This window comes from Ambystoma mexicanum, chromosome 13 (genome assembly GCF_040938575.1).
Source record: "Ambystoma mexicanum isolate Mex_15411 chromosome 13, UKY_AmexF1_1, whole genome shotgun sequence".
In the NCBI taxonomy this organism is placed as follows: Eukaryota; Metazoa; Chordata; class Amphibia; order Caudata; family Ambystomatidae; genus Ambystoma; species Ambystoma mexicanum.
This window is the reverse complement of record NC_090938.1, coordinates 702,997,863-703,068,633: the sequence shown is the minus strand read 5'-3', so window position 1 is coordinate 703,068,633 and position 70,771 is coordinate 702,997,863. Positions and strand designations below refer to the sequence as shown.

The window sequence follows — 70,771 nt, the reverse complement described above, 5'->3', positions numbered from 1 at the left end:
ACTGAGCATGGTGTTAATGGCAGATTGGTCCATACTGACAGCCACGTCATAGCCTTGAGATTCTTCGGGAGCACGACTCTGCGTTTTGCACCTTTCCACAGTCCACGGACAGGACCCTGCTTAGCCTTGGAATACCTGCAGAGACTACATGCACCCTATCTCTTCCTTCCCAAAGGCATCCGCACTCTAGTGCATGGCACTGGGCTGGGCTGCATTAGGGCTCTCAGACCCCACCTCTGCGACAGTCCTCTAGTTTAACCATCTTTTGCAGGTCCTTTACAGTCCACCGCAGTATGTCACCGAAGTTCAGATCTACCAAAGTTGTAAACGTTTTTATTGCTGATGTCACTGGCGAATATCTAGTGCTGATCTTTGTTGTAAAAAGTTTCTATGCTAAAGTCTGAACTACAATCGTCTAACTCGAATGGCTGTTGTGACATCACCCAGATATGATGGCTGTCCACAGACTTGCTTAAGACTTTGGTGGTTTTTAGGTCTTCTCCAACTCCCTAAAATGAGAAAATTGGCCCATTTGCTGACAACTTTTTTGTGCAAATGTGGGGTCCCCCTCCCCTTATCCACTCCCCATACTCTGCCATTCCCTTTACTTTTCCAAATTTAAATCAACCCTTTTATTAATGTCCCCCTCTATATACTGTATTTAACCTTTTAACTTGTCTTCCCCTGTCACCCTGCCTATCCACAGTATGCCTTCTGTTTTGTCAACAACAAAACTGCTGTCTAAAGGGTAGTCTGTTTTTACCCCTTCAAGATCACGGTATGCGATTCACAATACCTGTTCTAGAATATTCTGTTCCTAATGGCCATTGAGGTTTCTCTCATTGGCCATACCTGCCTGTAATAACTGGGTGCTGATAACATTTGTTTAGTGTTTAATAACTGCTGAATGCTTTCGTAGCGCCCTCTGTGGGTGTCCGTCCTAAAATATTCCAGAAAAGTGTCTGCTCTGGACTACCCCACTACTAACGAGCGATCTAGAAGGGGGCATTGCTGATATTTGTTCTAAAATGCTGCTTTGCCAAGAGCTGTTCTAGGAACCCCAACTGTTGATGTGTGCCCCAGAATATTAATGTATTGATGGCTGCCCTTGAATATTCAGTAGGTGATGAAAGATGGCGAGTTGGTGGCTGTTTTGCAAAATTCCATCCTTGATGTCCGAGACTGAATGTTTCCCGGCTGGTGTTTGTCCCAATGTATGCCACTGCTGGTGTCTGTTCTGGAATCCATGTTAAGCGTGTTCTGATGTAGTCCGTACCTGATGCCTGTTGTGGAACATGCCCTTGCTTATCTGCAATGCAGAACACGAGAGTGATGTTGCATAGTGTGTGATATTCCATTGCAGATGATTAAAGCTGAATGCTGCTTCTCGGGTTCCCGTTACACGCTGATACGTCGTTTTTTCTCCTGCATCTCCAGAGCCTGTACTCTTTACTCTGCTGCACCTCCCAGTTGTCAGGATGGCCGAGCGGTCTAAGGCGCCAGACTCAAGAGCTGATTCTCTTTCCCAGCTGGGTGTTCTGGTCTCCAATTGGAGGCGTGGGTTCAAATCCCACTTCTGACACAACCTTTTTTTTTTCCAGCCTCTTTCAGATCGGGGTGATTCACGCCACGGTATATAGACGGTCCTTAAACTTGCCAATCCTGACAGATCGCTCTAACTTGTAGGGGTGCGCACGGAGGATGGGGAGAGCTGGGCTGCTGTCTTCAGGAAACACGTCACAGGAGGCGGGCAAAGCCCTGGCCACTGATTGGTGGTAAATCCCACTAGTTGCGCGTGAAGGACTGGAGCTGAGATGTATAGATTGGGCCACAGAGTACTGTAGGAGAGAGATCTGCGAGAGGACGTAACTTGAGTTTATTTTGCAGGTGACTTAGGTGTGTAAAATAAAATGTGAAAAATATCAGTAAAAGAATGCCACGCCCAACGTGGGGCTCGAACCCACGACCCTGAGATTAAGAGTCTCATGCTCTACCGACTGAGCTAGCCTGGCTGCTGGTTGCACTGTCTGCTGGTCGCCCTTTTCTCAGCACACCATTCCTAACTGGACAGCCTGTGAAGGGAGAGAGCAATGTGTGCTTGCATGTTTATGTGTGCTGCCTGTATGCCTGCACTCTATGTACGTGCATCTTTACGCAGCCGCTATGTCTCTGTGTTTGTCCATGTCTGCAGATATTTGTGGCGCTTCCCTTAATATGGTTATGTTATTGGTATCTTTCTGTGTAAGTTTATGTATGTCTACACATCTTTACTATGTGTGCAGCTAGCTTCCTCTTCCTACATGTGTCTCTGAAGTAAGTCTCTATGGATAAGTAGACCGTGTGTGTCTGTATCTGTGCGTGTGTGCCTGTGCACAGCCAAGCACACACTCGTTTGCGTCATTAAGACATGTACTGACCATAATCTACCCCCTATGCCATTCACAGATACTAGAAATCCAGGACCCCGAGATACAGGCTAAGAGTGGGTACAAAAAGAGCCCCATGGTCTGCCTGCGATCTCATACAGGAGCAGCTGTGTTAATAGCAGACTGGAGCAATACAGAGAGCTTTGTCCTGGCGGTGAGCCCTTATTGTAGCAGGCTTTTACTTGCAGATAAGCCCAGGGACGCCGTCAGGCCCTTTCAATCTTTGCAAATTAAAGTGGCCTCAAGTCTTGGGCAAGGGTATGGGGGGCAGCAACTTCCCCCATGTTTGCAGGATTTACAGACGTGTTATCACCTCATTGCCTCCAAACACGTGTTCCTCCACATCAGCCTCTTGCTGACAAAGAAGGGTTTATTGCTCTTCAGTGGGCAATTCATGTTTAGTATCCCTGCTGGATGGCCGTCTCCTGATAATCAGCGGCTAGTAACCTTCCCTTTTCGCCATTGTAATGTATGCACCCCAGGAGTGCCCCAGACTGTTTTCGCTCTCAGCAGGGGGCCACCAACCATCATGTTGAAATGGGCAACCAAACATCTTCAGCAGGGCCTGGGTAGGCCAACACAGGGAACTATGTCCTGTCAGTGAGCTCTTACAGCAGCAAGCTGCTAATGCCAGGTTGGTGCAATATACAGAACTATAGCCTGGCTGTGAGATAACACAGATCAGGCTCTTGGTGGCAAACAGGCCCAGTATAGAGAGCTCTGGCTCGGCTGTGAGCTAATACAAGGCAGGCAGTTAACGGAAGACTGAGATAACGCCGACAGCCACAGTGTCTTGAACCGGTCCTGGAAGGTCTGGGATCGCTGTAGGACGCTAAGACGGTCCTGGCACGTAACTGTTGGAACATGTCTTAGCGGTCTAGTAGCTCACCAACAGGGCCACCGCCATGTATATCCCGAAGTCAGGGGATTGCATCAGTGCGTTGCAACCCTGCTCAACTGTAAGGTGAGACGCTAGTTTCCCGCTTTCATTCGGCTTTCTGGCCGCTCTGGGTTCCGTTGCTCTAACGGCTCCCTCTTGCTCTTTCTTTCCACCTTTGTGCTGCGCGCTCCGCGCTCATCTCCTGTCTACCTTCCCTTTGCCCGGCCGCTCGGCCACTGCATGCTCTCTTGTCTGTGGCAGTCTCCTGTTGTTCACCCAGTCTCTGGGGACTCTTCCATTTCCCGCTTACCTTGTAATAACATCGAGGTTCCAGTCCGTTTTCATTCCTTTCCTAGGACGTTACCCCGCTCTTCAGTAAGCATCCTTGCTGTGCATTCTGGACCCTATAGTCCATTCCTCTTACCTGTGACTGGCCATTCAGGTTGAAGTCTTTCTCCGGTGGTCTATCTGCTCGAATACTCTACTCATCCATCACCCGACAGGTGGAACAACTGCTTTAGCGGCCATCCTGTTACCAAACCAAACCTACCTGCACTAGCTAAGGATACCAGGGTATTTCTGCCTGTCGGCTTTTCCCTGGAGTGGGGTTGGCTCCCCGGAGCCCCCACTGCCAGGCTATTTGCATATTAGTCAAAGTGGCCGCTGGGGGAGCCCGCCCTTACCTCTTCCAAAAGAAGGGAAAGAAGAAGACAGCACCTCAGAGGGGACAGAAGTAGATTGCGTCCTCTGACGACTCCTCATAAACACCAGGTGAGGAGTCGGAGGGAGAGGCTTGTATAGTCACCAAAAGTAACCCCATAGATTCTGAGACACGGCCTGGCTGGGCACTCTTACAGGAGCAGGCTGTTATTGGCAGCTCGGCCCAATACAGAGAGCTTTAGCCTGGCTCTCAGATAATACAGACCAGGCTGTTGTGGGCAGACAGACCCAGTACAGAGAGCTCTGGCTCGGCTTTGAGATAATACAAGGCAGGCAGTTAACGGCAGATTTGCCTGACACTGGGAGCCATGGCATGCCTGCGAACTCCTACAGGAAGAGGCAGTTAATGGCAGATTGGTCCAGTAGAGAGGGCGCTTTCCCATCTGTGATCCGGACTGAGCATGGTGTTAATGGCAGATTGGTCCATACTGACAGCCACGTCATAGCCTTGAGATTCTTCGGGAGCACGACTCTGCGTTTTGCACCTTTCCACAGTCCACGGACAGGACCCTGCTTAGCCTTGGAATACCTGCAGACACTACATGCACCCTATCTCTTCCTTCCCAAAGGCATCCGCACTCTAGTGCATGGCACTGGGCTGGGCTGCATTAGGGCTCTCAGACCCCACCTCTGCGACAGTCCTCTAGTTTAACCATCTTTTGCAGGTCCTTTACAGTCCACCGCAGTATGTCACCGAAGTTCAGATCTACCAAAGTTGTAAACGTTTTTATTGCTGATGTCACTGGCGAATATCTAGTGCTGATCTTTGTTGTAAAAAGTTTCTATGCTAAAGTCTGAACTACAATCGTCTAACTCGAATGGCTGTTGTGACATCACCCAGATATGATGGCTGTCCACAGCCTTGCTTAAGACTTTGGTGGTTTTTAGGTCTTCTCCAACTCCCTAAAATGAGAAAATTGGCCCATTTGCTGACAACTTTTTTGTGCAAATGTGGGGTCCCCCTCCCCTTATCCACTCCCCATACTCTGCCATTCCCTTTACTTTTCCAAATTTAAATCAACCCTTTTATTAATGTCCCCCTCTATATACTGTATTTAACCTTTTAACTTGTCTTCCCCTGTCACCCTGCCTATCCACAGTATGCCTTCTGTTTTGTCAACAACAAAACTGCTGTCTAAAGGGTAGTCTGTTTTTACCCCTTCAAGATCACGGTATGCGATTCACAATACCTGTTCTAGAATATTCTGTTCCTAATGGCCATTGAGGTTTCTCTCATTGGCCATACCTGCCTGTAATAACTGGGTGCTGATAACATTTGTTTAGTGTTTAATTACTGCTGAATGCTTTCGTAGCGCCCTCTGTGGGTGTCCGTCCTAAAATATTCCAGAAAAGTGTCTGCTCTGGACTACCCCACTACTAACGAGCGATCTAGAAGGGGGCATTGCTGATATTTGTTCTAAAATGCTGCTTTGCCAAGAGCTGTTCTAGGAACCCCAACTGTTGATGTGTGCCCCAGAATATTAATGTATTGATGGCTGCCCTTGAATATTCAGTAGGTGATGAAAGATGGCGAGTTGGTGGCTGTTTTGCAAAATTCCATCCTTGATGTCCGAGACTGAATGTTCCCCAGCTGGTGTTTGTCCCAATGTATGCCACTGCTGGTGTCTGTTCTGGAATCCATGTTAAGCGTGTTCTGATGTAGTCCGTACCTGATGCCTGTTGTGGAACATGCCCTTGCTTATCTGCAATGCAGAACACGAGAGTGATGTTGCATAGTGTGTGATATTCCATTGCAGTTGATTAAAGGTGAATGCTGCTTCTCGGGTTCCCGTTACACGCTGATACGCCGTTGTTTCTCCTGCATCTCCAGAGCCTGTACTCTTTACCCTGCTGCACCTTCCAGTTGTCAGGATGGCCGAGCGGTCTAAGGCGCCAGACTCAAGAGCTGATTCTCTTTCCCAGCTGGGTGTTCTGGTCTCCAATTGGAGGCGTGGGTTCAAATCCCACTTCTGACACAACCTTTTTTTTTTTTTTTCCAGCTGCTTTCGGATCGGGGTGATTCGCGCCACGGTATATAGACGGTCCTTAAACTTGCCAATCCTGACAGATCGCTCTAACTTGTAGGGGTGCGCACGGAGGGTGGGGAGAGCTGGGCTGTTGTCTTCAGGAAACACGTCACAGGAGGCGGGCTGAGCCCTGGCCACTGATTGGTGGTAAATCCCACTAGTTGCGCGTGAAGGACTGGAGCTGAGATGTATTCATTGGGCCATAGAGTACTGTAGGAGAGAGATCTGCGAGAGGACGTAACTTGAGTTTATTTTGCAGGTGACCTAGGTGTGTAAAATAAAATGTGAAAAATATCAGTAAAAGAATGCCGCGCCCAACGTGGGGCTCGAACCCACGACCCTGAGATTAAGAGTCTCATGCTCTACCGACTGAGCTAGCCGGGCTGCTGGTCACACAGTCTGCTGGTCGCCCTTTTCTTAGCACACCATTCCTAACTGGACAGCCTGTGAAGGGAGAGAGCAATGTGTGCTTGCATGTTTATGTGTGCTGCCTGTATGCCTGCACTCTATGTACGTGCATCTTTACGCAGCCGCTATGTCTCTGTGTTTGTCCATGTCTGCAGATATTTGTGGCGCTTCCCTTAATATGGTTATGTTATTGGTATCTTTCTGTGTAAGTTTATGTATGTCTACACATCTTTACTATGTGTGCAGCTAGCTTCCTCTTCCTACATGTGTCTCTGAAGTAAGTCTCTATGGATAAGTAGACCGTGTGTGTCTGTATCTGTGCGTGTGTGCCTGTGCACAGCCAAGCACACACTCGTTTGCGTCATTAAGACATGTACTGACCATAATCTACCCCCTATGCCATTCACAGATACTAGAAATCCAGGACCCCGAGATACAGGCTAAGAGTGGGTACAAAAAGAGCCCCATGGTCTGCCTGCGATCTCATACAGGAGCAGCTGTGTTAATAGCAGACTGGAGCAATACAGAGAGCTTTGTCCTGGCGGTGAGCCCTTATTGTAGCAGGCTTTTACTTGCAGATAAGCCCAGGGACGCCGTCAGGCCCTTTCAATCTTTGCAAATTAAAGTGGCCTCAAGTCTTGGGCAAGGGTATGGGGGGCAGCGACTTCCCCCATGTTTGCAGGATTTACAGACGTGTTATCACCTCATTGCCTCCAAACACTTGTTCCTCCACATCAGCCTCTTGCTGACAAAGAAGGGTTTATTGCTCTTCAGTGGGCAATTCATGTTTAGTATCCCTGCTGGATGGCCGTCTCCTGATAATCAGCGGCTAGTAACCTTCCCTTTTCACCATTGTAATGTATGCACCCCAGGAGTGCCCCAGACTGTTTTCGCTCTCAGCAGGGGGCCACCAACCATCATGTTGAAATGGGCAACCAAACATCTTCAGCAGGGCCTGGGTAGGCCAACACAGGGAACTATGTCCTGTCAGTGAGCTCTTACAGCAGCAAGCTGCTAATGCCAGGTTGGTGCAATATACAGAACTATAGCCTGGCTGTGAGATAACACAGATCAGGCTCTTGGTGGCAAACAGGCCCAGTATAGAGAGCTCTGGCTCGGCTGTGAGCTAATACAAGGCAGGCAGTTAACGGAAGACTGAGTTAACGCCGATAGCCACAGTGTCTTGAATCGGTCCTGGAAGGTCTGGGATCGCTGTAGGACGCTAAAACGGTCCTGGCACGTAACTGTTGGAACATGTCTTAGCGGTCTTGTAGCTCACCAACAGGGCCACCGCCATGTATATCCCGAAGTCAGGGGATTGCATCAGTGCGTTGCAACCCTGCTCAACTGTAAGGTGAGACGCTAGTTTCCCGCTTTCATTCGGCTTTCTGGCCGCTCTGGGTTCCGTTGCTCTAACGGCTCCCTCTTGCTCTTTCTTTCCACCTTTGTGCTGCGCGCTCCGCGCTCTTCTCCTGTCTACCTTCCCTTTGCCCGGCCGCTCGGCCACTGCATGCTCTCTTGTCTGTGGCAGTCTCCTGTTGTTCACCCAGTCTCTGGGGACTCTTCCATTTCCTGCTTACCTTGTAATAACATCGAGGTTCCAGTCCGTTTTCATTCCTTTCCTAGGACGTTACCCCGCTCTTCAGTAAGCATCCTTGCTGTGCATTCTGGACCCTATAGTCCATTCCTCTTACCTGTGACTGGCCATTCAGGTTGAAGTCTTTCTCCGGTGGTCTATCTGCTCGAATACTCTACTCATCCATCACCCGACCGTTGGAACAACTGCTTTAGCGGCCATCCTGTTACCAAACCAAACCTACCTGCACTAGCTAAGGATACCTGGGTATTTCTGCCTGTCGGCTTTTCCCTGGAGTGGGGTTGGCTCCCCGGAGACCCCACTGCCAGGCTTTTTGCATATTAGTCAAAGTGGCCGCTGGGGGAGCCCGCCCTTACCTCTTCCAAAAGAAGGGAAAGAAGAAGACAGCACCTCAGAGGGGACAGAAGTAGATTGCGTCCTCTGACGACTCCTCATAAACACCAGGTGAGGAGTCGGAGGGAGAGGCTTGTATAGTCACCAAAAGTAACCCCATAGATTCTGAGACACGGCCTGGCTGGGCACTCTTACAGGAGCAGGCTGTTATTGGCAGCTCGGCCCAATACAGAGAGCTTTAGCCTGGCTCTCAGATAATACAGACCAGGCTGTTGTGGGCAGACAGACCCAGTACAGAGAGCTCTGGCTCGGCTTTGAGATAATACAAGGCAGGCAGTTAACGGCAGATTTGCCTGACACTGGGAGCCATGGCATGCCTGCGAACTCCTACAGGAAGAGGCAGTTAATGGCAGATTGGTCCAGTAGAGAGGGCGCTTTCCCATCTGTGATCCGGATTGAGCATGCTGTTAATGGCAGATTGGTCCATACTGACAGCCACGTCATAGCCTTGAGATTCTTCAGGAGCACGACTCTGCGTTTTGCACCTTTCCACAGTCCACGGACAGGACCCTGCTTAGCCTTGGAATAGCTGCAGAGACTACATGCACCCTATCTCTTCTTGCCCAAAGGCATCCGCACTCTAGTGCATGGCACTGGGCTGGGCTGCATTAGGGCTCTCAGACCCCACCTCTGCGACAGTCCTCTAGTTTAACCATCTTTTGCAGGTCCTTTACAGTCCACCGCAGTATATCACCGAAGTTCAGATCTACCAAAGTTGTAAACGTTTTTATTGCTGATGTCACTGGCGAATATCTAGTGCTGATCTTTGTTCTAAAAAGTTCCTATGCTAAAGTCTTAACTACAATCGTCTAACTCGAATGGCCGTTGTGACATCACCCAGATATGATGGCTGTCCACAGCCTTGCTTAAGACTTTGGTGGTTTTTAGGTCTTCTCCAACTCCCTAAAATGAGAAAATTGGCCCATTTGATGACAACTTTTTTGTGCAAATGTGGGGTCCCCCTCCCCTTATCCACTCCCCATACTCTGCCATTCCCTTTACCTTTCCAAATTTAAATCAACCCTTTTATTAATGTCCCCCTCTATATACTGTATTTAACCTTTTAACTTGTCTTCCCCTGTCACCCTGCCTATCCACAGTATGCCATCTGTTTTGTCAACAACAAAACTGCTGTCTAAAGGGTAGTCTGTTTTTACCCCTTCAAGATCACGGTATGCGATTCACAATACCTGTTCTAGAATATTCTGTTCCTAATAGCCATTGAGGTTTCTCTCATTGGCCATACCTGCCTGTAATAACTGGGTGCTGATAACATTTGTTTAGTGTTTAATTACTGCTGAATGCTTTCGTAGCGCCCTCTGTGGGTGTCCGTCCTAAAATATTCCAGAAAAGTGTCTGTTCTGGACTACCCCACTACTAACGAGCGATCTAGAAGGGGGCATTGCTGATATTTGTTCTAAAATGCTGCTTTGCCAAGAGCTGTTCTAGGAACCCCAACTGTTGATGTGTGCCCCAGAATATTAATGTATTGATGGCTGCCCTTGAATATTCAGTAGGTGATGAAAGATGGCGAGTTGGTGGCTGTTTTGCAAAATTCCATCCTTGATGTCCGAGACTGAATGTTCCCCAGCTGGTGTTTGTCCCAATGTATGCCACTGCTGGTGTCTGTTCTGGAATCCATGTTAAGCGTGTTCTGATGTAGTCCGTACCTGATGCCTGTTTTGGAACATGCCCTTGCTTATCTGCAATGCAGAACACGAGAGTGATGTTGCATAGTGTGTGATATTCCATTGCAGATGATTAAAGCTGAATGCTGCTTCTCAGGTTCCCGTTACACGCTGATACGCCGTTGTTTCTCCTGCAGCTCCAGAGCCTGTACTCTTTACCCTGCTGCACCTTTCAGTTGTCAGGATGAGCGGTCTAAGGGCCAGACTCAAGAGCTGATTCTCTTTCCCAGCTGGGTGTTCTGGTCTCCAATTGGGGGCGTGGGTTCAAATCCCACTTCTGACACAACCTTTTTTTTTTCCAGCCGCTTTCAGATCGGGGTGATTCGCGCCACGGTATATAGACGGTCCTTAAACTTGCCAATCCTGACAGATCGCTCTAACTTGTAGGGGTGCGCACGGAGGATGGGGAGAGCTGGGCTGTTGTTTTCAGGAAACACGTCACAGGAGGCGGGCAGAGCCCTGGCCACTGATTGGTGGTAAATCCCACTAGTTGCGCGTGAAGGACTGGAGCTGAGATGTATAGATTGGGCCATAGAGTACTGTAGGAGAGAGATCTGCGAGAGGACGTAACTTGAGTTTATTTTGCAGGTGACTTAGGTGTGTAAAATAAAATGTGAAAAATATCAGTAAAAGAATGCCACGCCCAACGTGGGGCTCGAACCCACGACCCTGAGATTAAGAGTCTCATGCTCTACCGATTGAGCTAGCCGGGCTGCTGGTTGCACTGTCTGCTGGTCGCCCTTTTCTCAGCACACCATTCCTAACTGGACAGCCTGTGAAGGGAGAGAGCAATGTGTGCTTGCATGTTTATGTGTGCTGCCTGTATGCCTGCACTCTATGTACGTGCATCTTTACGCAGCCGCTATGTCTCTGTGTTTGTCCATGTCTGCAGATATTTGTGGCGCTTCCCTTAATATGGTTATGTTATTGGTATCTTTCTGTGTAAGTTTATGTATGTCTACACATCTTTACTATGTGTGCAGCTAGCTTCCTCTTCCTACATGTGTCTCTGAAGTAAGTCTCTATGGATAAGTAGACCGTGTGTGTCTGTATCTGTGCGTGTGTGCCTGTGCACAGCCAAGCACACACTCGTTTGCGTCATTAAGACATGTACTGACCATAATCTACCCCCTATGCCATTCACAGATACTAGAAATCCAGGACCCCGAGATACAGGCTAAGAGTGGGTACAAAAAGAGCCCCATGGTCTGCCTGCGATCTCATACAGGAGCAGCTGTGTTAATAGCAGACTGGAGCAATACAGAGAGCTTTGTCCTGGCGGTGAGCCCTTATTGTAGCAGGCTTTTACTTGCAGATAAGCCCAGGGACGCCGTCAGGCCCTTTCAATCTTTGCAAATTAAAGTGGCCTCAAGTCTTGGGCAAGGGTATGGGGGGCAGCAACTTCCCCCATGTTTGCAGGATTTACAGACGTGTTATCACCTCATTGCCTCCAAACACGTGTTCCTCCACATCAGCCTCTTGCTGACAAAGAAGGGTTTATTGTTCTTCAGTGGGCAATTCATGTTTAGTATCCCTGCTGGATGGCCGTCTCCTGATAATCAGCGGCTAGTAACCTTCCCTTTTCGCCATTGTAATGTATGCACCCCAGGAGTGCCCCAGACTGTTTTCGCTCTCAGCAGGGGGCCACCAACCATCATGTTGAAATGGGCAACCAAACATCTTCAGCAGGGCCTTGGTAGGCCAACACAGGGAACTATGTCCTGTCAGTGAGCTCTTACAGCAGCAAGCTGCTAATGCCAGGTTGGTGCAATATACAGAACTATAGCCTGGCTGTGAGATAACACAGATCAGGCTCTTGGTGGCAAACAGGCCCAGTATAGAGAGCTCTGGCTCGGCTGTGAGCTAATACAAGGCAGGCAGTTAACGGAAGACTGAGTTAACGCCGACAGCCACAGTGTCTTGAACCGGTCCTGGAAGGTCTGGGATCGCTGTAGGACGCTAAGACGGTCCTGGCACGTAACTGTTGGAACATGTCTTAGCGGTCTAGTAGCTCACCAACAGGGCCACCGCCATGTATATCCCGAAGTCAGGGGATTGCATCAGTGCGTTGCAACCCTGCTCAACTGTAAGGTGAGACGCTAGTTTCCCGCTTTCATTCGGCTTTCTGGCCGCTCTGGGTTCCGTTGCTCTAACGGCTCCCTCTTGCTCTTTCTTTCCACCTTTGTGCTGCGCGCTCCGCGCTCATCTCCTGTCTACCTTCCCTTTGCCCGGCCGCTCGGCCACTGCATGCTCTCTTGTCTGTTGCAGTCTCCTGTTGTTCACCCAGTCTCTGGGGACTCTTCCATTTCCCGCTTACCTTGTAATAACATCGAGGTTCCAGTCCGTTTTCATTCCTTTCCTAGGACGTTACCCCGCTCTTCAGTAAGCATCCTTGCTGTGCATTCTGGACCCTATAGTCCATTCCTCTTACCTGTGACTGGCCATTCAGGTTGAAGTCTTTCTCCGGTGGTCTATCTGCTCGAATACTCTACTCATCCATCACCCGACAGGTGGAACAACTGCTTTAGCGGCCATCCTGTTACCAAACCAAACCTACCTGCACTAGCTAAGGATACCAGGGTATTTCTGCCTGTCGGCTTTTCCCTGGAGTGGGGTTGGCTCCCCGGAGACCCCACTGCCAGGCTTTTTGCATATTAGTCAAAGTGGCCGCTGGGGGAGCCCGCCCTTACCTCTTCCAAAAGAAGGGAAAGAAGAAGACAGCACCTCAGAGGGGACAGAAGTAGATTGCGTCCTCTGACGACTCCTCATAAACACCAGGTGAGGAGTCGGAGGGAGAGGCTTGTATAGTCACCAAAAGTAACCCCATAGATTCTGAGACACGGCCTGGCTGGGCACTCTTACAGGAGCAGGCTGTTATTGGCAGCTCGGCCCAATACAGAGAGCTTTAGCCTGGCTCTCAGATAATACAGACCAGGCTGTTGTGGGCAGACAGACCCAGTACAGAGAGCTCTGGCTCGGCTTTGAGATAATACAAGGCAGGCAGTTAACGGCAGATTTGCCTGACACTGGGAGCCATGGCATGCCTGCGAACTCCTACAGGAAGAGGCAGTTAATGGCAGATTGGTCCAGTAGAGAGGGCGCTTTCCCATCTGTGATCCGGACTGAGCATGGTGTTAATGGCAGATTGGTCCATACTGACAGCCACGTCATAGCCTTGAGATTCTTCGGGAGCACGACTCTGCGTTTTGCACCTTTCCACAGTCCACGGACAGGACCCTGCTTAGCCTTGGAATACCTGCAGACACTACATGCACCCTATCTCTTCCTTCCCAAAGGCATCCGCACTCTAGTGCATGGCACTGGGCTGGGCTGCATTAGGGCTCTCAGACCCCACCTCTGCGACAGTCCTCTAGTTTAACCATCTTTTGCAGGTCCTTTACAGTCCACCGCAGTATGTCACCGAAGTTCAGATCTACCAAAGTTGTAAACGTTTTTATTGCTGATGTCACTGGCGAATATCTAGTGCTGATCTTTGTTGTAAAAAGTTTCTATGCTAAAGTCTGAACTACAATCGTCTAACTCGAATGGCTGTTGTGACATCACCCAGATATGATGGCTGTCCACAGCCTTGCTTAAGACTTTGGTGGTTTTTAGGTCTTCTCCAACTCCCTAAAATGAGAAAATTGGCCCATTTGCTGACAACTTTTTTGTGCAAATGTGGGGTCCCCCTCCCCTTATCCACTCCCCATACTCTGCCATTCCCTTTACTTTTCCAAATTTAAATCAACCCTTTTATTAATGTCCCCCTCTATATACTGTATTTAACCTTTTAACTTGTCTTCCCCTGTCACCCTGCCTATCCACAGTATGCCTTCTGTTTTGTCAACAACAAAACTGCTGTCTAAAGGGTAGTCTGTTTTTACCCCTTCAAGATCACGGTATGCGATTCACAATACCTGTTCTAGAATATTCTGTTCCTAATGGCCATTGAGGTTTCTCTCATTGGCCATACCTGCCTGTAATAACTGGGTGCTGATAACATTTGTTTAGTGTTTAATTACTGCTGAATGCTTTCGTAGCGCCCTCTGTGGGTGTCCGTCCTAAAATATTCCAGAAAAGTGTCTGCTCTGGACTACCCCACTACTAACGAGCGATCTAGAAGGGGGCATTGCTGATATTTGTTCTAAAATGCTGCTTTGCCAAGAGCTGTTCTAGGAACCCCAACTGTTGATGTGTGCCCCAGAATATTAATGTATTGATGGCTGCCCTTGAATATTCAGTAGGTGATGAAAGATGGCGAGTTGGTGGCTGTTTTGCAAAATTCCATCCTTGATGTCCGAGATGAAGATATCACCATCAAACCTGCAGACAAGGGCGGAGCCATAGTAGTTATGGATACGAGCTACTACACCACTCAATGTCTTGAACAACTCAACGACCAGACAACATACAGCAGATTGAACGGAGACCCCCTTCAGGGCCTAAAAACTAACATCGAGACCCTAATCAATAATGCACTCGAAAATGATTGGATTAGTGTTAAAACCAGTCAATTCCTTATCAATAAATATCCTATAACACCAGTATTTTATGGACTCCCCAAAATCCATAAGGACAGTCAGAAACCTCCACTAAGACCCATAGTTGCAGGGACGGAGAGTATATTCGATCCCCTGGCTATCTATGTAGACCGCCTTCTCCAGCCTCTGATCCAGGTAATTCCTACCTATCTCAAGGATACCACTGATTTTCTCAACTGCTTAGCAGAAATTTCAGCTATCAGTAGTGACTGCATCATATTCAGCATGGATGTATGCAGCCTATATACTTCCATACCCCATGAGGAAGGTATTAACGCTGTGGAATGGTTGCTCCTCAACTCGGAACAAATACGAGGTAACCCAGAGTTCATTATAGAATTACTGAAACTCATTCTACATAATAGTTACTTTAGATTTCAAAAGACCTTTTACAATCAAATATCCGGCACATCCATGGGCTCTGCTATGGCACCGGTCTATGCAAACTCTTTTATGCATAGATTTGAAACAGAACATGTCCTAGAGAACCAAATATGGTCGAGTAAGATCATATTATGGAAACGATTCATAGACGACATATTTGGAATCTGGTGCGGCACAAGAAGGGAATTGGACAATTTTCTGCTCTACATGAACACAGTACATTCCAAAATCAAATTCACAATGGATGTGGGGGAACCAGATCTCCACTTTTTAGATGTAAGCTTGAAGATCTATGAAGGCAAGATAGTGACCACCATTTATCATAAACCTACAGACGCTAATAATCTCCTACATTTCACCAGTTTTCATCCCAAACCGATGCTAAAAAGTCTCCCCTACAGTCAGATGCTGAGACTGAAAAGGATTATAACAGACCCAGCGGGCTTCGACATTGAATGTACTCAATTGATTGAACGCTTTGAGAAACGGGGTTATCCCCATGATATTTTACAAGATGCCAACGTTAGATCAAATCATCTAACACAGAAAGATCTGTTAGCACCTAAATCTAAAACTAGTTCCACTCCATTGATGTATATTTCTAAATATTCACGTCAAAGTTTCCAAATTGGAAAGTCAATAAGAAAACACTGGTCACTACTACAGAGTGATGAACATCTGAAAGAACTTTTTCCAAGAGCACCAATGATGGCTTTTAAAAGGGGTCGTAACCTTAGGGATAGACTCGTGAAAGCTGAAAGACCTGACAAGGAGAAACAAACATTCCTACAGACTAAAAAAATGGGTACTTTCCCATGTCTTAACTGCACCAATTGCAATAATGTAATTAAGGGAAACACCATCTCTCATCCATCGACTGGCAGGAAGATAAAGATCAGAAGCTTCGCCACCTGTTTAACAGCAGGCGTCATATATGCTTTGAAATGCCCGTGTGGTAAATTGTATATTGGACAGACCACGAGGTCCCTAAGAGAACGAATTTCAGAGCACAAGTCTACCATCCGTTGCCTAAATCAGAACTCACCGGTAGCCAGACATTTCATGGAAGCTAAACATAACATCAGCCAATTGAGATTTCAGGTCGTTGAAGTTGTTAGCAAACCACAGCGAGGTGGTAACTATACAAGATTGTTGTCACAAAGAGAAAAATTCTGGATATACCTTCTAGACACTAAATATCCAAGGGGACTCAATGAGGAAACATCCCTTAACTGCTTTATCTGAGCATTTTTTAACAGTCTAGATATGTTTGTCCTGTAGACCCTGCACCCTATAGTATACACCAACATACTTACTAAGTCTTGGGACATGGGTTGTCAGCAACGATCCAACAATTACCTACCTGATATATGAGATGATCAGTAACATAATGGCTCCCGATTGAACAATAGCCATCTGTTGCACAAATAGCACCGACTATGGGGACGCCACCATTTAAGTAGAGTATCTACGTCATGTTACACAGTTTGTACTCTTAAATGCTCAGTTGCAAGTAAGGATCCATAGTTGAGACCCTTGTCATAAGATGTAATCTACATTGGTATCCCCTAAGGCTAAACATTGAATATGTTACGTACAACTTAGAATGTGAGGACACCTGGTACTCGTAACCAGATGGTTCAGCCAATCACAAAGAATGTGAGGACACCTGGTAGATTTTTTATCAGATGTTTCAGCGAAGTGTAATAAAAGAAATGAATGTTTATGGGGACTCACCTATACTTGAATGCCTTAGTAATGCCACATTGTTTAGCACTATCACGTAAAAAACCATTTGAGAAAATTATTCTGATTTCTATATTTGATCACTATGGGTGAAGCATGGATTTCTCAAAATCATGCTATTGGCATCATCATCCTGTTTCAGTTATTTGATGATGCAACTCTGAATTGTTTACATGCTATTTCATTGATTTACTAGTGTTACCCAGACTGCTTAAGATGGCCGCCACATTCTGTTACGATTGGGTTAGTCCGTCTTTGATGTCTCTCCACTGAATCTAGCCCGCTAAATACCAGACTTCTTCTACACGGTCCCTGGTTTCCATGGAGATCGTGCTAACAACGAGCAGAACATTGCCGATTCAATAGAACATCGCGATGGATTAGGTACGCGTTCTTCTAACTTTCTGCACACTCGACTCACGCTATCTATACTTTACTAAGTTCTGCAGGCTTACCTACACTCCATTGTCCTTTTACAGACAACGGCTGGCTTTAGGACTTCGCCGATCAATTTTCACCTGCTCCCCCTGAGATGTTACACGTTTCCCAGAGACTACCACATCATTGAATCGTGCCGCAGAAAGGTATTTTGGCATATCCCGACCAATGTATTTTGGTTTTCACACTTGTATAGCTACATCGAATCACACATGGTGACCTGTACGTGATTACTATTTCATACAGGTCATATCGAGAGTGTCGGAACACCAACCGGCATCAGGAAAATACTTACATCGAGAACTTGGCTCCTCTAATATGCAACCTTTTGACGCACCGCTCACTGTGGGTGGCTTCTCAGCCACAACATTAGACCTCTATAGGTTAGTACACTTTACCTAGAAAATGTTTTTCCTTGTCAAAACAACTTCGTTGGGTGAGTAGCCCGCGTCAACCAGATTCAATTAAATTGTCCTCCTCTGGGTCATTATGTCTGCTAGACCCCCATTAGAGGTGCTAGGGAATGCACTAGACTGATATTCTTTGGAGTTGTTTTCAACTAAAAATATAGCAACCCTGGGTGTACTAAACTGAATTTGAACAATATAGAGCACAATATGTGTATATATTCAATCTGATTGTAGTTATGAAACTTTATTTTATTGATCAATGAAGCTTATATAGACATATACTCTCGTTTGATTGATTGATTTCTTTTTGATCTTCATTTCTATGTACACAATGACTAGACAGTAGATCCACAAAGGCTTCTGAAGAAGAGGAATCTCCTCGAAACGCGTCAAGCCACAGAAAGTGGAATCTCAATCAATCATCTTTACGTTGACATTATAATGTTGTTTTGTTTTTCCTGCCTTGACTACACATTGTTTTATGTATTAATAAATAGGTGCTCATTCCACTTTTGAACACCTAATAAACCAAAACGATTGTTCTCCTGTTCTAAGTTAATAGTCTCGACAAATCATTTTCCTATAGATAGTCTAAAAACAAATATTTTGAATTTTACCTTAAAATATCTACGCCCCTGTTGCGTAGACTTAGAGTGTGCAGGGGACGGGAGGACTCCAACCTTGGGTCCTCTTCCTTTGTTCCTAGTTAACGGCAGATTTGCCTGACACTGGGAGCCATGGCATGCCTGCGAACTCCTACAGGAAGAGGCAGTTAATGGCAGATTGGTCCAGTAGAGAGGGCGCTTTCCCATCTGTGATCCGGACTGAGCATGGTGTTAATGGCAGATTGGTCCATACTGACAGCCACGTCATAGCCTTGAGATTCTTCGGGAGCACGACTCTGCGTTTTGCACCTTTCCACAGTCCACGGACAGGACCCTGCTTAGCCTTGGAATACCTGCAGACACTACATGCACCCTATCTCTTCCTTCCCAAAGGCATCCGCACTCTAGTGCATGGCACTGGGCTGGGCTGCATTAGGGCTCTCAGACCCCACCTCTGCGACAGTCCTCTAGTTTAACCATCTTTTGCAGGTCCTTTACAGTCCACCGCAGTATGTCACCGAAGTTCAGATCTACCAAAGTTGTAAACGTTTTTATTGCTGATGTCACTGGCGAATATCTAGTGCTGATCTTTGTTGTAAAAAGTTTCTATGCTAAAGTCTGAACTACAATCGTCTAACTCGAATGGCTGTTGTGACATCACCCAGATATGATGGCTGTCCACAGCCTTGCTTAAGACTTTGGTGGTTTTTAGGTCTTCTCCAACTCCCTAAAATGAGAAAATTGGCCCATTTGCTGACAACTTTTTTGTGCAAATGTGGGGTCCCCCTCCCCTTATCCACTCCCCATACTCTGCCATTCCCTTTACTTTTCCAAATTTAAATCAACCCTTTTATTAATGTCCCCCTCTATATACTGTATTTAACCTTTTAACTTGTCTTCCCCTGTCACCCTGCCTATCCACAGTATGCCTTCTGTTTTGTCAACAACAAAACTGCTGTCTAAAGGGTAGTCTGTTTTTACCCCTTCAAGATCACGGTATGCGATTCACAATACCTGTTCTAGAATATTCTGTTCCTAATGGCCATTGAGGTTTCTCTCATTGGCCATACCTGCCTGTAATAACTGGGTGCTGATAACATTTGTTTAGTGTTTAATTACTGCTGAATGCTTTCGTAGCGCCCTCTGTGGGTGTCCGTCCTAAAATATTCCAGAAAAGTGTCTGCTCTGGACTACCCCACTACTAACGAGCGATCTAGAAGGGGGCATTGCTGATATTTGTTCTAAAATGCTGCTTTGCCAAGAGCTGTTCTAGGAACCCCAACTGTTGATGTGTGCCCCAGAATATTAATGTATTGATGGCTGCCCTTGAATATTCAGTAGGTGATGAAAGATGGCGAGTTGGTGGCTGTTTTGCAAAATTCCATCCTTGATGTCCGAGACTGAATGTTCCCCAGCTGGTGTTTGTCCCAATGTATGCCACTGCTGGTGTCTGTTCTGGAATCCATGTTAAGCGTGTTCTGATGTAGTCCGTACCTGATGCCTGTTGTGGAACATGCCCTTGCTTATCTGCAATGCAGAACACGAGAGTGATGTTGCATAGTGTGTGATATTCCATTGCAGATGATTAAAGCTGAATGCTGCTTCTCAGGTTCCCGTTACACGCTGATACGCCGTTGTTTCTCCTGCATCTCCAGAGCCTGTACTCTTTACCCTGCTGCACCTTCCAGTTGTCAGGATGGCCGAGCGGTCTAAGGCGCCAGACTCAAGAGCTGATTCTCTTTCCCAGCTGGGTGTTCTGGTCTCCAATTGGAGGCGTGGGTTCAAATCCCACTTCTGACACAACCTTTTTTTTTTTTTTTTCCAGCCGCTTTCGGATCGGGGTGATTCGCGCCACGGTATATAGACGGTCCTTAAACTTGCCAATCCTGACAGATCGCTCTAACTTGTAGGGGTGCGCACGGAGGGTGGGGAGAGCTGGGCTGTTGTCTTCAGGAAACACGTCACAGGAGGCGGGCTGAGCCCTGGCCACTGATTGGTGGTAAATCCCACTAGTTGCGCGTGAAGGACTGGAGCTGAGATGTATTCATTGGGCCATAGAGTACTGTAGGAGAGAGATCTGCGAGAGGACGTAACTTGAGTTTATTTTGCAGGTGACCTAGGTGTGTAAAATAAAATGTGAAAAATATCAGTAAAAGAATGCCGCGCCCAACGTGGGGCTCGAACCCACGACCCTGAGATTAAGAGTCTCATGCTCTACCGACTGAGCTAGCCGGGCTGCTGGTCACACAGTCTGCTGGTCGCCCTTTTCTTAGCACACCATTCCTAACTGGACAGCCTGTGAAGGGAGAGAGCAATGTGTGCTTGCATGTTTATGTGTGCTGCCTGTATGCCTGCACTCTATGTACGTGCATCTTTACGCAGCCGCTATGTCTCTGTGTTTGTCCATGTCTGCAGATATTTGTGGCGCTTCCCTTAATATGGTTATGTTATTGGTATCTTTCTGTGTAAGTTTATGTATGTCTACACATCTTTACTATGTGTGCAGCTAGCTTCCTCTTCCTACATGTGTCTCTGAAGTAAGTCTCTATGGATAAGTAGACCGTGTGTGTCTGTATCTGTGCGTGTGTGCCTGTGCACAGCCAAGCACACACTCGTTTGCGTCATTAAGACATGTACTGACCATAATCTACCCCCTATGCCATTCACAGATACTAGAAATCCAGGACCCCGAGATACAGGCTAAGAGTGGGTACAAAAAGAGCCCCATGGTCTGCCTGCGATCTCATACAGGAGCAGCTGTGTTAATAGCAGACTGGAGCAATACAGAGAGCTTTGTCCTGGCGGTGAGCCCTTATTGTAGCAGGCTTTTACTTGCAGATAAGCCCAGGGACGCCGTCAGGCCCTTTCAATCTTTGCAAATTAAAGTGGCCTCAAGTCTTGGGCAAGGGTATGGGGGGCAGCGACTTCCCCCATGTTTGCAGGATTTACAGACGTGTTATCACCTCATTGCCTCCAAACACTTGTTCCTCCACATCAGCCTCTTGCTGACAAAGAAGGGTTTATTGCTCTTCAGTGGGCAATTCATGTTTAGTATCCCTGCTGGATGGCCGTCTCCTGATAATCAGCGGCTAGTAACCTTCCCTTTTCGCCATTGTAATGTATGCACCCCAGGAGTGCCCCAGACTGTTTTCGCTCTCAGCAGGGGGCCACCAACCATCATGTTGAAATGGGCAACCAAACATCTTCAGCAGGGCCTTGGTAGGCCAACACAGGGAACTATGTCCTGTCAGTGAGCTCTTACAGCAGCAAGCTGCTAATGCCAGGTTGGTGCAATATACAGAACTATAGCCTGGCTGTGAGATAACACAGATCAGGCTCTTGGTGGCAAACAGGCCCAGTATAGAGAGCTCTGGCTCGGCTGTGAGCTAATACAAGGCAGGCAGTTAACGGAAGACTGAGTTAACGCCGACAGCCACAGTGTCTTGAACCGGTCCTGGAAGGTCTGGGATCGCTGTAGGACGCTAAGACGGTCCTGGCACGTAACTGTTGGAACATGTCTTAGCGGTCTAGTAGCTCACCAACAGGGCCACCGCCATGTATATCCCGAAGTCAGGGGATTGCATCAGTGCGTTGCAACCCTGCTCAACTGTAAGGTGAGACGCTAGTTTCCCGCTTTCATTCGGCTTTCTGGCCGCTCTGGGTTCCGTTGCTCTAACGGCTCCCTCTTGCTCTTTCTTTCCACCTTTGTGCTGCGCGCTCCGCGCTCATCTCCTGTCTACCTTCCCTTTGCCCGGCCGCTCGGCCACTGCATGCTCTCTTGTCTGTGGCAGTCTCCTGTTGTTCACCCAGTCTCTGGGGACTCTTCCATTTCCCGCTTACCTTGTAATAACATCGAGGTTCCAGTCCGTTTTCATTCCTTTCCTAGGACGTTACCCCGCTCTTCAGTAAGCATCCTTGCTGTGCATTCTGGACCCTATAGTCCATTCCTCTTACCTGTGACTGGCCATTCAGGTTGAAGTCTTTCTCCGGTGGTCTATCTGCTCGAATACTCTACTCATCCATCACCCGACAGGTGGAACAACTGCTTTAGCGGCCATCCTGTTACCAAACCAAACCTACCTGCACTAGCTAAGGATACCAGGGTATTTCTGCCTGTCGGCTTTTCCCTGGAGTGGGGTTGGCTCCCCGGAGACCCCACTGCCAGGCTTTTTGCATATTAGTCAAAGTGGCCGCTGGGGGAGCCCGCCCTTACCTCTTCCAAAAGAAGGGAAAGAAGAAGACAGCACCTCAGAGGGGACAGAAGTAGATTGCGTCCTCTGACGACTCCTCATAAACACCAGGTGAGGAGTCGGAGGGAGAGGCTTGTATAGTCACCAAAAGTAACCCCATAGATTCTGAGACACGGCCTGGCTGGGCACTCTTACAGGAGCAGGCTGTTATTGGCAGCTCGGCCCAATACAGAGAGCTTTAGCCTGGCTCTCAGATAATACAGACCAGGCTGTTGTGGGCAGACAGACCCAGTACAGAGAGCTCTGGCTCGGCTTTGAGATAATACAAGGCAGGCAGTTAACGGCAGATTTGCCTGACACTGGGAGCCATGGCATGCCTGCGAACTCCTACAGGAAGAGGCAGTTAATGGCAGATTGGTCCAGTAGAGAGGGCGCTTTCCCATCTGTGATCCGGACTGAGCATGGTGTTAATGGCAGATTGGTCCATACTGACAGCCACGTCATAGCCTTGAGATTCTTCGGGAGCACGACTCTGCGTTTTGCACCTTTCCACAGTCCACGGACAGGACCCTGCTTAGCCTTGGAATACCTGCAGAGACTACATGCACCCTATCTCTTCCTTCCCAAAGGCATCCGCACTCTAGTGCATGGCACTGGGCTGGGCTGCATTAGGGCTCTCAGACCCCACCTCTGCGACAGTCCTCTAGTTTAACCATCTTTTGCAGGTCCTTTACAGTCCACCGCAGTATGTCACCGAAGTTCAGATCTACCAAAGTTGTAAACGTTTTTATTGCTGATGTCACTGGCGAATATCTAGTGCTGATCTTTGTTGTAAAAAGTTTCTATGCTAAAGTCTGAACTACAATCGTCTAACTCGAATGGCTGTTGTGACATCACCCAGATATGATGGCTGTCCACAGCCTTGCTTAAGACTTTGGTGGTTTTTAGGTCTTCTCCAACTCCCTAAAATGAGAAAATTGGCCCATTTGCTGACAACTTTTTTGTGCAAATGTGGGGTCCCCCTCCCCTTATCCACTCCCCATACTCTGCCATTCCCTTTACTTTTCCAAATTTAAATCAACCCTTTTATTAATGTCCCCCTCTATATACTGTATTTAACCTTTTAACTTGTCTTCCCCTGTCACCCTGCCTATCCACAGTATGCCTTCTGTTTTGTCAACAACAAAACTGCTGTCTAAAGGGTAGTCTGTTTTTACCCCTTCAAGATCACGGTATGCGATTCACAATACCTGTTCTAGAATATTCTGTTCCTAATGGCCATTGAGGTTTCTCTCATTGGCCATACCTGCCTGTAATAACTGGGTGCTGATAACATTTGTTTAGTGTTTAATTACTGCTGAATGCTTTCGTAGCGCCCTCTGTGGGTGTCCGTCCTAAAATATTCCAGAAAAGTGTCTGCTCTGGACTACCCCACTACTAACGAGCGATCTAGAAGGGGGCATTGCTGATATTTGTTCTAAAATGCTGCTTTGCCAAGAGCTGTTCTAGGAACCCCAACTGTTGATGTGTGCCCCAGAATATTAATGTATTGATGGCTGCCCTTGAATATTCAGTAGGTGATGAAAGATGGCGAGTTGGTGGCTGTTTTGCAAAATTCCATCCTTGATGTCCGAGACTGAATGTTCCCCAGCTGGTGTTTGTCCCAATGTATGCCACTGCTGGTGTCTGTTCTGGAATCCATGTTAAGCGTGTTCTGATGTAGTCCGTACCTGATGCCTGTTGTGGAACATGCCCTTGCTTATCTGCAATGCAGAACACGAGAGTGATGTTGCATAGTGTGTGATATTCCATTGCAGTTGATTAAAGCTGAATGCTGCTTCTCAGGTTCCCGTTACACGCTGATACGCCGTTGTTTCTCCTGCATCTCCAGAGCCTGTACTCTTTACCCTGCTGCACCTTCCAGTTGTCAGGATGGCCGAGCGGTCTAAGGCGCCAGACTCAAGAGCTGATTCTCTTTCCCAGCTGGGTGTTCTGGTCTCCAATTGGAGGCGTGGGTTCAAATCCCACTTCTGACACAATCTTTTTTTTTTTTTTTCCAGCCGCTTTCGGATCGGGGTGATTCGCGCCACGGTATATAGACGGTCCTTAAACTTGCCAATCCTGACAGATCGCTCTAACTTGTAGGGGTGCGCACGGAGGGTGGGGAGAGCTGGGCTGTTGTCTTCAGGAAACACGTCACAGGAGGCGGGCTGAGCCCTGGCCACTGATTGGTGGTAAATCCCACTAGTTGCGCGTGAAGGACTGGAGCTGAGATGTATTCATTGGGCCATAGAGTACTGTAGGAGAGAGATCTGCGAGAGGACGTAACTTGAGTTTATTTTGCAGGTGACCTAGGTGTGTAAAATAAAATGTGAAAAATATCAGTAAAAGAATGCCGCGCCCAACGTGGGGCTCGAACCCACGACCCTGAGATTAAGAGTCTCATGCTCTACCGACTGAGCTAGCCGGGCTGCTGGTCACACAGTCTGCTGGTCGCCCTTTTCTTAGCACACCATTCCTAACTGGACAGCCTGTGAAGGGAGAGAGCAATGTGTGCTTGCATGTTTATGTGTGCTGCCTGTATGCCTGCACTCTATGTACGTGCATCTTTACGCAGCCGCTATGTCTCTGTGTTTGTCCATGTCTGCAGATATTTGTGGCGCTTCCCTTAATATGGTTATGTTATTGGTATCTTTCTGTGTAAGTTTATGTATGTCTACACATCTTTACTATGTGTGCAGCTAGCTTCCTCTTCCTACATGTGTCTCTGAAGTAAGTCTCTATGGATAAGTAGACCGTGTGTGTCTGTATCTGTGCGTGTGTGCCTGTGCACAGCCAAGCACACACTCGTTTGCGTCATTAAGACATGTACTGACCATAATCTACCCCCTATGCCATTCACAGATACTAGAAATCCAGGACCCCGAGATACAGGCTAAGAGTGGGTACAAAAAGAGCCCCATGGTCTGCCTGCGATCTCATACAGGAGCAGCTGTGTTAATAGCAGACTGGAGCAATACAGAGAGCTTTGTCCTGGCGGTGAGCCCTTATTGTAGCAGGCTTTTACTTGCAGATAAGCCCAGGGACGCCGTCAGGCCCTTTCAATCTTTGCAAATTAAAGTGGCCTCAAGTCTTGGGCAAGGGTATGGGGGGCAGCGACTTCCCCCATGTTTGCAGGATTTACAGACGTGTTATCACCTCATTGCCTCCAAACACTTGTTCCTCCACATCAGCCTCTTGCTGACAAAGAAGGGTTTATTGCTCTTCAGTGGGCAATTCATGTTTAGTATCCCTGCTGGATGGCCGTCTCCTGATAATCAGCGGCTAGTAACCTTCCCTTTTCACCATTGTAATGTATGCACCCCAGGAGTGCCCCAGACTGTTTTCGCTCTCAGCAGGGGGCCACCAACCATCATGTTGAAATGGGCAACCAAACATCTTCAGCAGGGCCTGGGTAGGCCAACACAGGGAACTATGTCCTGTCAGTGAGCTCTTACAGCAGCAAGCTGCTAATGCCAGGTTGGTGCAATATACAGAACTATAGCCTGGCTGTGAGATAACACAGATCAGGCTCTTGGTGGCAAACAGGCCCAGTATAGAGAGCTCTGGCTCGGCTGTGAGCTAATACAAGGCAGGCAGTTAACGGAAGACTGAGTTAACGCCGATAGCCACAGTGTCTTGAATCGGTCCTGGAAGGTCTGGGATCGCTGTAGGACGCTAAAACGGTCCTGGCACGTAACTGTTGGAACATGTCTTAGCGGTCTAGTAGCTCACCAACAGGGCCACCGCCATGTATATCCCGAAGTCAGGGGATTGCATCAGTGCGTTGCAACCCTGCTCAACTGTAAGGTGAGACGCTAGTTTCCCGCTTTCATTCGGCTTTCTGGCCGCTCTGGGTTCCGTTGCTCTAACGGCTCCCTCTTGCTCTTTCTTTCCACCTTTGTGCTGCGCGCTCCGCGCTCTTCTCCTGTCTACCTTCCCTTTGCCCGGCCGCTCGGCCACTGCATGCTCTCTTGTCTGTGGCAGTCTCCTGTTGTTCACCCAGTCTCTGGGGACTCTTCCATTTCCTGCTTACCTTGTAATAACATCGAGGTTCCAGTCCGTTTTCATTCCTTTCCTAGGACGTTACCCCGCTCTTCAGTAAGCATCCTTGCTGTGCATTCTGGACCCTATAGTCCATTCCTCTTACCTGTGACTGGCCATTCAGGTTGAAGTCTTTCTCCGGTGGTCTATCTGCTCGAATACTCTACTCATCCATCACCCGACCGTTGGAACAACTGCTTTAGCGGCCATCCTGTTACCAAACCAAACCTACCTGCACTAGCTAAGGATACCTGGGTATTTCTGCCTGTCGGCTTTTCCCTGGAGTGGGGTTGGCTCCCCGGAGACCCCACTGCCAGGCTTTTTGCATATTAGTCAAAGTGGCCGCTGGGGGAGCCCGCCCTTACCTCTTCCAAAAGAAGGGAAAGAAGAAGACAGCACCTCAGAGGGGACAGAAGTAGATTGCGTCCTCTGACGACTCCTCATAAACACCAGGTGAGGAGTCGGAGGGAGAGGCTTGTATAGTCACCAAAAGTAACCCCATAGATTCTGAGACACGGCCTGGCTGGGCACTCTTACAGGAGCAGGCTGTTATTGGCAGCTCGGCCCAATACAGAGAGCTTTAGCCTGGCTCTCAGATAATACAGACCAGGCTGTTGTGGGCAGACAGACCCAGTACAGAGAGCTCTGGCTCGGCTTTGAGATAATACAAGGCAGGCAGTTAACGGCAGATTTGCCTGACACTGGGAGCCATGGCATGCCTGCGAACTCCTACAGGAAGAGGCAGTTAATGGCAGATTGGTCCAGTAGAGAGGGCGCTTTCCCATCTGTGATCCGGATTGAGCATGCTGTTAATGGCAGATTGGTCCATACTGACAGCCACGTCATAGCCTTGAGATTCTTCAGGAGCACGACTCTGCGTTTTGCACCTTTCCACAGTCCACGGACAGGACCCTGCTTAGCCTTGGAATAGCTGCAGAGACTACATGCACCCTATCTCTTCTTGCCCAAAGGCATCCGCACTCTAGTGCATGGCACTGGGCTGGGCTGCATTAGGGCTCTCAGACCCCACCTCTGCGAGAGTCCTCTAGTTTAACCATCTTTTGCAGGTCCTTTACAGTCCACCGCAGTATATCACCGAAGTTCAGATCTACCAAAGTTGTAAACGTTTTTATTGCTGATGTCACTGGCGAATATCTAGTGCTGATCTTTGTTCTAAAAAGTTCCTATGCTAAAGTCTTAACTACAATCGTCTAACTCGAATGGCCGTTGTGACATCACCCAGATATGATGGCTGTCCACAGCCTTGCTTAAGACTTTGGTGGTTTTTAGGTCTTCTCCAACTCCCTAAAATGAGAAAATTGGCCCATTTGATGACAACTTTTTTGTGCAAATGTGGGGTCCCCCTCCCCTTATCCACTCCCCATACTCTGCCATTCCCTTTACCTTTCCAAATTTAAATCAACCCTTTTATTAATGTCCCCCTCTATATACTGTATTTAACCTTTTAACTTGTCTTCCCCTGTCACCCTGCCTATCCACAGTATGCCTTCTGTTTTGTCAACAACAAAACTGCTGTCTAAAGGGTAGTCTGTTTTTACCCCTTCAAGATCACGGTATGCGATTCACAATACCTGTTCTAGAATATTCTGTTCCTAATAGCCATTGAGGTTTCTCTCATTGGCCATACCTGCCTGTAATAACTGGGTGCTGATAACATTTGTTTAGTGTTTAATTACTGCTGAATGCTTTCGTAGCGCCCTCTGTGGGTGTCCGTCCTAAAATATTCCAGAAAAGTGTCTGTTCTGGACTACCCCACTACTAACGAGCGATCTAGAAGGGGGCATTGCTGATATTTGTTCTAAAATGCTGCTTTGCCAAGAGCTGTTCTAGGAACCCCAACTGTTGATGTGTGCCCCAGAATATTAATGTATTGATGGCTGCCCTTGAATATTCAGTAGGTGATGAAAGATGGCGAGTTGGTGGCTGTTTTGCAAAATTCCATCCTTGATGTCCGAGACTGAATGTTCCCCAGCTGGTGTTTGTCCCAATGTATGCCACTGCTGGTGTCTGTTCTGGAATCCATGTTAAGCGTGTTCTGATGTAGTCCGTACCTGATGCCTGTTGTGGAACATGCCCTTGCTTATCTGCAATGCAGAACACGAGAGTGATGTTGCATAGTGTGTGATATTCCATTGCAGATGATTAAAGCTGAATGCTGCTTCTCAGGTTCCCGTTACACGCTGATACGCCGTTGTTTCTCCTGCAGCTCCAGAGCCTGTACTCTTTACCCTGCTGCACCTTTCAGTTGTCAGGATGAGCGGTCTAAGGGCCAGACTCAAGAGCTGATTCTCTTTCCCAGCTGGGTGTTCTGGTCTCCAATTGGGGGCGTGGGTTCAAATCCCACTTCTGACACAACCTTTTTTTTTTCCAGCCGCTTTCAGATCGGGGTGATTCGCGCCACGGTATATAGACGGTCCTTAAACTTGCCAATCCTGACAGATCGCTCTAACTTGTAGGGGTGCGCACGGAGGATGGGGAGAGCTGGGCTGTTGTTTTCAGGAAACACGTCACAGGAGGCGGGCAGAGCCCTGGCCACTGATTGGTGGTAAATCCCACTAGTTGCGCGTGAAGGACTGGAGCTGAGATGTATAGATTGGGCCATAGAGTACTGTAGGAGAGAGATCTGCGAGAGGACGTAACTTGAGTTTATTTTGCAGGTGACTTAGGTGTGTAAAATAAAATGTGAAAAATATCAGTAAAAGAATGCCACGCCCAACGTGGGGCTCGAACCCACGACCCTGAGATTAAGAGTCTCATGCTCTACCGATTGAGCTAGCCGGGCTGCTGGTTGCACTGTCTGCTGGTCGCCCTTTTCTCAGCACACCATTCCTAACTGGACAGCCTGTGAAGGGAGAGAGCAATGTGTGCTTGCATGTTTATGTGTGCTGCCTGTATGCCTGCACTCTATGTACGTGCATCTTTACGCAGCCGCTATGTCTCTGTGTTTGTCCATGTCTGCAGATATTTGTGGCGCTTCCCTTAATATGGTTATGTTATTGGTATCTTTCTGTGTAAGTTTATGTATGTCTACACATCTTTACTATGTGTGCAGCTAGCTTCCTCTTCCTACATGTGTCTCTGAAGTAAGTCTCTATGGATAAGTAGACCGTGTGTGTCTGTATCTGTGCGTGTGTGCCTGTGCACAGCCAAGCACACACTCGTTTGCGTCATTAAGACATGTACTGACCATAATCTACCCCCTATGCCATTCACAGATACTAGAAATCCAGGACCCCGAGATACAGGCTAAGAGTGGGTACAAAAAGAGCCCCATGGTCTGCCTGCGATCTCATACAGGAGCAGCTGTGTTAATAGCAGACTGGAGCAATACAGAGAGCTTTGTCCTGGCGGTGAGCCCTTATTGTAGCAGGCTTTTACTTGCAGATAAGCCCAGGGACGCCGTCAGGCCCTTTCAATCTTTGCAAATTAAAGTGGCCTCAAGTCTTGGGCAAGGGTATGGGGGGCAGCAACTTCCCCCATGTTTGCAGGATTTACAGACGTGTTATCACCTCATTGCCTCCAAACACGTGTTCCTCCACATCAGCCTCTTGCTGACAAAGAAGGGTTTATTGCTCTTCAGTGGGCAATTCATGTTTAGTATCCCTGCTGGATGGCCGTCTCCTGATAATCAGCGGCTAGTAACCTTCCCTTTTCGCCATTGTAATGTATGCACCCCAGGAGTGCCCCAGACTGTTTTCGCTCTCAGCAGGGGGCCACCAACCATCATGTTGAAATGGGCAACCAAACATCTTCAGCAGGGCCTTGGTAGGCCAACACAGGGAACTATGTCCTGTCAGTGAGCTCTTACAGCAGCAAGCTGCTAATGCCAGGTTGGTGCAATATACAGAACTATAGCCTGGCTGTGAGATAACACAGATCAGGCTCTTGGTGGCAAACAGGCCCAGTATAGAGAGCTCTGGCTCGGCTGTGAGCTAATACAAGGCAGGCAGTTAACGGAAGACTGAGTTAACGCCGACAGCCACAGTGTCTTGAACCGGTCCTGGAAGGTCTGGGATCGCTGTAGGACGCTAAGACGGTCCTGGCACGTAACTGTTGGAACATGTCTTAGCGGTCTAGTAGCTCACCAACAGGGCCACCGCCATGTATATCCCGAAGTCAGGGGATTGCATCAGTGCGTTGCAACCCTGCTCAACTGTAAGGTGAGACGCTAGTTTCCCGCTTTCATTCGGCTTTCTGGCCGCTCTGGGTTCCGTTGCTCTAACGGCTCCCTCTTGCTCTTTCTTTCCACCTTTGTGCTGCGCGCTCCGCGCTCATCTCCTGTCTACCTTCCCTTTGCCCGGCCGCTCGGCCACTGCATGCTCTCTTGTCTGTGGCAGTCTCCTGTTGTTCACCCAGTCTCTGGGGACTCTTCCATTTCCCGCTTACCTTGTAATAACATCGAGGTTCCAGTCCGTTTTCATTCCTTTCCTAGGACGTTACCCCGCTCTTCAGTAAGCATCCTTGCTGTGCATTCTGGACCCTATAGTCCATTCCTCTTACCTGTGACTGGCCATTCAGGTTGAAGTCTTTCTCCGGTGGTCTATCTGCTCGAATACTCTACTCATCCATCACCCGACAGGTGGAACAACTGCTTTAGCGGCCATCCTGTTACCAAACCAAACCTACCTGCACTAGCTAAGGATACCAGGGTATTTCTGCCTGTCGGCTTTTCCCTGGAGTGGGGTTGGCTCCCCGGAGACCCCACTGCCAGGCTTTTTGCATATTAGTCAAAGTGGCCGCTGGGGGAGCCCGCCCTTACCTCTTCCAAAAGAAGGGAAGGAAGAAGACAGCACCTCAGAGGGGACAGAAGTAGATTGCGTCCTCTGACGACTCCTCATAAACACCAGGTGAGGAGTCGGAGGGAGAGGCTTGTATAGTCACCAAAAGTAACCCCATAGATTCTGAGACACGGCCTGGCTGGGCACTCTTACAGGAGCAGGCTGTTATTGGCAGCTCGGCCCAATACAGAGAGCTTTAGCCTGGCTCTCAGATAATACAGACCAGGCTGTTGTGGGCAGACAGACCCAGTACAGAGAGCTCTGGCTCGGCTTTGAGATAATACAAGGCAGGCAGTTAACGGCAGATTTGCCTGACACTGGGAGCCATGGCATGCCTGCGAACTCCTACAGGAAGAGGCAGTTAATGGCAGATTGGTCCAGTAGAGAGGGCGCTTTCCCATCTGTGATCCGGACTGAGCATGGTGTTAATGGCAGATTGGTCCATACTGACAGCCACGTCATAGCCTTGAGATTCTTCGGGAGCACGACTCTGCGTTTTGCACCTTTCCACAGTCCACGGACAGGACCCTGCTTAGCCTTGGAATACCTGCAGAGACTACATGCACCCTATCTCTTCCTTCCCAAAGGCATCCGCACTCTAGTGCATGGCACTGGGCTGGGCTGCATTAGGGCTCTCAGACCCCACCTCTGCGACAGTCCTCTAGTTTAACCATCTTTTGCAGGTCCTTTACAGTCCACCGCAGTATGTCACCGAAGTTCAGATCTACCAAAGTTGTAAACGTTTTTATTGCTGATGTCACTGGCGAATATCTAGTGCTGATCTTTGTTGTAAAAAGTTTCTATGCTAAAGTCTGAACTACAATCGTCTAACTCGAATGGCTGTTGTGACATCACCCAGATATGATGGCTGTCCACAGCCTTGCTTAAGACTTTGGTGGTTTTTAGGTCTTCTCCAACTCCCTAAAATGAGAAAATTGGCCCATTTGCTGACAACTTTTTTGTGCAAATGTGGGGTCCCCCTCCCCTTATCCACTCCCCATACTCTGCCATTCCCTTTACTTTTCCAAATTTAAATCAACCCTTTTATTAATGTCCCCCTCTATATACTGTATTTAACCTTTTAACTTGTCTTCCCCTGTCACCCTGCCTATCCACAGTATGCCTTCTGTTTTGTCAACAACAAAACTGCTGTCTAAAGGGTAGTCTGTTTTTACCCCTTCAAGATCACGGTATGCGATTCACAATACCTGTTCTAGAATATTCTGTTCCTAATGGCCATTGAGGTTTCTCTCATTGGCCATACCTGCCTGTAATAACTGGGTGCTGATAACATTTGTTTAGTGTTTTATTACTGCTGAATGCTTTCGTAGCGCCCTCTGTGGGTGTCCGTCCTAAAATATTCCAGAAAAGTGTCTGCTCTGGACTACCCCACTACTAACGAGCGATCTAGAAGGGGGCATTGCTGATATTTGTTCTAAAATGCTGCTTTGCCAAGAGCTGTTCTAGGAACCCCAACTGTTGATGTGTGCCCCAGAATATTAATGTATTGATGGCTGCCCTTGAATATTCAGTAGGTGATGAAAGATGGCGAGTTGGTGGCTGTTTTTTGCAAAATTCCATCCTTGATGTCCGAGACTGAATGTTCCCCAGCTGGTGTTTGTCCCAATGTATGCCACTGCTGGTGTCTGTTCTGGAATCCATGTTAAGCGTGTTCTGATGTAGTCCGTACCTGATGCCTGTTGTGGAACATGCCCTTGCTTATCTGCAATGCAGAACACGAGAGTGATGTTGCATAGTGTGTGATATTCCATTGCAGATGATTAAAGCTGAATGCTGCTTCTCGGGTTCCCGTTACACGCTGATACGCCGTTGTTTCTCCTGCATCTCCAGAGCCTGTACTCTTTACCCTGCTGCACCTTCCAGTTGTCAGGATGGCCGAGCGGTCTAAGGCGCCAGACTCAAGAGCTGATTCTCTTTCCCAGCTGGGTGTTCTGGTCTCCAATTGGAGGCGTGGGTTCAAATCCCACTTCTGACACAACCTTTTTTTTTTTTTTTTGCAGCCGCTTTCGGATCGGGGTGATTCGCGCCACGGTATATAGACGGTCCTTAAACTTGCCAATCCTGACAGATCGCTCTAACTTGTAGGGGTGCGCACGGAGGGTGGGAAGAGCTGGGCTGTTGTCTTCAGGAAACACGTCACAGGAGGCGGGCTGAGCCCTGGCCACTGATTGGTGGTAAATCCCACTAGTTGCGCGTGAAGGACTGGAGCTGAGATGTATTCATTGGGCCATAGAGTACTGTAGGAGAGAGATCTGCGAGAGGACGTAACTTGAGTTTATTTTGCAGGTGACCTAGGTGTGTAAAATAAAATGTGAAAAATATCAGTAAAAGAATGCCGCGCCCAACGTGGGGCTCGAACCCACGACCCTGAGATTAAGAGTCTCATGCTCTACCGACTGAGCTAGCCGGGCTGCTGGTCACACAGTCTGCTGGTCGCCCTTTTCTTAGCACACCATTCCTAACTGGACAGCCTGTGAAGGGAGAGAGCAATGTGTGCTTGCATGTTTATGTGTGCTGCCTGTATGCCTGCACTTTATGTACGTGCATCTTTACGCAGCCGCTATGTCTCTGTGTTTGTCCATGTCTGCAGATATTTGTGGCGCTTCCCTTAATATGGTTATGTTATTGGTATCTTTCTGTGTAAGTTTATGTATGTCTACACATCTTTACTATGTGTGCAGCTAGCTTCCTCTTCCTACATGTGTCTCTGAAGTAAGTCTCTATGGATAAGTAGACCGTGTGTGTCTGTATCTGTGCGTGTGTGCCTGTGCACAGCCAAGCACACACTCGTTTGCGTCATTAAGACATGTACTGACCATAATCTACCCCCTATGCCATTCACAGATACTAGAAATCCAGGACCCCGAGATACAGGCTAAGAGTGGGTACAAAAAGAGCCCCATGGTCTGCCTGCGATCTCATACAGGAGCAGCTGTGTTAATAGCAGACTGGAGCAATACAGAGAGCTTTGTCCTGGCGGTGAGCCCTTATTGTAGCAGGCTTTTACTTGCAGATAAGCCCAGGGACGCCGTCAGGCCCTTTCAATCTTTGCAAATTAAAGTGGCCTCAAGTCTTGGGCAAGGGTATGGGGGGCAGCGACTTCCCCCATGTTTGCAGGATTTACAGACGTGTTATCACCTCATTGCCTCCAAACACTTGTTCCTCCACATCAGCCTCTTGCTGACAAAGAAGGGTTTATTGCTCTTCAGTGGGCAATTCATGTTTAGTATCCCTGCTGGATGGCCGTCTCCTGATAATCAGCGGCTAGTAACCTTCCCTTTTCACCATTGTAATGTATGCACCCCAGGAGTGCCCCAGACTGTTTTCGCTCTCAGCAGGGGGCCACCAACCATCATGTTGAAATGGGCAACCAAACATCTTCAGCAGGGCCTGGGTAGGCCAACACAGGGAACTATGTCCTGTCAGTGAGCTCTTACAGCAGCAAGCTGCTAATGCCAGGTTGGTGCAATATACAGAACTATAGCCTGGCTGTGAGATAACACAGATCAGGCTCTTGGTGGCAAACAGGCCCAGTATAGAGAGCTCTGGCTCGGCTGTGAGCTAATACAAGGCAGGCAGTTAACGGAAGACTGAGTTAACGCCGATAGCCACAGTGTCTTGAATCGGTCCTGGAAGGTCTGGGATCGCTGTAGGACGCTAAAACGGTCCTGGCACGTAACTGTTGGAACATGTCTTAGCGGTCTAGTAGCTCACCAACAGGGCCACCGCCATGTATATCCCGAAGTCAGGGGATTGCATCAGTGCGTTGCAACCCTGCTCAACTGTAAGGTGAGACGCTAGTTTCCCGCTTTCATTCGGCTTTCTGGCCGCTCTGGGTTCCGTTGCTCTAACGGCTCCCTCTTGCTCTTTCTTTCCACCTTTGTGCTGCGCGCTCCGCGCTCTTCTCCTGTCTACCTTCCCTTTGCCCGGCCGCTCGGCCACTGCATGCTCTCTTGTCTGTGGCAGTCTCCTGTTGTTCACCCAGTCTCTGGGGACTCTTCCATTTCCTGCTTACCTTGTAATAACATCGAGGTTCCAGTCCGTTTTCATTCCTTTCCTAGGACGTTACCCCGCTCTTCAGTAAGCATCCTTGCTGTGCATTCTGGACCCTATAGTCCATTCCTCTTACCTGTGACTGGCCATTCAGGTTGAAGTCTTTCTCCGGTGGTCTATCTGCTCGAATACTCTACTCATCCATCACCCGACCGTTGGAACAACTGCTTTAGCGGCCATCCTGTTACCAAACCAAACCTACCTGCACTAGCTAAGGATACCTGGGTATTTCTGCCTGTCGGCTTTTCCCTGGAGTGGGGTTGGCTCCCCGGAGACCCCACTGCCAGGCTTTTTGCATATTAGTCAAAGTGGCCGCTGGGGGAGCCCGCCCTTACCTCTTCCAAAAGAAGGGAAAGAAGAAGACAGCACCTCAGAGGGGACAGAAGTAGATTGCGTCCTCTGACGACTCCTCATAAACACCAGGTGAGGAGTCGGAGGGAGAGGCTTGTATAGTCACCAAAAGTAACCCCATAGATTCTGAGACACGGCCTGGCTGGGCACTCTTACAGGAGCAGGCTGTTATTGGCAGCTCGGCCCAATACAGAGAGCTTTAGCCTGGCTCTCAGATAATACAGACCAGGCTGTTGTGGGCAGACAGACCCAGTACAGAGAGCTCTGGCTCGGCTTTGAGATAATACAAGGCAGGCAGTTAACGGCAGATTTGCCTGACACTGGGAGCCATGGCATGCCTGCGAACTCCTACAGGAAGAGGCAGTTAATGGCAGATTGGTCCAGTAGAGAGGGCGCTTTCCCATCTGTGATCCGGATTGAGCATGCTGTTAATGGCAGATTGGTCCATACTGACAGCCACGTCATAGCCTTGAGATTCTTCAGGAGCACGACTCTGCGTTTTGCACCTTTCCACAGTCCACGGACAGGACCCTGCTTAGCCTTGGAATAGCTGCAGAGACTACATGCACCCTATCTCTTCTTGCCCAAAGGCATCCGCACTCTAGTGCATGGCACTGGGCTGGGCTGCATTAGGGCTCTCAGACCCCACCTCTGCGAGAGTCCTCTAGTTTAACCATCTTTTGCAGGTCCTTTACAGTCCACCGCAGTATATCACCGAAGTTCAGATCTACCAAAGTTGTAAACGTTTTTATTGCTGATGTCACTGGCGAATATCTAGTGCTGATCTTTGTTCTAAAAAGTTCCTATGCTAAAGTCTTAACTACAATCGTCTAACTCGAATGGCCGTTGTGACATCACCCAGATATGATGGCTGTCCACAGCCTTGCTTAAGACTTTGGTGGTTTTTAGGTCTTCTCCAACTCCCTAAAATGAGAAAATTGGCCCATTTGATGACAACTTTTTTGTGCAAATGTGGGGTCCCCCTCCCCTTATCCACTCCCCATACTCTGCCATTCCCTTTACCTTTCCAAATTTAAATCAACCCTTTTATTAATGTCCCCCTCTATATACTGTATTTAACCTTTTAACTTGTCTTCCCCTGTCACCCTGCCTATCCACAGTATGCCTTCTGTTTTGTCAACAACAAAACTGCTGTCTAAAGGGTAGTCTGTTTTTACCCCTTCAAGATCACGGTATGCGATTCACAATACCTGTTCTAGAATATTCTGTTCCTAATAGCCATTGAGGTTTCTCTCATTGGCCATACCTGCCTGTAATAACTGGGTGCTGATAACATTTGTTTAGTGTTTAATTACTGCTGAATGCTTTCGTAGCGCCCTCTGTGGGTGTCCGTCCTAAAATATTCCAGAAAAGTGTCTGTTCTGGACTACCCCACTACTAACGAGCGATCTAGAAGGGGGCATTGCTGATATTTGTTCTAAAATGCTGCTTTGCCAAGAGCTGTTCTAGGAACCCCAACTGTTGATGTGTGCCCCAGAATATTAATGTATTGATGGCTGCCCTTGAATATTCAGTAGGTGATGAAAGATGGCGAGTTGGTGGCTGTTTTGCAAAATTCCATCCTTGATGTCCGAGACTGAATGTTCCCCAGCTGGTGTTTGTCCCAATGTATGCCACTGCTGGTGTCTGTTCTGGAATCCATGTTAAGCGTGTTCTGATGTAGTCCGTACCTGATGCCTGTTGTGGAACATGCCCTTGCTTATCTGCAATGCAGAACACGAGAGTGATGTTGCATAGTGTGTGATATTCCATTGCAGATGATTAAAGCTGAATGCTGCTTCTCAGGTTCCCGTTACACGCTGATACGCCGTTGTTTCTCCTGCAGCTCCAGAGCCTGTACTCTTTACCCTGCTGCACCTTTCAGTTGTCAGGATGAGCGGTCTAAGGGCCAGACTCAAGAGCTGATTCTCTTTCCCAGCTGGGTGTTCTGGTCTCCAATTGGGGGCGTGGGTTCAAATCCCACTTCTGACACAACCTTTTTTTTTTCCAGCCGCTTTCAGATCGGGGTGATTCGCGCCACGGTATATAGACGGTCCTTAAACTTGCCAATCCTGACAGATCGCTCTAACTTGTAGGGGTGCGCACGGAGGATGGGGAGAGCTGGGCTGTTGTTTTCAGGAAACACGTCACAGGAGGCGGGCAGAGCCCTGGCCACTGATTGGTGGTAAATCCCACTAGTTGCGCGTGAAGGACTGGAGCTGAGATGTATAGATTGGGCCATAGAGTACTGTAGGAGAGAGATCTGCGAGAGGACGTAACTTGAGTTTATTTTGCAGGTGACTTAGGTGTGTAAAATAAAATGTGAAAAATATCAGTAAAAGAATGCCACGCCCAACGTGGGGCTCGAACCCACGACCCTGAGATTAAGAGTCTCATGCTCTACCGACTGAGCTAGCCGGGCTGCTGGTTGCAATGTCAGCTGGTCACCCTTTTCTCAGCACACCATTCCTAACTGGACAGCCTGTGAAGGGAGAGAGCAATGTGTGCTTGCATGTTTATGTGTGCTGCCTGTATGCCTGCACTCTATGTACGTGCATCTTTACGCAGCCGCTATGTCTCTGTGTTTGTCCATGTCTGCAGATATTTGTGGCGCTTCCCTTAATATGGTTATGTTATTGGTATCTTTCTGTGTAAGTTTATGTATGTCTACACATCTTTACTATGTGTGCAGCTAGCTTCCTCTTCCTACATGTGTCTCTGAAGTAAGTCTCTATGGATAAGTAGACCGTGTGTGTCTGTATCTGTGCGTGTGTGCCTGTGCACAGCCAAGCACACACTCGTTTGCGTCATTAAGACATGTACTGACCATAATCTACCCCCTATGCCATTCACAGATACTAGAAATCCAGGACCCCGAGATACAGGCTAAGAGTGGGTACAAAAAGAGCCCCATGGTCTGCCTGCGATCTCATACAGGAGCAGCTGTGTTAATAGCAGACTGGAGCAATACAGAGAGCTTTGTCCTGGCGGTGAGCCCTTATTGTAGCAGGCTTTTACTTGCAGATAAGCCCAGGGACGCCGTCAGGCCCTTTCAATCTTTGCAAATTAAAGTGGCCTCAAGTCTTGGGCAAGGGTATGGGGGGCAGCAACTTCCCCCATGTTTGCAGGATTTACAGACGTGTTATCACCTCATTGCCTCCAAACACGTGTTCCTCCACATCAGCCTCTTGCTGACAAAGAAGGGTTTATTGCTCTTCAGTGGGCAATTCATGTTTAGTATCCCTGCTGGATGGCCGTCTCCTGATAATCAGCGGCTAGTAACCTTCCCTTTTCGCCATTGTAATGTATGCACCCCAGGAGTGCCCCAGACTGTTTTCGCTCTCAGCAGGGGGCCACCAACCATCATGTTGAAATGGGCAACCAAACATCTTCAGCAGGGCCTTGGTAGGCCAACACAGGGAACTATGTCCTGTCAGTGAGCTCTTACAGCAGCAAGCTGCTAATGCCAGGTTGGTGCAATATACAGAACTATAGCCTGGCTGTGAGATAACACAGATCAGGCTCTTGGTGGCAAACAGGCCCAGTATAGAGAGCTCTGGCTCGGCTGTGAGCTAATACAAGGCAGGCAGTTAACGGAAGACTGAGTTAACGCCGACAGCCACAGTGTCTTGAACCGGTCCTGGAAGGTCTGGGATCGCTGTAGGACGCTAAGACGGTCCTGGCACGTAACTGTTGGAACATGTCTTAGCGGTCTAGTAGCTCACCAACAGGGCCACCGCCATGTATATCCCGAAGTCAGGGGATTGCATCAGTGCGTTGCAACCCTGCTCAACTGTAAGGTGAGACGCTAGTTTCCCGCTTTCATTCGGCTTTCTGGCCGCTCTGGGTTCCGTTGCTCTAACGGCTCCCTCTTGCTCTTTCTTTCCACCTTTGTGCTGCGCGCTCCGCGCTCATCTCCTGTCTACCTTCCCTTTGCCCGGCCGCTCGGCCACTGCATGCTCTCTTGTCTGTGGCAGTCTCCTGTTGTTCACCCAGTCTCTGGGGACTCTTCCATTTCCCGCTTACCTTGTAATAACATCGAGGTTCCAGTCCGTTTTCATTCCTTTCCTAGGACGTTACCCCGCTCTTCAGTAAGCATCCTTGCTGTGCATTCTGGACCCTATAGTCCATTCCTCTTACCTGTGACTGGCCATTCAGGTTGAAGTCTTTCTCCGGTGGTCTATCTGCTCGAATACTCTACTCATCCATCACCCGACAGGTGGAACAACTGCTTTAGCGGCCATCCTGTTAGCAAACCAAACCTACCTGCACTAGCTAAGGATACCAGGGTATTTCTGCCTGTCGGCTTTTCCCTGGAGTGGGGTTGGCTCCCCGGAGACCCCACTGCCAGGCTTTTTGCATATTAGTCAAAGTGGCCGCTGGGGGAGCCCGCCCTTACCTCTTCCAAAAGAAGGGAAGGAAGAAGACAGCACCTCAGAGGGGACAGAAGTAGATTGCGTCCTCTGACGACTCCTCATAAACACCAGGTGAGGAGTCGGAGGGAGAGGCTTGTATAGTCACCAAAAGTAACCCCATAGATTCTGAGACACGGCCTGGCTGGGCACTCTTACAGGAGCAGGCTGTTATTGGCAGCTCGGCCCAATACAGAGAGCTTTAGCCTGGCTCTCAGATAATACAGACCAGGCTGTTGTGGGCAGACAGACCCAGTACAGAGAGCTCTGGCTCGGCTTTGAGATAATACAAGGCAGGCAGTTAACGGCAGATTTGCCTGACACTGGGAGCCATGGCATGCCTGCGAACTCCTACAGGAAGAGGCAGTTAATGGCAGATTGGTCCAGTAGAGAGGGCGCTTTCCCATCTGTGATCCGGACTGAGCATGGTGTTAATGGCAGATTGGTCCATACTGACAGCCACGTCATAGCCTTGAGATTCTTCGGGAGCACGACTCTGCGTTTTGCACCTTTCCACAGTCCACGGACAGGACCCTGCTTAGCCTTGGAATACCTGCAGAGACTACATGCACCCTATCTCTTCCTTCCCAAAGGCATCCGCACTCTAGTGCATGGCACTGGGCTGGGCTGCATTAGGGCTCTCAGACCCCACCTCTGCGACAGTCCTCTAGTTTAACCATCTTTTGCAGGTCCTTTACAGTCCACCGCAGTATGTCACCGAAGTTCAGATCTACCAAAGTTGTAAACGTTTTTATTGCTGATGTCACTGGCGAATATCTAGTGCTGATCTTTGTTGTAAAAAGTTTCTATGCTAAAGTCTGAACTACAATCGTCTAACTCGAATGGCTGTTGTGACATCACCCAGATATGATGGCTGTCCACAGCCTTGCTTAAGACTTTGGTGGTTTTTAGGTCTTCTCCAACTCCCTAAAATGAGAAAATTGGCCCATTTGCTGACAACTTTTTTGTGCAAATGTGGGGTCCCCCTCCCCTTATCCACTCCCCATACTCTGCCATTCCCTTTACTTTTCCAAATTTAAATCAACCCTTTTATTAATGTCCCCCTCTATATACTGTATTTAACCTTTTAACTTGTCTTCCCCTGTCACCCTGCCTATCCACAGTATGCCTTCTGTTTTGTCAACAACAAAACTGCTGTCTAAAGGGTAGTCTGTTTTTACCCCTTCAAGATCACGGTATGCGATTCACAATACCTGTTCTAGAATATTCTGTTCCTAATGGCCATTGAGGTTTCTCTCATTGGCCATACCTGCCTGTAATAACTGGGTGCTGATAACATTTGTTTAGTGTTTTATTACTGCTGAATGCTTTCGTAGCGCCCTCTGTGGGTGTCCGTCCTAAAATATTCCAGAAAAGTGTCTGCTCTGGACTACCCCACTACTAACGAGCGATCTAGAAGGGGGCATTGCTGATATTTGTTCTAAAATGCTGCTTTGCCAAGAGCTGTTCTAGGAACCCCAACTGTTGATGTGTGCCCCAGAATATTAATGTATTGATGGCTGCCCTTGAATATTCAGTAGGTGATGAAAGATGGCGAGTTGGTGGCTGTTTTGCAAAATTCCATCCTTGATGTCCGAGACTGAATGTTCCCCAGCTGGTGTTTGTCCCAATGTATGCCACTGCTGGTGTCTGTTCTGGAATCCATGTTAAGCGTGTTCTGATGTAGTCCGTACCTGATGCCTGTTGTGGAACATGCCCTTGCTTATCTGCAATGCAGAACACGAGAGTGATGTTGCATAGTGTGTGATATTCCATTGCAGATGATTAAAGCTGAATGCTGCTTCTCAGGTTCCCGTTACACGCTGATACGCCGTTGTTTCTCCTGCATCTCCAGAGCCTGTACTCTTTACCCTGCTGCACCTTCCAGTTGTCAGGATGGCCGAGCGGTCTAAGGCGCCAGACTCAAGAGCTGATTCTCTTTCCCAGCTGGGTGTTCTGGTCTCCAATTGGAGGCGTGGGTTCAAATCCCACTTCTGACACAACCTTTTTTTTTTTTTTTTGCAGCCGCTTTCGGATCGGGGTGATTCGCGCCACGGTATATAGACGGTCCTTAAACTTGCCAATCCTGACAGATCGCTCTAACTTGTAGGGGTGCGCACGGAGGGTGGGGAGAGCTGGGCTGTTGTCTTCAGGAAACACGTCACAGGAGGCGGGCTGAGCCCTGGCCACTGATTGGTGGTAAATCCCACTAGTTGCGCGTGAAGGACTGGAGCTGAGATGTATTCATTGGGCCATAGAGTACTGTAGGAGAGAGATCTGCGAGAGGACGTAACTTGAGTTTATTTTGCAGGTGACCTAGGTGTGTAAAATAACATGTGAAAAATATCAGTAAAAGAATGCCGCGCCCAACGTGGGGCTCGAACCCACGACCCTGAGATTAAGAGTCTCATGCTCTACCGACTGAGCTAGCCGGGCTGCTGGTCACACAGTCTGCTGGTCGCCCTTTTCTTAGCACACCATTCCTAACTGGACAGCCTGTGAAGGGAGAGAGCAATGTGTGCTTGCATGTTTATGTGTGCTGCCTGTATGCCTGCACTCTATGTACGTGCATCTTTACGCAGCCGCTATGTCTCTGTGTTTGTCCATGTCTGCAGATATTTGTGGCGCTTCCCTTAATATGGTTATGTTATTGGTATCTTTCTGTGTAAGTTTATGTATGTCTACACATCTTTACTATGTGTGCAGCTAGCTTCCTCTTCCTACATGTGTCTCTGAAGTAAGTCTCTATGGATAAGTAGACCGTGTGTGTCTGTATCTGTGCGTGTGTGCCTGTGCACAGCCAAGCACACACTCGTTTGCGTCATTAAGACATGTACTGACCATAATCTACCCCCTATGCCATTCACAGATACTAGAAATCCAGGACCCCGAGATACAGGCTAAGAGTGGGTACAAAAAGAGCCCCATGGTCTGCCTGCGATCTCATACAGGAGCAGCTGTGTTAATAGCAGACTGGAGCAATACAGAGAGCTTTGTCCTGGCGGTGAGCCCTTATTGTAGCAGGCTTTTACTTGCAGATAAGCCCAGGGACGCCGTCAGGCCCTTTCAATCTTTGCAAATTAAAGTGGCCTCAAGTCTTGGGCAAGGGTATGGGGGGCAGCGACTTACCCCATGTTTGCAGGATTTACAGACGTGTTATCACCTCATTGCCTCCAAACACTTGTTCCTCCACATCAGCCTCTTGCTGACAAAGAAGGGTTTATTGCTCTTCAGTGGGCAATTCATGTTTAGTATCCCTGCTGGATGGCCGTCTCCTGATAATCAGCGGCTAGTAACCTTCCCTTTTCACCATTGTAATGTATGCACCCCAGGAGTGCCCCAGACTGTTTTCGCTCTCAGCAGGGGGCCACCAACCATCATGTTGAAATGGGCAACCAAACATCTTCAGCAGGGCCTGGGTAGGCCAACACAGGGAACTATGTCCTGTCAGTGAGCTCTTACAGCAGCAAGCTGCTAATGCCAGGTTGGTGCAATATACAGAACTATAGCCTGGCTGTGAGATAACACAGATCAGGCTCTTGGTGGCAAACAGGCCCAGTATAGAGAGCTCTGGCTCGGCTGTGAGCTAATACAAGGCAGGCAGTTAACGGAAGACTGAGTTAACGCCGATAGCCACAGTGTCTTGAATCGGTCCTGGAAGGTCTGGGATCGCTGTAGGACGCTAAAACGGTCCTGGCACGTAACTGTTGGAACATGTCTTAGCGGTCTAGTAGCTCACCAACAGGGCCACCGCCATGTATATCCCGAAGTCAGGGGATTGCATCAGTGCGTTGCAACCCTGCTCAACTGTAAGGTGAGACGCTAGTTTCCCGCTTTCATTCGGCTTTCTGGCCGCTCTGGGTTCCGTTGCTCTAACGGCTCCCTCTTGCTCTTTCTTTCCACCTTTGTGCTGCGCGCTCCGCGCTCTTCTCCTGTCTACCTTCCCTTTGCCCGGCCGCTCGGCCACTGCATGCTCTCTTGTCTGTGGCAGTCTCCTGTTGTTCACCCAGTCTCTGGGGACTCTTCCATTTCCTGCTTACCTTGTAATAACATCGAGGTTCCAGTCCGTTTTCATTCCTTTCCTAGGACGTTACCCCGCTCTTCAGTAAGCATCCTTGCTGTGCATTCTGGACCCTATAGTCCATTCCTCTTACCTGTGACTGGCCATTCAGGTTGAAGTCTTTCTCCGGTGGTCTATCTGCTCGAATACTCTACTCATCCATCACCCGACCGTTGGAACAACTGCTTTAGCGGCCATCCTGTTACCAAACCAAACCTACCTGCACTAGCTAAGGATACCTGGGTATTTCTGCCTGTCGGCTTTTCCCTGGAGTGGGGTTGGCTCCCCGGAGACCCCACTGCCAGGCTTTTTGCATATTAGTCAAAGTGGCCGCTGGGGGAGCCCGCCCTTACCTCTTCCAAAAGAAGGGAAAGAAGAAGACAGCACCTCAGAGGGGACAGAAGTAGATTGCGTCCTCTGACGACTCCTCATAAACACCAGGTGAGGAGTCGGAGGGAGAGGCTTGTATAGTCACCAAAAGTAACCCCATAGATTCTGAGACACGGCCTGGCTGGGCACTCTTACAGGAGCAGGCTGTTATTGGCAGCTCGGCCCAATACAGAGAGCTTTAGCCTGGCTCTCAGATAATACAGACCAGGCTGTTGTGGGCAGACAGACCCAGTACAGAGAGCTCTGGCTCGGCTTTGAGATAATACAAGGCAGGCAGTTAACGGCAGATTTGCCTGACACTGGGAGCCATGGCATGCCTGCGAACTCCTACAGGAAGAGGCAGTTAATGGCAGATTGGTCCAGTAGAGAGGGCGCTTTCCCATCTGTGATCCGGATTGAGCATGCTGTTAATGGCAGATTGGTCCATACTGACAGCCACGTCATAGCCTTGAGATTCTTCAGGAGCACGACTCTGCGTTTTGCACCTTTCCACAGTCCACGGACAGGACCCTGCTTAGCCTTGGAATAGCTGCAGAGACTACATGCACCCTATCTCTTCTTGCCCAAAGGCATCCGCACTCTAGTGCATGGCACTGGGCTGGGCTGCATTAGGGCTCTCAGACCCCACCTCTGCGAGAGTCCTCTAGTTTAACCATCTTTTGCAGGTCCTTTACAGTCCACCGCAGTATATCACCGAAGTTCAGATCTACCAAAGTTGTAAACGTTTTTATTGCTGATGTCACTGGCGAATATCTAGTGCTGATCTTTGTTCTAAAAAGTTCCTATGCTAAAGTCTTAACTACAATCGTCTAACTCGAATGGCCGTTGTGACATCACCCAGATATGATGGCTGTCCACAGCCTTGCTTAAGACTTTGGTGGTTTTTAGGTCTTCTCCAACTCCCTAAAATGAGAAAATTGGCCCATTTGATGACAACTTTTTTGTGCAAATGTGGGGTCCCCCTCCCCTTATCCACTCCCCATACTCTGCCATTCCCTTTACCTTTCCAAATTTAAATCAACCCTTTTATTAATGTCCCCCTCTATATACTGTATTTAACCTTTTAACTTGTCTTCCCCTGTCACCCTGCCTATCCACAGTATGCCTTCTGTTTTGTCAACAACAAAACTGCTGTCTAAAGGGTAGTCTGTTTTTACCCCTTCAAGATCACGGTATGCGATTCACAATACCTGTTCTAGAATATTCTGTTCCTAATAGCCATTGAGGTTTCTCTCATTGGCCATACCTGCCTGTAATAACTGGGTGCTGATAACATTTGTTTAGTGTTTAATTACTGCTGAATGCTTTCGTAGCGCCCTCTGTGGGTGTCCGTCCTAAAATATTCCAGAAAAGTGTCTGTTCTGGACTACCCCACTACTAACGAGCGATCTAGAAGGGGGCATTGCTGATATTTGTTCTAAAATGCTGCTTTGCCAAGAGCTGTTCTAGGAACCCCAACTGTTGATGTGTGCCCCAGAATATTAATGTATTGATGGCTGCCCTTGAATATTCAGTAGGTGATGAAAGATGGCGAGTTGGTGGCTGTTTTGCAAAATTCCATCCTTGATGTCCGAGACTGAATGTTCCCCAGCTGGTGTTTGTCCCAATGTATGCCACTGCTGGTGTCTGTTCTGGAATCCATGTTAAGCGTGTTCTGATGTAGTCCGTACCTGATGCCTGTTGTGGAACATGCCCTTGCTTATCTGCAATGCAGAACACGAGAGTGATGTTGCATAGTGTGTGATATTCCATTGCAGATGATTAAAGCTGAATGCTGCTTCTCAGGTTCCCGTTACACGCTGATACGCCGTTGTTTCTCCTGCAGCTCCAGAGCCTGTACTCTTTACCCTGCTGCACCTTTCAGTTGTCAGGATGAGCGGTCTAAGGGCCAGACTCAAGAGCTGATTCTCTTTCCCAGCTGGGTGTTCTGGTCTCCAATTGGGGGCGTGGGTTCAAATCCCACTTCTGACACAACCTTTTTTTTTTCCAGCCGCTTTCAGATCGGGGTGATTCGCGCCACGGTATATAGACGGTCCTTAAACTTGCCAATCCTGACAGATCGCTCTAACTTGTAGGGGTGCGCACGGAGGATGGGGAGAGCTGGGCTGTTGTTTTCAGGAAACACGTCACAGGAGGCGGGCAGAGCCCTGGCCACTGATTGGTGGTAAATCCCACTAGTTGCGCGTGAAGGACTGGAGCTGAGATGTATAGATTGGGCCATAGAGTACTGTAGGAGAGAGATCTGCGAGAGGACGTAACTTGAGTTTATTTTGCAGGTGACTTAGGTGTGTAAAATAAAATGTGAAAAATATCAGTAAAAGAATGCCACGCCCAACGTGGGGCTCGAACCCACGACCCTGAGATTAAGAGTCTCATGCTCTACCGATTGAGCTAGCCGGGCTGCTGGTTGCACTGTCTGCTGGTCGCCCTTTTCTCAGCACACCATTCCTAACTGGACAGCCTGTGAAGGGAGAGAGCAATGTGTGCTTGCATGTTTATGTGTGCTGCCTGTATGCCTGCACTCTATGTACGTGCATCTTTACGCAGCCGCTATGTCTCTGTGTTTGTCCATGTCTGCAGATATTTGTGGCGCTTCCCTTAATATGGTTATGTTATTGGTATCTTTCTGTGTAAGTTTATGTATGTCTACACATCTTTACTATGTGTGCAGCTAGCTTCCTCTTCCTACATGTGTCTCTGAAGTAAGTCTCTATGGATAAGTAGACCGTGTGTGTCTGTATCTGTGCGTGTGTGCCTGTGCACAGCCAAGCACACACTCGTTTGCGTCATTAAGACATGTACTGACCATAATCTACCCCCTATGCCATTCACAGATACTAGAAATCCAGGACCCCGAGATACAGGCTAAGAGTGGGTACAAAAAGAGCCCCATGGTCTGCCTGCGATCTCATACAGGAGCAGCTGTGTTAATAGCAGACTGGAGCAATACAGAGAGCTTTGTCCTGGCGGTGAGCCCTTATTGTAGCAGGCTTTTACTTGCAGATAAGCCCAGGGACGCCGTCAGGCCCTTTCAATCTTTGCAAATTAAAGTGGCCTCAAGTCTTGGGCAAGGGTATGGGGGGCAGCAACTTCCCCCATGTTTGCAGGATTTACAGACGTGTTATCACCTCATTGCCTCCAAACACGTGTTCCTCCACATCAGCCTCTTGCTGACAAAGAAGGGTTTATTGCTCTTCAGTGGGCAATTCATGTTTAGTATCCCTGCTGGATGGCCGTCTCCTGATAATCAGCGGCTAGTAACCTTCCCTTTTCGCCATTGTAATGTATGCACCCCAGGAGTGCCCCAGACTGTTTTCGCTCTCAGCAGGGGGCCACCAACCATCATGTTGAAATGGGCAACCAAACATCTTCAGCAGGGCCTTGGTAGGCCAACACAGGGAACTATGTCCTGTCAGTGAGCTCTTACAGCAGCAAGCTGCTAATGCCAGGTTGGTGCAATATACAGAACTATAGCCTGGCTGTGAGATAACACAGATCAGGCTCTTGGTGGCAAACAGGCCCAGTATAGAGAGCTCTGGCTCGGCTGTGAGCTAATACAAGGCAGGCAGTTAACGGAAGACTGAGTTAACGCCGACAGCCACAGTGTCTTGAACCGGTCCTGGAAGGTCTGGGATCGCTGTAGGACGCTAAGACGGTCCTGGCACGTAACTGTTGGAACATGTCTTAGCGGTCTAGTAGCTCACCAACAGGGCCACCGCCATGTATATCCCGAAGTCAGGGGATTGCATCAGTGCGTTGCAACCCTGCTCAACTGTAAGGTGAGACGCTAGTTTCCCGCTTTCATTCGGCTTTCTGGCCGCTCTGGGTTCCGTTGCTCTAACGGCTCCCTCTTGCTCTTTCTTTCCACCTTTGTGCTGCGCGCTCCGCGCTCATCTCCTGTCTACCTTCCCTTTGCCCGGCCGCTCGGCCACTGCATGCTCTCTTGTCTGTGGCAGTCTCCTGTTGTTCACCCAGTCTCTGGGGACTCTTCCATTTCCCGCTTACCTTGTAATAACATCGAGGTTCCAGTCCGTTTTCATTCCTTTCCTAGGACGTTACCCCGCTCTTCAGTAAGCATCCTTGCTGTGCATTCTGGACCCTATAGTCCATTCCTCTTACCTGTGACTGGCCATTCAGGTTGAAGTCTTTCTCCGGTGGTCTATCTGCTCGAATACTCTACTCATCCATCACCCGACAGGTGGAACAACTGCTTTAGCGGCCATCCTGTTACCAAACCAAACCTACCTGCACTAGCTAAGGATACCAGGGTATTTCTGCCTGTCGGCTTTTCCCTGGAGTGGGGTTGGCTCCCCGGAGACCCCACTGCCAGGCTTTTTGCATATTAGTCAAAGTGGCCGCTGGGGGAGCCCGCCCTTACCTCTTCCAAAAGAAGGGAAGGAAGAAGACAGCACCTCAGAGGGGACAGAAGTAGATTGCGTCCTCTGACGACTCCTCATAAACACCAGGTGAGGAGTCGGAGGGAGAGGCTTGTATAGTCACCAAAAGTAACCCCATAGATTCTGAGACACGGCCTGGCTGGGCACTCTTACAGGAGCAGGCTGTTATTGGCAGCTCGGCCCAATACAGAGAGCTTTAGCCTGGCTCTCAGATAATACAGACCAGGCTGTTGTGGGCAGACAGACCCAGTACAGAGAGCTCTGGCTCGGCTTTGAGATAATACAAGGCAGGCAGTTAACGGCAGATTTGCCTGACACTGGGAGCCATGGCATGCCTGCGAACTCCTACAGGAAGAGGCAGTTAATGGCAGATTGGTCCAGTAGAGAGGGCGCTTTCCCATCTGTGATCCGGACTGAGCATGGTGTTAATGGCAGATTGGTCCATACTGACAGCCACGTCATAGCCTTGAGATTCTTCGGGAGCACGACTCTGCGTTTTGCACCTTTCCACAGTCCACGGACAGGACCCTGCTTAGCCTTGGAATACCTGCAGAGACTACATGCACCCTATCTCTTCCTTCCCAAAGGCATCCGCACTCTAGTGCATGGCACTGGGCTGGGCTGCATTAGGGCTCTCAGACCCCACCTCTGCGACAGTCCTCTAGTTTAACCATCTTTTGCAGGTCCTTTACAGTCCACCGCAGTATGTCACCGAAGTTCAGATCTACCAAAGTTGTAAACGTTTTTATTGCTGATGTCACTGGCGAATATCTAGTGCTGATCTTTGTTGTAAAAAGTTTCTATGCTAAAGTCTGAACTACAATCGTCTAACTCGAATGGCTGTTGTGACATCACCCAGATATGATGGCTGTCCACAGCCTTGCTTAAGACTTTGGTGGTTTTTAGGTCTTCTCCAACTCCCTAAAATGAGAAAATTGGCCCATTTGCTGACAACTTTTTTGTGCAAATGTGGGGTCCCCCTCCCCTTATCCACTCCCCATACTCTGCCATTCCCTTTACTTTTCCAAATTTAAATCAACCCTTTTATTAATGTCCCCCTCTATATACTGTATTTAACCTTTTAACTTGTCTTCCCCTGTCACCCTGCCTATCCACAGTATGCCTTCTGTTTTGTCAACAACAAAACTGCTGTCTAAAGGGTAGTCTGTTTTTACCCCTTCAAGATCACGGTATGCGATTCACAATACCTGTTCTAGAATATTCTGTTCCTAATGGCCATTGAGGTTTCTCTCATTGGCCATACCTGCCTGTAATAACTGGGTGCTGATAACATTTGTTTAGTGTTTTATTACTGCTGAATGCTTTCGTAGCGCCCTCTGTGGGTGTCCGTCCTAAAATATTCCAGAAAAGTGTCTGCTCTGGACTACCCCACTACTAACGAGCGATCTAGAAGGGGGCATTGCTGATATTTGTTCTAAAATGCTGCTTTGCCAAGAGCTGTTCTAGGAACCCCAACTGTTGATGTGTGCCCCAGAATATTAATGTATTGATGGCTGCCCTTGAATATTCAGTAGGTGATGAAAGATGGCGAGTTGGTGGCTGTTTTTTGCAAAATTCCATCCTTGATGTCCGAGACTGAATGTTCCCCAGCTGGTGTTTGTCCCAATGTATGCCACTGCTGGTGTCTGTTCTGGAATCCATGTTAAGCGTGTTCTGATGTAGTCCGTACCTGATGCCTGTTGTGGAACATGCCCTTGCTTATCTGCAATGCAGAACACGAGAGTGATGTTGCATAGTGTGTGATATTCCATTGCAGATGATTAAAGCTGAATGCTGCTTCTCGGGTTCCCGTTACACGCTGATACGCCGTTGTTTCTCCTGCATCTCCAGAGCCTGTACTCTTTACCCTGCTGCACCTTCCAGTTGTCAGGATGGCCGAGCGGTCTAAGGCGCCAGACTCAAGAGCTGATTCTCTTTCCCAGCTGGGTGTTCTGGTCTCCAATTGGAGGCGTGGGTTCAAATCCCACTTCTGACACGACCTTTTTTTTTTTTTTTTGCAGCCGCTTTCGGATCGGGGTGATTCGCGCCACGGTATATAGACGGTCCTTAAACTTGCCAATCCTGACAGATCGCTCTAACTTGTAGGGGTGCGCACGGAGGGTGGGAAGAGCTGGGCTGTTGTCTTCAGGAAACACGTCACAGGAGGCGGGCTGAGCCCTGGCCACTGATTGGTGGTAAATCCCACTAGTTGCGCGTGAAGGACTGGAGCTGAGATGTATTCATTGGGCCATAGAGTACTGTAGGAGAGAGATCTGCGAGAGGACGTAACTTGAGTTTATTTTGCAGGTGACCTAGGTGTGTAAAATAAAATGTGAAAAATATCAGTAAAAGAATGCCGCGCCCAACGTGGGGCTCGAACCCACGACCCTGAGATTAAGAGTCTCATGCTCTACCGACTGAGCTAGCCGGGCTGCTGGTCACACAGTCTGCTGGTCGCCCTTTTCTTAGCACACCATTCCTAACTGGACAGCCTGTGAAGGGAGAGAGCAATGTGTGCTTGCATGTTTATGTGTGCTGCCTGTATGCCTGCACTTTATGTACGTGCATCTTTACGCAGCCGCTATGTCTCTGTGTTTGTCCATGTCTGCAGATATTTGTGGCGCTTCCCTTAATATGGTTATGTTATTGGTATCTTTCTGTGTAAGTTTATGTATGTCTACACATCTTTACTATGTGTGCAGCTAGCTTCCTCTTCCTACATGTGTCTCTGAAGTAAGTCTCTATGGATAAGTAGACCGTGTGTGTCTGTATCTGTGCGTGTGTGCCTGTGCACAGCCAAGCACACACTCGTTTGCGTCATTAAGACATGTACTGACCATAATCTACCCCCTATGCCATTCACAGATACTAGAAATCCAGGACCCCGAGATACAGGCTAAGAGTGGGTACAAAAAGAGCCCCATGGTCTGCCTGCGATCTCATACAGGAGCAGCTGTGTTAATAGCAGACTGGAGCAATACAGAGAGCTTTGTCCTGGCGGTGAGCCCTTATTGTAGCAGGCTTTTACTTGCAGATAAGCCCAGGGACGCCGTCAGGCCCTTTCAATCTTTGCAAATTAAAGTGGCCTCAAGTCTTGGGCAAGGGTATGGGGGGCAGCGACTTCCCCCATGTTTGCAGGATTTACAGACGTGTTATCACCTCATTGCCTCCAAACACTTGTTCCTCCACATCAGCCTCTTGCTGACAAAGAAGGGTTTATTGCTCTTCAGTGGGCAATTCATGTTTAGTATCCCTGCTGGATGGCCGTCTCCTGATAATCAGCGGCTAGTAACCTTCCCTTTTCACCATTGTAATGTATGCACCCCAGGAGTGCCCCAGACTGTTTTCGCTCTCAGCAGGGGGCCACCAACCATCATGTTGAAATGGGCAACCAAACATCTTCAGCAGGGCCTGGGTAGGCCAACACAGGGAACTATGTCCTGTCAGTGAGCTCTTACAGCAGCAAGCTGCTAATGCCAGGTTGGTGCAATATACAGAACTATAGCCTGGCTGTGAGATAACACAGATCAGGCTCTTGGTGGCAAACAGGCCCAGTATAGAGAGCTCTGGCTCGGCTGTGAGCTAATACAAGGCAGGCAGTTAACGGAAGACTGAGTTAACGCCGATAGCCACAGTGTCTTGAATCGGTCCTGGAAGGTCTGGGATCGCTGTAGGACGCTAAAACGGTCCTGGCACGTAACTGTTGGAACATGTCTTAGCGGTCTAGTAGCTCACCAACAGGGCCACCGCCATGTATATCCCGAAGTCAGGGGATTGCATCAGTGCGTTGCAACCCTGCTCAACTGTAAGGTGAGACGCTAGTTTCCCGCTTTCATTCGGCTTTCTGGCCGCTCTGGGTTCCGTTGCTCTAACGGCTCCCTCTTGCTCTTTCTTTCCACCTTTGTGCTGCGCGCTCCGCGCTCTTCTCCTGTCTACCTTCCCTTTGCCCGGCCGCTCGGCCACTGCATGCTCTCTTGTCTGTGGCAGTCTCCTGTTGTTCACCCAGTCTCTGGGGACTCTTCCATTTCCTGCTTACCTTGTAATAACATCGAGGTTCCAGTCCGTTTTCATTCCTTTCCTAGGACGTTACCCCGCTCTTCAGTAAGCATCCTTGCTGTGCATTCTGGACCCTATAGTCCATTCCTCTTACCTGTGACTGGCCATTCAGGTTGAAGTCTTTCTCCGGTGGTCTATCTGCTCGAATACTCTACTCATCCATCACCCGACCGTTGGAACAACTGCTTTAGCGGCCATCCTGTTACCAAACCAAACCTACCTGCACTAGCTAAGGATACCTGGGTATTTCTGCCTGTCGGCTTTTCCCTGGAGTGGGGTTGGCTCCCCGGAGACCCCACTGCCAGGCTTTTTGCATATTAGTCAAAGTGGCCGCTGGGGGAGCCCGCCCTTACCTCTTCCAAAAGAAGGGAAAGAAGAAGACAGCACCTCAGAGGGGACAGAAGTAGATTGCGTCCTCTGACGACTCCTCATAAACACCAGGTGAGGAGTCGGAGGGAGAGGCTTGTATAGTCACCAAAAGTAACCCCATAGATTCTGAGACACGGCCTGGCTGGGCACTCTTACAGGAGCAGGCTGTTATTGGCAGCTCGGCCCAATACAGAGAGCTTTAGCCTGGCTCTCAGATAATACAGACCAGGCTGTTGTGGGCAGACAGACCCAGTACAGAGAGCTCTGGCTCGGCTTTGAGATAATACAAGGCAGGCAGTTAACGGCAGATTTGCCTGACACTGGGAGCCATGGCATGCCTGCGAACTCCTACAGGAAGAGGCAGTTAATGGCAGATTGGTCCAGTAGAGAGGGCGCTTTCCCATCTGTGATCCGGATTGAGCATGCTGTTAATGGCAGATTGGTCCATACTGACAGCCACGTCATAGCCTTGAGATTCTTCAGGAGCACGACTCTGCGTTTTGCACCTTTCCACAGTCCACGGACAGGACCCTGCTTAGCCTTGGAATAGCTGCAGAGACTACATGCACCCTATCTCTTCTTGCCCAAAGGCATCCGCACTCTAGTGCATGGCACTGGGCTGGGCTGCATTAGGGCTCTCAGACCCCACCTCTGCGAGAGTCCTCTAGTTTAACCATCTTTTGCAGGTCCTTTACAGTCCACCGCAGTATATCACCGAAGTTCAGATCTACCAAAGTTGTAAACGTTTTTATTGCTGATGTCACTGGCGAATATCTAGTGCTGATCTTTGTTCTAAAAAGTTCCTATGCTAAAGTCTTAACTACAATCGTCTAACTCGAATGGCCGTTGTGACATCACCCAGATATGATGGCTGTCCACAGCCTTGCTTAAGACTTTGGTGGTTTTTAGGTCTTCTCCAACTCCCTAAAATGAGAAAATTGGCCCATTTGATGACAACTTTTTTGTGCAAATGTGGGGTCCCCCTCCCCTTATCCACTCCCCATACTCTGCCATTCCCTTTACCTTTCCAAATTTAAATCAACCCTTTTATTAATGTCCCCCTCTATATACTGTATTTAACCTTTTAACTTGTCTTCCCCTGTCACCCTGCCTATCCACAGTATGCCTTCTGTTTTGTCAACAACAAAACTGCTGTCTAAAGGGTAGTCTGTTTTTACCCCTTCAAGATCACGGTATGCGATTCACAATACCTGTTCTAGAATATTCTGTTCCTAATAGCCATTGAGGTTTCTCTCATTGGCCATACCTGCCTGTAATAACTGGGTGCTGATAACATTTGTTTAGTGTTTAATTACTGCTGAATGCTTTCGTAGCGCCCTCTGTGGGTGTCCGTCCTAAAATATTCCAGAAAAGTGTCTGTTCTGGACTACCCCACTACTAACGAGCGATCTAGAAGGGGGCATTGCTGATATTTGTTCTAAAATGCTGCTTTGCCAAGAGCTGTTCTAGGAACCCCAACTGTTGATGTGTGCCCCAGAATATTAATGTATTGATGGCTGCCCTTGAATATTCAGTAGGTGATGAAAGATGGCGAGTTGGTGGCTGTTTTGCAAAATTCCATCCTTGATGTCCGAGACTGAATGTTCCCCAGCTGGTGTTTGTCCCAATGTATGCCACTGCTGGTGTCTGTTCTGGAATCCATGTTAAGCGTGTTCTGATGTAGTCCGTACCTGATGCCTGTTGTGGAACATGCCCTTGCTTATCTGCAATGCAGAACACGAGAGTGATGTTGCATAGTGTGTGATATTCCATTGCAGATGATTAAAGCTGAATGCTGCTTCTCAGGTTCCCGTTACACGCTGATACGCCGTTGTTTCTCCTGCAGCTCCAGAGCCTGTACTCTTTACCCTGCTGCACCTTTCAGTTGTCAGGATGAGCGGTCTAAGGGCCAGACTCAAGAGCTGATTCTCTTTCCCAGCTGGGTGTTCTGGTCTCCAATTGGGGGCGTGGGTTCAAATCCCACTTCTGACACAACCTTTTTTTTTTCCAGCCGCTTTCAGATCGGGGTGATTCGCGCCACGGTATATAGACGGTCCTTAAACTTGCCAATCCTGACAGATCGCTCTAACTTGTAGGGGTGCGCACGGAGGATGGGGAGAGCTGGGCTGTTGTTTTCAGGAAACACGTCACAGGAGGCGGGCAGAGCCCTGGCCACTGATTGGTGGTAAATCCCACTAGTTGCGCGTGAAGGACTGGAGCTGAGATGTATAGATTGGGCCATAGAGTACTGTAGGAGAGAGATCTGCGAGAGGACGTAACTTGAGTTTATTTTGCAGGTGACTTAGGTGTGTAAAATAAAATGTGAAAAATATCAGTAAAAGAATGCCACGCCCAACGTGGGGCTCGAACCCACGACCCTGAGATTAAGAGTCTCATGCTCTACCGATTGAGCTAGCCGGGCTGCTGGTTGCACTGTCTGCTGGTCGCCCTTTTCTCAGCACACCATTCCTAACTGGACAGCCTGTGAAGGGAGAGAGCAATGTGTGCTTGCATGTTTATGTGTGCTGCCTGTATGCCTGCACTCTATGTACGTGCATCTTTACGCAGCCGCTATGTCTCTGTGTTTGTCCATGTCTGCAGATATTTGTGGCGCTTCCCTTAATATGGTTATGTTATTGGTATCTTTCTGTGTAAGTTTATGTATGTCTACACATCTTTACTATGTGTGCAGCTAGCTTCCTCTTCCTACATGTGTCTCTGAAGTAAGTCTCTATGGATAAGTAGACCGTGTGTGTCTGTATCTGTGCGTGTGTGCCTGTGCACAGCCAAGCACACACTCGTTTGCGTCATTAAGACATGTACTGACCATAATCTACCCCCTATGCCATTCACAGATACTAGAAATCCAGGACCCCGAGATACAGGCTAAGAGTGGGTACAAAAAGAGCCCCATGGTCTGCCTGCGATCTCATACAGGAGCAGCTGTGTTAATAGCAGACTGGAGCAATACAGAGAGCTTTGTCCTGGCGGTGAGCCCTTATTGTAGCAGGCTTTTACTTGCAGATAAGCCCAGGGACGCCGTCAGGCCCTTTCAATCTTTGCAAATTAAAGTGGCCTCAAGTCTTGGGCAAGGGTATGGGGGGCAGCAACTTCCCCCATGTTTGCAGGATTTACAGACGTGTTATCACCTCATTGCCTCCAAACACGTGTTCCTCCACATCAGCCTCTTGCTGACAAAGAAGGGTTTATTGCTCTTCAGTGGGCAATTCATGTTTAGTATCCCTGCTGGATGGCCGTCTCCTGATAATCAGCGGCTAGTAACCTTCCCTTTTCGCCATTGTAATGTATGCACCCCAGGAGTGCCCCAGACTGTTTTCGCTCTCAGCAGGGGGCCACCAACCATCATGTTGAAATGGGCAACCAAACATCTTCAGCAGGGCCTTGGTAGGCCAACACAGGGAACTATGTCCTGTCAGTGAGCTCTTACAGCAGCAAGCTGCTAATGCCAGGTTGGTGCAATATACAGAACTATAGCCTGGCTGTGAGATAACACAGATCAGGCTCTTGGTGGCAAACAGGCCCAGTATAGAGAGCTCTGGCTCGGCTGTGAGCTAATACAAGGCAGGCAGTTAACGGAAGACTGAGTTAACGCCGACAGCCACAGTGTCTTGAACCGGTCCTGGAAGGTCTGGGATCGCTGTAGGACGCTAAGACGGTCCTGGCACGTAACTGTTGGAACATGTCTTAGCGGTCTAGTAGCTCACCAACAGGGCCACCGCCATGTATATCCCGAAGTCAGGGGATTGCATCAGTGCGTTGCAACCCTGCTCAACTGTAAGGTGAGACGCTAGTTTCCCGCTTTCATTCGGCTTTCTGGCCGCTCTGGGTTCCGTTGCTCTAACGGCTCCCTCTTGCTCTTTCTTTCCACCTTTGTGCTGCGCGCTCCGCGCTCATCTCCTGTCTACCTTCCCTTTGCCCGGCCGCTCGGCCACTGCATGCTCTCTTGTCTGTGGCAGTCTCCTGTTGTTCACCCAGTCTCTGGGGACTCTTCCATTTCCCGCTTACCTTGTAATAACATCGAGGTTCCAGTCCGTTTTCATTCCTTTCCTAGGACGTTACCCCGCTCTTCAGTAAGCATCCTTGCTGTGCATTCTGGACCCTATAGTCCATTCCTCTTACCTGTGACTGGCCATTCAGGTTGAAGTCTTTCTCCGGTGGTCTATCTGCTCGAATACTCTACTCATCCATCACCCGACAGGTGGAACAACTGCTTTAGCGGCCATCCTGTTACCAAACCAAACCTACCTGCACTAGCTAAGGATACCAGGGTATTTCTGCCTGTCGGCTTTTCCCTGGAGTGGGGTTGGCTCCCCGGAGACCCCACTGCCAGGCTTTTTGCATATTAGTCAAAGTGGCCGCTGGGGGAGCCCGCCCTTACCTCTTCCAAAAGAAGGGAAGGAAGAAGACAGCACCTCAGAGGGGACAGAAGTAGATTGCGTCCTCTGACGACTCCTCATAAACACCAGGTGAGGAGTCGGAGGGAGAGGCTTGTATAGTCACCAAAAGTAACCCCATAGATTCTGAGACACGGCCTGGCTGGGCACTCTTACAGGAGCAGGCTGTTATTGGCAGCTCGGCCCAATACAGAGAGCTTTAGCCTGGCTCTCAGATAATACAGACCAGGCTGTTGTGGGCAGACAGACCCAGTACAGAGAGCTCTGGCTCGGCTTTGAGATAATACAAGGCAGGCAGTTAACGGCAGATTTGCCTGACACTGGGAGCCATGGCATGCCTGCGAACTCCTACAGGAAGAGGCAGTTAATGGCAGATTGGTCCAGTAGAGAGGGCGCTTTCCCATCTGTGATCCGGACTGAGCATGGTGTTAATGGCAGATTGGTCCATACTGACAGCCACGTCATAGCCTTGAGATTCTTCGGGAGCACGACTCTGCGTTTTGCACCTTTCCACAGTCCACGGACAGGACCCTGCTTAGCCTTGGAATACCTGCAGAGACTACATGCACCCTATCTCTTCCTTCCCAAAGGCATCCGCACTCTAGTGCATGGCACTGGGCTGGGCTGCATTAGGGCTCTCAGACCCCACCTCTGCGACAGTCCTCTAGTTTAACCATCTTTTGCAGGTCCTTTACAGTCCACCGCAGTATGTCACCGAAGTTCAGATCTACCAAAGTTGTAAACGTTTTTATTGCTGATGTCACTGGCGAATATCTAGTGCTGATCTTTGTTGTAAAAAGTTTCTATGCTAAAGTCTGAACTACAATCGTCTAACTCGAATGGCTGTTGTGACATCACCCAGATATGATGGCTGTCCACAGCCTTGCTTAAGACTTTGGTGGTTTTTAGGTCTTCTCCAACTCCCTAAAATGAGAAAATTGGCCCATTTGCTGACAACTTTTTTGTGCAAATGTGGGGTCCCCCTCCCCTTATCCACTCCCCATACTCTGCCATTCCCTTTACTTTTCCAAATTTAAATCAACCCTTTTATTAATGTCCCCCTCTATATACTGTATTTAACCTTTTAACTTGTCTTCCCCTGTCACCCTGCCTATCCACAGTATGCCTTCTGTTTTGTCAACAACAAAACTGCTGTCTAAAGGGTAGTCTGTTTTTACCCCTTCAAGATCACGGTATGCGATTCACAATACCTGTTCTAGAATATTCTGTTCCTAATGGCCATTGAGGTTTCTCTCATTGGCCATACCTGCCTGTAATAACTGGGTGCTGATAACATTTGTTTAGTGTTTTATTACTGCTGAATGCTTTCGTAGCGCCCTCTGTGGGTGTCCGTCCTAAAATATTCCAGAAAAGTGTCTGCTCTGGACTACCCCACTACTAACGAGCGATCTAGAAGGGGGCATTGCTGATATTTGTTCTAAAATGCTGCTTTGCCAAGAGCTGTTCTAGGAACCCCAACTGTTGATGTGTGCCCCAGAATATTAATGTATTGATGGCTGCCCTTGAATATTCAGTAGGTGATGAAAGATGGCGAGTTGGTGGCTGTTTTTTGCAAAATTCCATCCTTGATGTCCGAGACTGAATGTTCCCCAGCTGGTGTTTGTCCCAATGTATGCCACTGCTGGTGTCTGTTCTGGAATCCATGTTAAGCGTGTTCTGATGTAGTCCGTACCTGATGCCTGTTGTGGAACATGCCCTTGCTTATCTGCAATGCAGAACACGAGAGTGATGTTGCATAGTGTGTGATATTCCATTGCAGATGATTAAAGCTGAATGCTGCTTCTCGGGTTCCCGTTACACGCTGATACGCCGTTGTTTCTCCTGCATCTCCAGAGCCTGTACTCTTTACCCTGCTGCACCTTCCAGTTGTCAGGATGGCCGAGCGGTCTAAGGCGCCAGACTCAAGAGCTGATTCTCTTTCCCAGCTGGGTGTTCTGGTCTCCAATTGGAGGCGTGGGTTCAAATCCCACTTCTGACACAACCTTTTTTTTTTTTTTTTGCAGCCGCTTTCGGATCGGGGTGATTCGCGCCACGGTATATAGACGGTCCTTAAACTTGCCAATCCTGACAGATCGCTCTAACTTGTAGGGGTGCGCACGGAGGGTGGGAAGAGCTGGGCTGTTGTCTTCAGGAAACACGTCACAGGAGGCGGGCTGAGCCCTGGCCACTGATTGGTGGTAAATCCCACTAGTTGCGCGTGAAGGACTGGAGCTGAGATGTATTCATTGGGCCATAGAGTACTGTAGGAGAGAGATCTGCGAGAGGACGTAACTTGAGTTTATTTTGCAGGTGACCTAGGTGTGTAAAATAAAATGTGAAAAATATCAGTAAAAGAATGCCGCGCCCAACGTGGGGCTCGAACCCACGACCCTGAGATTAAGAGTCTCATGCTCTACCGACTGAGCTAGCCGGGCTGCTGGTCACACAGTCTGCTGGTCGCCCTTTTCTTAGCACACCATTCCTAACTGGACAGCCTGTGAAGGGAGAGAGCAATGTGTGCTTGCATGTTTATGTGTGCTGCCTGTATGCCTGCACTTTATGTACGTGCATCTTTACGCAGCCGCTATGTCTCTGTGTTTGTCCATGTCTGCAGATATTTGTGGCGCTTCCCTTAATATGGTTATGTTATTGGTATCTTTCTGTGTAAGTTTATGTATGTCTACACATCTTTACTATGTGTGCAGCTAGCTTCCTCTTCCTACATGTGTCTCTGAAGTAAGTCTCTATGGATAAGTAGACCGTGTGTGTCTGTATCTGTGCGTGTGTGCCTGTGCACAGCCAAGCACACACTCGTTTGCGTCATTAAGACATGTACTGACCATAATCTACCCCCTATGCCATTCACAGATACTAGAAATCCAGGACCCCGAGATACAGGCTAAGAGTGGGTACAAAAAGAGCCCCATGGTCTGCCTGCGATCTCATACAGGAGCAGCTGTGTTAATAGCAGACTGGAGCAATACAGAGAGCTTTGTCCTGGCGGTGAGCCCTTATTGTAGCAGGCTTTTACTTGCAGATAAGCCCAGGGACGCCGTCAGGCCCTTTCAATCTTTGCAAATTAAAGTGGCCTCAAGTCTTGGGCAAGGGTATGGGGGGCAGCGACTTCCCCCATGTTTGCAGGATTTACAGACGTGTTATCACCTCATTGCCTCCAAACACTTGTTCCTCCACATCAGCCTCTTGCTGACAAAGAAGGGTTTATTGCTCTTCAGTGGGCAATTCATGTTTAGTATCCCTGCTGGATGGCCGTCTCCTGATAATCAGCGGCTAGTAACCTTCCCTTTTCACCATTGTAATGTATGCACCCCAGGAGTGCCCCAGACTGTTTTCGCTCTCAGCAGGGGGCCACCAACCATCATGTTGAAATGGGCAACCAAACATCTTCAGCAGGGCCTGGGTAGGCCAACACAGGGAACTATGTCCTGTCAGTGAGCTCTTACAGCAGCAAGCTGCTAATGCCAGGTTGGTGCAATATACAGAACTATAGCCTGGCTGTGAGATAACACAGATCAGGCTCTTGGTGGCAAACAGGCCCAGTATAGAGAGCTCTGGCTCGGCTGTGAGCTAATACAAGGCAGGCAGTTAACGGAAGACTGAGTTAACGCCGATAGCCACAGTGTCTTGAATCGGTCCTGGAAGGTCTGGGATCGCTGTAGGACGCTAAAACGGTCCTGGCACGTAACTGTTGGAACATGTCTTAGCGGTCTAGTAGCTCACCAACAGGGCCACCGCCATGTATATCCCGAAGTCAGGGGATTGCATCAGTGCGTTGCAACCCTGCTCAACTGTAAGGTGAGACGCTAGTTTCCCGCTTTCATTCGGCTTTCTGGCCGCTCTGGGTTCCGTTGCTCTAACGGCTCCCTCTTGCTCTTTCTTTCCACCTTTGTGCTGCGCGCTCCGCGCTCTTCTCCTGTCTACCTTCCCTTTGCCCGGCCGCTCGGCCACTGCATGCTCTCTTGTCTGTGGCAGTCTCCTGTTGTTCACCCAGTCTCTGGGGACTCTTCCATTTCCTGCTTACCTTGTAATAACATCGAGGTTCCAGTCCGTTTTCATTCCTTTCCTAGGACGTTACCCCGCTCTTCAGTAAGCATCCTTGCTGTGCATTCTGGACCCTATAGTCCATTCCTCTTACCTGTGACTGGCCATTCAGGTTGAAGTCTTTCTCCGGTGGTCTATCTGCTCGAATACTCTACTCATCCATCACCCGACCGTTGGAACAACTGCTTTAGCGGCCATCCTGTTACCAAACCAAACCTACCTGCACTAGCTAAGGATACCTGGGTATTTCTGCCTGTCGGCTTTTCCCTGGAGTGGGGTTGGCTCCCCGGAGACCCCACTGCCAGGCTTTTTGCATATTAGTCAAAGTGGCCGCTGGGGGAGCCCGCCCTTACCTCTTCCAAAAGAAGGGAAAGAAGAAGACAGCACCTCAGAGGGGACAGAAGTAGATTGCGTCCTCTGACGACTCCTCATAAACACCAGGTGAGGAGTCGGAGGGAGAGGCTTGTATAGTCACCAAAAGTAACCCCATAGATTCTGAGACACGGCCTGGCTGGGCACTCTTACAGGAGCAGGCTGTTATTGGCAGCTCGGCCCAATACAGAGAGCTTTAGCCTGGCTCTCAGATAATACAGACCAGGCTGTTGTGGGCAGACAGACCCAGTACAGAGAGCTCTGGCTCGGCTTTGAGATAATACAAGGCAGGCAGTTAACGGCAGATTTGCCTGACACTGGGAGCCATGGCATGCCTGCGAACTCCTACAGGAAGAGGCAGTTAATGGCAGATTGGTCCAGTAGAGAGGGCGCTTTCCCATCTGTGATCCGGATTGAGCATGCTGTTAATGGCAGATTGGTCCATACTGACAGCCACGTCATAGCCTTGAGATTCTTCAGGAGCACGACTCTGCGTTTTGCACCTTTCCACAGTCCACGGACAGGACCCTGCTTAGCCTTGGAATAGCTGCAGAGACTACATGCACCCTATCTCTTCTTGCCCAAAGGCATCCGCACTCTAGTGCATGGCACTGGGCTGGGCTGCATTAGGGCTCTCAGACCCCACCTCTGCGAGAGTCCTCTAGTTTAACCATCTTTTGCAGGTCCTTTACAGTCCACCGCAGTATATCACCGAAGTTCAGATCTACCAAAGTTGTAAACGTTTTTATTGCTGATGTCACTGGCGAATATCTAGTGCTGATCTTTGTTCTAAAAAGTTCCTATGCTAAAGTCTTAACTACAATCGTCTAACTCGAATGGCCGTTGTGACATCACCCAGATATGATGGCTGTCCACAGCCTTGCTTAAGACTTTGGTGGTTTTTAGGTCTTCTCCAACTCCCTAAAATGAGAAAATTGGCCCATTTGATGACAACTTTTTTGTGCAAATGTGGGGTCCCCCTCCCCTTATCCACTCCCCATACTCTGCCATTCCCTTTACCTTTCCAAATTTAAATCAACCCTTTTATTAATGTCCCCCTCTATATACTGTATTTAACCTTTTAACTTGTCTTCCCCTGTCACCCTGCCTATCCACAGTATGCCTTCTGTTTTGTCAACAACAAAACTGCTGTCTAAAGGGTAGTCTGTTTTTACCCCTTCAAGATCACGGTATGCGATTCACAATACCTGTTCTAGAATATTCTGTTCCTAATAGCCATTGAGGTTTCTCTCATTGGCCATACCTGCCTGTAATAACTGGGTGCTGATAACATTTGTTTAGTGTTTAATTACTGCTGAATGCTTTCGTAGCGCCCTCTGTGGGTGTCCGTCCTAAAATATTCCAGAAAAGTGTCTGTTCTGGACTACCCCACTACTAACGAGCGATCTAGAAGGGGGCATTGCTGATATTTGTTCTAAAATGCTGCTTTGCCAAGAGCTGTTCTAGGAACCCCAACTGTTGATGTGTGCCCCAGAATATTAATGTATTGATGGCTGCCCTTGAATATTCAGTAGGTGATGAAAGATGGCGAGTTGGTGGCTGTTTTGCAAAATTCCATCCTTGATGTCCGAGACTGAATGTTCCCCAGCTGGTGTTTGTCCCAATGTATGCCACTGCTGGTGTCTGTTCTGGAATCCATGTTAAGCGTGTTCTGATGTAGTCCGTACCTGATGCCTGTTGTGGAACATGCCCTTGCTTATCTGCAATGCAGAACACGAGAGTGATGTTGCATAGTGTGTGATATTCCATTGCAGATGATTAAAGCTGAATGCTGCTTCTCAGGTTCCCGTTACACGCTGATACGCCGTTGTTTCTCCTGCAGCTCCAGAGCCTGTACTCTTTACCCTGCTGCACCTTTCAGTTGTCAGGATGAGCGGTCTAAGGGCCAGACTCAAGAGCTGATTCTCTTTCCCAGCTGGGTGTTCTGGTCTCCAATTGGGGGCGTGGGTTCAAATCCCACTTCTGACACAACCTTTTTTTTTTCCAGCCGCTTTCAGATCGGGGTGATTCGCGCCACGGTATATAGACGGTCCTTAAACTTGCCAATCCTGACAGATCGCTCTAACTTGTAGGGGTGCGCACGGAGGATGGGGAGAGCTGGGCTGTTGTTTTCAGGAAACACGTCACAGGAGGCGGGCAGAGCCCTGGCCACTGATTGGTGGTAAATCCCACTAGTTGCGCGTGAAGGACTGGAGCTGAGATGTATAGATTGGGCCATAGAGTACTGTAGGAGAGAGATCTGCGAGAGGACGTAACTTGAGTTTATTTTGCAGGTGACTTAGGTGTGTAAAATAAAATGTGAAAAATATCAGTAAAAGAATGCCACGCCCAACGTGGGGCTCGAACCCACGACCCTGAGATTAAGAGTCTCATGCTCTACCGACTGAGCTAGCCGGGCTGCTGGTTGCAATGTCAGCTGGTCACCCTTTTCTCAGCACACCATTCCTAACTGGACAGCCTGTGAAGGGAGAGAGCAATGTGTGCTTGCATGTTTATGTGTGCTGCCTGTATGCCTGCACTCTATGTACGTGCATCTTTACGCAGCCGCTATGTCTCTGTGTTTGTCCATGTCTGCAGATATTTGTGGCGCTTCCCTTAATATGGTTATGTTATTGGTATCTTTCTGTGTAAGTTTATGTATGTCTACACATCTTTACTATGTGTGCAGCTAGCTTCCTCTTCCTACATGTGTCTCTGAAGTAAGTCTCTATGGATAAGTAGACCGTGTGTGTCTGTATCTGTGCGTGTGTGCCTGTGCACAGCCAAGCACACACTCGTTTGCGTCATTAAGACATGTACTGACCATAATCTACCCCCTATGCCATTCACAGATACTAGAAATCCAGGACCCCGAGATACAGGCTAAGAGTGGGTACAAAAAGAGCCCCATGGTCTGCCTGCGATCTCATACAGGAGCAGCTGTGTTAATAGCAGACTGGAGCAATACAGAGAGCTTTGTCCTGGCGGTGAGCCCTTATTGTAGCAGGCTTTTACTTGCAGATAAGCCCAGGGACGCCGTCAGGCCCTTTCAATCTTTGCAAATTAAAGTGGCCTCAAGTCTTGGGCAAGGGTATGGGGGGCAGCAACTTCCCCCATGTTTGCAGGATTTACAGACGTGTTATCACCTCATTGCCTCCAAACACGTGTTCCTCCACATCAGCCTCTTGCTGACAAAGAAGGGTTTATTGCTCTTCAGTGGGCAATTCATGTTTAGTATCCCTGCTGGATGGCCGTCTCCTGATAATCAGCGGCTAGTAACCTTCCCTTTTCGCCATTGTAATGTATGCACCCCAGGAGTGCCCCAGACTGTTTTCGCTCTCAGCAGGGGGCCACCAACCATCATGTTGAAATGGGCAACCAAACATCTTCAGCAGGGCCTTGGTAGGCCAACACAGGGAACTATGTCCTGTCAGTGAGCTCTTACAGCAGCAAGCTGCTAATGCCAGGTTGGTGCAATATACAGAACTATAGCCTGGCTGTGAGATAACACAGATCAGGCTCTTGGTGGCAAACAGGCCCAGTATAGAGAGCTCTGGCTCGGCTGTGAGCTAATACAAGGCAGGCAGTTAACGGAAGACTGAGTTAACGCCGACAGCCACAGTGTCTTGAACCGGTCCTGGAAGGTCTGGGATCGCTGTAGGACGCTAAGACGGTCCTGGCACGTAACTGTTGGAACATGTCTTAGCGGTCTAGTAGCTCACCAACAGGGCCACCGCCATGTATATCCCGAAGTCAGGGGATTGCATCAGTGCGTTGCAACCCTGCTCAACTGTAAGGTGAGACGCTAGTTTCCCGCTTTCATTCGGCTTTCTGGCCGCTCTGGGTTCCGTTGCTCTAACGGCTCCCTCTTGCTCTTTCTTTCCACCTTTGTGCTGCGCGCTCCGCGCTCATCTCCTGTCTACCTTCCCTTTGCCCGGCCGCTCGGCCACTGCATGCTCTCTTGTCTGTGGCAGTCTCCTGTTGTTCACCCAGTCTCTGGGGACTCTTCCATTTCCCGCTTACCTTGTAATAACATCGAGGTTCCAGTCCGTTTTCATTCCTTTCCTAGGACGTTACCCCGCTCTTCAGTAAGCATCCTTGCTGTGCATTCTGGACCCTATAGTCCATTCCTCTTACCTGTGACTGGCCATTCAGGTTGAAGTCTTTCTCCGGTGGTCTATCTGCTCGAATACTCTACTCATCCATCACCCGACAGGTGGAACAACTGCTTTAGCGGCCATCCTGTTAGCAAACCAAACCTACCTGCACTAGCTAAGGATACCAGGGTATTTCTGCCTGTCGGCTTTTCCCTGGAGTGGGGTTGGCTCCCCGGAGACCCCACTGCCAGGCTTTTTGCATATTAGTCAAAGTGGCCGCTGGGGGAGCCCGCCCTTACCTCTTCCAAAAGAAGGGAAGGAAGAAGACAGCACCTCAGAGGGGACAGAAGTAGATTGCGTCCTCTGACGACTCCTCATAAACACCAGGTGAGGAGTCGGAGGGAGAGGCTTGTATAGTCACCAAAAGTAACCCCATAGATTCTGAGACACGGCCTGGCTGGGCACTCTTACAGGAGCAGGCTGTTATTGGCAGCTCGGCCCAATACAGAGAGCTTTAGCCTGGCTCTCAGATAATACAGACCAGGCTGTTGTGGGCAGACAGACCCAGTACAGAGAGCTCTGGCTCGGCTTTGAGATAATACAAGGCAGGCAGTTAACGGCAGATTTGCCTGACACTGGGAGCCATGGCATGCCTGCGAACTCCTACAGGAAGAGGCAGTTAATGGCAGATTGGTCCAGTAGAGAGGGCGCTTTCCCATCTGTGATCCGGACTGAGCATGGTGTTAATGGCAGATTGGTCCATACTGACAGCCACGTCATAGCCTTGAGATTCTTCGGGAGCACGACTCTGCGTTTTGCACCTTTCCACAGTCCACGGACAGGACCCTGCTTAGCCTTGGAATACCTGCAGAGACTACATGCACCCTATCTCTTCCTTCCCAAAGGCATCCGCACTCTAGTGCATGGCACTGGGCTGGGCTGCATTAGGGCTCTCAGACCCCACCTCTGCGACAGTCCTCTAGTTTAACCATCTTTTGCAGGTCCTTTACAGTCCACCGCAGTATGTCACCGAAGTTCAGATCTACCAAAGTTGTAAACGTTTTTATTGCTGATGTCACTGGCGAATATCTAGTGCTGATCTTTGTTGTAAAAAGTTTCTATGCTAAAGTCTGAACTACAATCGTCTAACTCGAATGGCTGTTGTGACATCACCCAGATATGATGGCTGTCCACAGCCTTGCTTAAGACTTTGGTGGTTTTTAGGTCTTCTCCAACTCCCTAAAATGAGAAAATTGGCCCATTTGCTGACAACTTTTTTGTGCAAATGTGGGGTCCCCCTCCCCTTATCCACTCCCCATACTCTGCCATTCCCTTTACTTTTCCAAATTTAAATCAACCCTTTTATTAATGTCCCCCTCTATATACTGTATTTAACCTTTTAACTTGTCTTCCCCTGTCACCCTGCCTATCCACAGTATGCCTTCTGTTTTGTCAACAACAAAACTGCTGTCTAAAGGGTAGTCTGTTTTTACCCCTTCAAGATCACGGTATGCGATTCACAATACCTGTTCTAGAATATTCTGTTCCTAATGGCCATTGAGGTTTCTCTCATTGGCCATACCTGCCTGTAATAACTGGGTGCTGATAACATTTGTTTAGTGTTTTATTACTGCTGAATGCTTTCGTAGCGCCCTCTGTGGGTGTCCGTCCTAAAATATTCCAGAAAAGTGTCTGCTCTGGACTACCCCACTACTAACGAGCGATCTAGAAGGGGGCATTGCTGATATTTGTTCTAAAATGCTGCTTTGCCAAGAGCTGTTCTAGGAACCCCAACTGTTGATGTGTGCCCCAGAATATTAATGTATTGATGGCTGCCCTTGAATATTCAGTAGGTGATGAAAGATGGCGAGTTGGTGGCTGTTTTGCAAAATTCCATCCTTGATGTCCGAGACTGAATGTTCCCCAGCTGGTGTTTGTCCCAATGTATGCCACTGCTGGTGTCTGTTCTGGAATCCATGTTAAGCGTGTTCTGATGTAGTCCGTACCTGATGCCTGTTGTGGAACATGCCCTTGCTTATCTGCAATGCAGAACACGAGAGTGATGTTGCATAGTGTGTGATATTCCATTGCAGATGATTAAAGCTGAATGCTGCTTCTCAGGTTCCCGTTACACGCTGATACGCCGTTGTTTCTCCTGCATCTCCAGAGCCTGTACTCTTTACCCTGCTGCACCTTCCAGTTGTCAGGATGGCCGAGCGGTCTAAGGCGCCAGACTCAAGAGCTGATTCTCTTTCCCAGCTGGGTGTTCTGGTCTCCAATTGGAGGCGTGGGTTCAAATCCCACTTCTGACACAACCTTTTTTTTTTTTTTTTGCAGCCGCTTTCGGATCGGGGTGATTCGCGCCACGGTATATAGACGGTCCTTAAACTTGCCAATCCTGACAGATCGCTCTAACTTGTAGGGGTGCGCACGGAGGGTGGGGAGAGCTGGGCTGTTGTCTTCAGGAAACACGTCACAGGAGGCGGGCTGAGCCCTGGCCACTGATTGGTGGTAAATCCCACTAGTTGCGCGTGAAGGACTGGAGCTGAGATGTATTCATTGGGCCATAGAGTACTGTAGGAGAGAGATCTGCGAGAGGACGTAACTTGAGTTTATTTTGCAGGTGACCTAGGTGTGTAAAATAACATGTGAAAAATATCAGTAAAAGAATGCCGCGCCCAACGTGGGGCTCGAACCCACGACCCTGAGATTAAGAGTCTCATGCTCTACCGACTGAGCTAGCCGGGCTGCTGGTCACACAGTCTGCTGGTCGCCCTTTTCTTAGCACACCATTCCTAACTGGACAGCCTGTGAAGGGAGAGAGCAATGTGTGCTTGCATGTTTATGTGTGCTGCCTGTATGCCTGCACTCTATGTACGTGCATCTTTACGCAGCCGCTATGTCTCTGTGTTTGTCCATGTCTGCAGATATTTGTGGCGCTTCCCTTAATATGGTTATGTTATTGGTATCTTTCTGTGTAAGTTTATGTATGTCTACACATCTTTACTATGTGTGCAGCTAGCTTCCTCTTCCTACATGTGTCTCTGAAGTAAGTCTCTATGGATAAGTAGACCGTGTGTGTCTGTATCTGTGCGTGTGTGCCTGTGCACAGCCAAGCACACACTCGTTTGCGTCATTAAGACATGTACTGACCATAATCTACCCCCTATGCCATTCACAGATACTAGAAATCCAGGACCCCGAGATACAGGCTAAGAGTGGGTACAAAAAGAGCCCCATGGTCTGCCTGCGATCTCATACAGGAGCAGCTGTGTTAATAGCAGACTGGAGCAATACAGAGAGCTTTGTCCTGGCGGTGAGCCCTTATTGTAGCAGGCTTTTACTTGCAGATAAGCCCAGGGACGCCGTCAGGCCCTTTCAATCTTTGCAAATTAAAGTGGCCTCAAGTCTTGGGCAAGGGTATGGGGGGCAGCGACTTCCCCCATGTTTGCAGGATTTACAGACGTGTTATCACCTCATTGCCTCCAAACACTTGTTCCTCCACATCAGCCTCTTGCTGACAAAGAAGGGTTTATTGCTCTTCAGTGGGCAATTCATGTTTAGTATCCCTGCTGGATGGCCGTCTCCTGATAATCAGCGGCTAGTAACCTTCCCTTTTCACCATTGTAATGTATGCACCCCAGGAGTGCCCCAGACTGTTTTCGCTCTCAGCAGGGGGCCACCAACCATCATGTTGAAATGGGCAACCAAACATCTTCAGCAGGGCCTGGGTAGGCCAACACAGGGAACTATGTCCTGTCAGTGAGCTCTTACAGCAGCAAGCTGCTAATGCCAGGTTGGTGCAATATACAGAACTATAGCCTGGCTGTGAGATAACACAGATCAGGCTCTTGGTGGCAAACAGGCCCAGTATAGAGAGCTCTGGCTCGGCTGTGAGCTAATACAAGGCAGGCAGTTAACGGAAGACTGAGTTAACGCCGATAGCCACAGTGTCTTGAATCGGTCCTGGAAGGTCTGGGATCGCTGTAGGACGCTAAAACGGTCCTGGCACGTAACTGTTGGAACATGTCTTAGCGGTCTAGTAGCTCACCAACAGGGCCACCGCCATGTATATCCCGAAGTCAGGGGATTGCATCAGTGCGTTGCAACCCTGCTCAACTGTAAGGTGAGACGCTAGTTTCCCACTTTCATTCGGCTTTCTGGCCGCTCTGGGTTCCGTTGCTCTAACGGCTCCCTCTTGCTCTTTCTTTCCACCTTTGTGCTGCGCGCTCCGCGCTCTTCTCCTGTCTACCTTCCCTTTGCCCGGCCGCTCGGCCACTGCATGCTCTCTTGTCTGTGGCAGTCTCCTGTTGTTCACCCAGTCTCTGGGGACTCTTCCATTTCCTGCTTACCTTGTAATAACATCGAGGTTCCAGTCCGTTTT

The 70,771-nt window shown here is 48.8% G+C and overlaps 9 non-coding genes across 9 annotated transcripts; all 9 read left to right on the top strand.

Moving 5' to 3' along the window:
• Positions 1–1,472: 1,472 nt before the first annotated feature.
• TRNAL-CAA (transfer RNA leucine (anticodon CAA)) lies at positions 1,473–1,582 on the top strand. The gene is made up of 2 exons: positions 1,473–1,510; positions 1,537–1,582. It is a non-coding gene; the product is annotated as a tRNA-Leu (tRNA).
• A 4,310-nt stretch (positions 1,583–5,892) lies between these two features.
• Positions 5,893–6,002, top strand: TRNAL-CAA (transfer RNA leucine (anticodon CAA)). Its single transcript has 2 exons — positions 5,893–5,930; positions 5,957–6,002. It is a non-coding gene; the product is annotated as a tRNA-Leu (tRNA).
• A 13,951-nt stretch (positions 6,003–19,953) lies between these two features.
• On the top strand, positions 19,954–20,063 carry TRNAL-CAA (transfer RNA leucine (anticodon CAA)). The gene is made up of 2 exons: positions 19,954–19,991; positions 20,018–20,063. It is a non-coding gene; the product is annotated as a tRNA-Leu (tRNA).
• Positions 20,064–24,379: 4,316 nt separating this feature from the next.
• Positions 24,380–24,489, top strand: TRNAL-CAA (transfer RNA leucine (anticodon CAA)). The gene is made up of 2 exons: positions 24,380–24,417; positions 24,444–24,489. It is a non-coding gene; the product is annotated as a tRNA-Leu (tRNA).
• Positions 24,490–33,221: 8,732 nt separating this feature from the next.
• Positions 33,222–33,331, top strand: TRNAL-CAA (transfer RNA leucine (anticodon CAA)). Its single transcript has 2 exons — positions 33,222–33,259; positions 33,286–33,331. It is a non-coding gene; the product is annotated as a tRNA-Leu (tRNA).
• An 8,731-nt stretch (positions 33,332–42,062) lies between these two features.
• On the top strand, positions 42,063–42,172 carry TRNAL-CAA (transfer RNA leucine (anticodon CAA)). The gene is made up of 2 exons: positions 42,063–42,100; positions 42,127–42,172. It is a non-coding gene; the product is annotated as a tRNA-Leu (tRNA).
• An 8,733-nt stretch (positions 42,173–50,905) lies between these two features.
• On the top strand, positions 50,906–51,015 carry TRNAL-CAA (transfer RNA leucine (anticodon CAA)). Its single transcript has 2 exons — positions 50,906–50,943; positions 50,970–51,015. It is a non-coding gene; the product is annotated as a tRNA-Leu (tRNA).
• Positions 51,016–59,748: 8,733 nt separating this feature from the next.
• TRNAL-CAA (transfer RNA leucine (anticodon CAA)) lies at positions 59,749–59,858 on the top strand. The gene is made up of 2 exons: positions 59,749–59,786; positions 59,813–59,858. It is a non-coding gene; the product is annotated as a tRNA-Leu (tRNA).
• Positions 59,859–68,589: 8,731 nt separating this feature from the next.
• Positions 68,590–68,699, top strand: TRNAL-CAA (transfer RNA leucine (anticodon CAA)). The gene is made up of 2 exons: positions 68,590–68,627; positions 68,654–68,699. It is a non-coding gene; the product is annotated as a tRNA-Leu (tRNA).
• The last annotated feature ends 2,072 nt before the right edge of the window (positions 68,700–70,771 follow it).